General features: G+C 46.1%; 5 protein-coding genes across 7 annotated transcripts in view; 1 reads left to right on the forward strand and 4 right to left on the reverse strand.

Moving 5' to 3' along the window:
- Nucleotides 1-3,115: 3,115 nt before the first annotated feature.
- On the reverse strand, nt 3,116-34,662 carry LOC311378199 (E3 ubiquitin-protein ligase rnf213-alpha-like). Of its 2 annotated transcripts, XM_084488220.1 has the most exons (68): nt 34,421-34,662; nt 33,499-33,617; nt 33,013-33,140; nt 32,633-32,677; nt 31,270-32,397; nt 30,969-31,132; nt 30,678-30,845; nt 30,295-30,497; nt 29,900-30,186; nt 29,342-29,604; nt 28,924-29,127; nt 28,649-28,841; nt 28,467-28,522; nt 28,204-28,372; nt 27,982-28,128; nt 27,781-27,879; nt 27,584-27,706; nt 27,190-27,367; nt 26,839-27,012; nt 26,325-26,477; nt 25,627-26,225; nt 25,233-25,392; nt 24,845-25,062; nt 24,621-24,758; nt 24,078-24,242; nt 22,664-23,900; nt 22,395-22,576; nt 22,144-22,299; nt 18,477-22,058; nt 18,267-18,391; nt 18,013-18,126; nt 17,804-17,928; nt 17,587-17,709; nt 17,435-17,499; nt 17,130-17,283; nt 16,895-17,036; nt 16,484-16,675; nt 16,235-16,365; nt 15,978-16,135; nt 15,672-15,878; nt 15,355-15,542; nt 15,058-15,178; nt 14,840-14,940; nt 14,564-14,746; nt 14,255-14,421; nt 13,627-13,729; nt 13,390-13,504; nt 12,995-13,190; nt 12,398-12,594; nt 11,989-12,111; nt 11,794-11,904; nt 11,458-11,700; nt 11,184-11,259; nt 11,056-11,090; nt 10,793-10,893; nt 10,323-10,479; nt 9,763-9,937; nt 9,320-9,414; nt 8,442-8,693; nt 7,944-8,076; nt 7,704-7,787; nt 7,383-7,563; nt 6,600-6,801; nt 6,411-6,488; nt 5,864-6,061; nt 5,144-5,233; nt 4,699-4,877; nt 3,116-4,526 (listed from the first exon to the last, which is right to left on the reverse strand). In XM_084488220.1, the coding sequence occupies exons 2-68, from the start codon at nt 33,596-33,598 to the stop codon at nt 4,367-4,369; spliced, it is 15,999 nt and encodes a 5,332-aa protein (XP_084344346.1). In that variant the 5' UTR covers nt 33,599-33,617; nt 34,421-34,662; the 3' UTR covers nt 3,116-4,366. The 2 variants fall into 2 exon arrangements, with proteins under 2 accessions (XP_084344346.1, XP_084344347.1); XM_084488221.1 differs by lacking the exon at nt 32,633-32,677 and having other exon boundaries at nt 3,117-4,526.
- Nucleotides 34,663-35,836: 1,174 nt separating this feature from the next.
- On the forward strand, nt 35,837-36,422 carry npb (neuropeptide B; the record flags this gene model as incomplete). Its single annotated transcript, XM_084464428.1, has 2 exons — nt 35,837-36,091; nt 36,294-36,422. The coding sequence occupies 2 exons, from the start codon at nt 35,837-35,839 to the stop codon at nt 36,420-36,422; spliced, it is 384 nt and encodes a 127-aa protein (XP_084320554.1).
- Nucleotides 36,423-37,674: 1,252 nt separating this feature from the next.
- Nucleotides 37,675-44,010, reverse strand: gnav1 (guanine nucleotide binding protein (G protein) alpha v1). The gene is made up of 9 exons (XM_084488790.1): nt 43,828-44,010; nt 43,657-43,748; nt 42,987-43,079; nt 42,264-42,424; nt 41,297-41,425; nt 39,620-39,749; nt 39,374-39,445; nt 38,786-38,873; nt 37,675-37,954 (listed from the first exon to the last, which is right to left on the reverse strand). The coding sequence occupies exons 1-9, from the start codon at nt 43,958-43,960 to the stop codon at nt 37,734-37,736; spliced, it is 1,119 nt and encodes a 372-aa protein (XP_084344916.1). The 5' UTR covers nt 43,961-44,010; the 3' UTR covers nt 37,675-37,733.
- A 1,194-nt stretch (nt 44,011-45,204) lies between these two features.
- On the reverse strand, nt 45,205-57,920 carry pcyt2 (phosphate cytidylyltransferase 2, ethanolamine). The gene is made up of 13 exons (XM_084488430.1): nt 57,505-57,920; nt 52,672-52,760; nt 52,008-52,169; nt 51,293-51,359; nt 51,099-51,183; nt 50,812-50,853; nt 49,973-50,105; nt 49,326-49,408; nt 49,124-49,201; nt 48,948-49,013; nt 48,788-48,853; nt 48,302-48,390; nt 45,205-47,580 (listed from the first exon to the last, which is right to left on the reverse strand). Exons 1-13 carry the CDS (start codon nt 57,690-57,692, stop codon nt 47,466-47,468), a joined length of 1,263 nt encoding a protein of 420 aa, XP_084344556.1. The 5' UTR covers nt 57,693-57,920; the 3' UTR covers nt 45,205-47,465.
- A 6,610-nt stretch (nt 57,921-64,530) lies between these two features.
- Nucleotides 64,531-70,800, reverse strand: part of LOC311353402 (transcription factor MafK-like) — a gene marked incomplete at its 3' end in the record, with an annotated part of 12,890 nt that continues 6,620 nt past the window's right edge. For both annotated transcript variants that reach the window (XM_084473307.1, XM_084473308.1), the window contains exons 2-3: nt 65,335-65,409; nt 64,531-64,995 (exon numbers count right to left, since the gene is read on the reverse strand). In XM_084473307.1, coding sequence (XP_084329433.1) covers nt 64,531-64,995; nt 65,335-65,370 — 501 coding nt within the window. In that variant the 5' untranslated portion in view covers nt 65,371-65,409. The remainder of the gene's footprint in view (nt 64,996-65,334; nt 65,410-70,800) is intronic.

Below are 70,800 nucleotides of genomic sequence, written 5' to 3' on the forward strand. Positions count from 1 at the left end.
AACCACGAACCCACACCGGAGACCCAGGAGGGGAAACCAAAGGACGTCTCAGTCGGTCCGCGGTGGCGGTCCTCTCCTTCCTCACCGTTCTCAGATGTTCTTCCGCTGGCGGCGAGGTGGAGCACGGAGAGGAGGAGGAGGTGGAGTCCTCAGAGGGGGAGGAGGAGGAGTGGTCGTAGGCGGAGGAGGAGGAGCCCGAATAGGAGGAGGAGTCCGGATAGGGGAGGATGGCGTCTGAATAGGTGGAGGCCTCTCCCTCCTGTCGGAGGAGATCATCACCGTTAGGCTCGCTCTCTTTGCTGACGTGGCTGACCGGCCGGCTGTGCCCTCTGACCCCCAGGCGACGCTCCCCGCTCCCCTCTCTGACCCCCACTGAGCGAGGGGCTGAGGAGCGGTGACTTTATAGAGAGGAGCGCGGCCCCCGTGATGTCAGAGGGCCGCCGGGTTCCGCTGGCCAGCGGCGTCACGGCGACGCAGCCGCGGCGACCGGAATGTTTGGGTATACATTCTTTTGAAAAAGGCTAAAATATGCTGAAGCATAAATCAATCATTTTGATGTTTTTTCCAATTGAAAAAGTTAAAGGAAAACATGCATAAACATATTTATCTATCTTTTTTTTTGTTATAAAGTACTGATATAAAATGTGTTCAATTGTGTGTGTGTGTGTGTGTGTGTGTGTGTGTGTGTGTGTGTGTGCCTGCACTTGTAAGTTTGACCTTAACTTAATATAATTACGAACAACCACAGGTCTTTAAAGAATACAAATGTGCACACTTATAGTGTGCGCGTGTGCGGTTGGTGTCCGTGTCCTCTCCTTCCTCACCTGTTCTTCCACCTGTCCCTGACCTGTGGTGTGCAGCATCACTTTCACCAAAGTGTAGCCCCTTTGGACGCCATCCTGCTCTCTCTCCTGTCCCAGACGGTGTCCCCCGGGCAGCGAGGCGGAGTCTTCACCCAGGGTCTCCTGTTCTTCCTCCGGTTCCTCATCTATAGTTTGCAGCATAGCTTTCACTGTAGTGTATCCCCTTTGGATGTTATCCCGCTCCACGTTAGTCGCTCCCTGATCACCACTGAGCCCTGGACTGAGGAGTGGTGACTTATATAGAGGCGTCGCTGTGACATCACTGAGGCGGTGACGTCATAAAGGCCCGCCGGGTTCCGCTGGCCAGAGGTGTCGTGATTTGATTGGCGTTTGATTGCACTCTTAAGAATATGCCTAGAAATAAGTTCAAATGGAAACCACTGAAATAAAAATATTACTTTAATGCAAAAAGTTGACAAAAACAAACTTATATTTACAAAGTCACCATTTGAAATTGGTTCTCCCGTGTCCATAAGCTGTTTCCAAGTCTATATACTTTTTATACCCAAACATTTTAAACACACACTGTTAGTAGTCAGGCTATCAGCTGTCTTTGATGAAATCTATTGATATTCAAACACAAGTTTCAGAGTGTCATTCTTGTAGAGCTACTGGAGCAGACACACACACACACACACACACACCCCCTGTGTGGTCCCCAACCCATATGACAACCGTGTTTATTATCAGGTTGTGCAAAGGTGTGAGGGTCTGACTGTAGTATGCTATTAGCAGGGGCCCATGGTGCACCACAAGGGGTCCGTCATTGGCTCGCAGTGAGGAACCTGCCTTTTGTTGCCTGCTAACCCTAGTGGTCAAACGAATCATGTCAGTATTTTGCCCTGACTCACTGAGGTAGACGTCTTATTGGTGTTAAAATATGGATATGGCATGCATATTTTTATAAACACAGACTTTTTCATCTGTGTGCCTCCCCTCTCTCTCTCTCTCTCTCTCTCTCTCTCTCTCTCCCCCTCTCTGTCTCTCTCTGTCTATCTGTCTCTCTCTGTCTCTCGCTCTCACTCTGTTCCGTCTCTGTCTCTCTCTTGTCTCTGTCCTCTCTCTCGTCTTTGTCTATTTCTCTGTCGGTCTGTCTCTCCCTCTCTCTTTCTCTCTTTGCCTCTGTGTGTGTGTGTGTGTCACTGTGCGTGAGCTAGAGCCAGTGTCTCTGTATGACAGTGTGTGTCAATCAGTGTGTGTGTGTGCGTGTGTGTGTGTTTGTGCGTGCATGTCAAACAAGACAGTATCCCTTTTGCGTAATGCGTATGCCCTCGCACATTGTTTAAATCATATGCTGGATGCTTTATTCTTTCTATTTAGTTTTTAGTTAATGATCGGGCTATAATATGACCACGTTGGCTATGTAATCGCTGACCACAGGGATCATTTCATAGTGGTTGGTGGAAACCGGGACATTTTAGCGTCCCGACAGGACACGCAACTCAAAAAAACAACAAAAAAACGTCTGTGCCGGGTGGCTCTTGATGCACTGCCTCCTGCCTCAGTCCACTCCTTATGAAGCTCCCACACATTTCTGAATGGCCTTTACTTGACAATCCTCTCAGGGCAGCGGTTATCCCTGTTGCTTGTGCACCTTTTTCTACCACACTTTCTCCATCCACTCAACTTTCTATGAATATGCTTGGATACAGCACTCTGTGAACAGCCTTTTGAGGCTTAACCTCCTTGTGGAGGGCGTCAATCACTGTCTTCTGCACAACTGTCAAGTCAGCAGTCGTCCCCATGGTTGTGAAGCGGACTGAAACAGACTGAGAGACCATTAAAAGTCTCAGGAAACCTGTGACATCTTGAGTCTACAATATGGACGTTTTTCACAATATTCACATTTTCTGAGATACAGAATTTGGGGTTTGCATGAGCTGTAAACCAAAATCATCATGATAATTACAAATAAAGGCTTGAAATATTTGACTTTGGGTGTAATAAATCGATATAATGTACATTTTCCACAATTTTATAACTTATTGAGATGCACCTGTGTATATCTATAGGCCTACACACAACTATACATTTGAATACAGTACTAACAAACAATAAAAGGACATTGATTAATTGTTTGATTAAATATAATACATTTCAGGCTGGAGAAACGTTTAAACGGGTTGTTTTACATTTATACAGAGAACAAACAACTACATAGTATCAGTTAGGCCAGTGAATAATTGACAAGCACAATGTTGTTCATAAATATGATTACCCTTGGTGTTGCAATTATTGGGAAATCTAAGTGGAATGTTGATTATAATGACATCTTTCATTCAAAGTTTGATGTCAATGTACTTTGAAAGAGAAAGAATCTTTAAAATAGCATTGAATGCATTTTAAGGATATGCATTTTCCTTATCTGGTAGACTAGTGAAAACCTTTTGGTAACGTTTGACAACACGGTGACCAGCAAGGATCAGAGAAGTCATTGCCCACGATAGAATTCATGGGCTTCCTCTAGAGGGCGCCAGGTCAACCCAGTTTGCTGTCCTTATGTCAACCACCCTGATCAGAAACCCTGACCGAGCGGGCCAGAGTCACTCTAACCTGACTGGCATTTCCTGAGCACTCCATAGATTCCTCCTTCTGTCCCCTGGCAATGATGCAGCAAGTCAACTGTGTGTGTAATGTTGATCACTGTCGATGCATTTTTGCATCCTCAAATTTAAGGATAAACGCAAATGCTGGTAATAGATTCAAAACAGGTGTTTTTATTCTGATCTGTTCAACAAATTCAATGAATCAAAGTATTGTATGATTGACAGGTTGGAATGGGTTAAAATAACGCATCCATTTGGTATGAATAGTAATCAACCAAACAAGTCACCCTAAGATTGTTGACAAGGAACATACAGAATAAGTATTATGATGATTACAATGATTACAAATGTTCAACCAATATTTCTCTAATATATGAATGAATAGAACCTATTCCCTGATTGACTGGTTGGAATGGGTTAAAATAAGGCATACATTTGTCATAAATAATAGTAAAACATAAGTCACCCTAAGGTAAGCAATGAACAAAAACAGCAATTGATTGTCTCAAGATAATACGTCAAAATAAGAACCATTTCACTGATGAGGCATATCTAATGTTAAGGAAAAATTAATTGCTCAACAATGAGGTTCTCTTCATTTTCGGAGTGTCCAAATGTAAGATTGACTTACATGAGGACGTGACGTTTTTCCTGAGCCAAGACAAAATTGCCAACAATTCAACATTATTAAAACATTATTTAAACAGAGGTCCTCACATTGTAATACTGTGTAAAAGAAGAAAATATTTTGCCCACAAAACTCAATGCAATTTTCCAGCAAAAAAAATAAATGAAAGAACAAGAACAAATCGTAATTTCTAACAAAAATATATATTTTGGAAGCTCTACCTGTGATACCCTCCTGTGATTGCTCTCCCTCTCACCGTTTATCAAAATAGAATGTAAACATTATCTGAGCTGTTCTAGGACAGATATCCCTGATCGATCACTTCAACGTCAAGTTCTGTGAGTGCTGTTCTCCTGTTTGAAGACCACACTGAACTTCCAAGCTTCTATGTACTGGGAGAGGCAGATATCTTCTGGGAACAAGACTTCCACCTCAGGAGAAACATCCAGGTCTTTGCGCTCGATGTAGGACACCACGGTGTCTCTCAGCCTGAAATGACAAGAGGCCGTTATTATGAAAGCACACCACAGTATCGACTGGTGACATGGAAAGCAATGTCTTTTAACACACACACACACACACACACACACACACACACACACACACACACACACACACACACACACACACACACACACACACACACACAGGGTCCGCTCACCCCCAGTCCGGCCTGTACTTGTCGGGGGCGTGGGGGTTCTTCAGCTCCAGCAGGAGGAACTCGTGCATCTCCAGCAGGAAGCCGTCAGCGACCGTCTTCACGAAGAAGCCTGACAGCAGCCTGCGGTCCTCGTCGCTCAGAGGCAGCTTGTAGTCCCCGGGGAACGCCGCGAACGGATCCTGCACACGCGCCGTAGTATATCATATAAATATAGTTAGTATTAATATAGTTTAGTATTAAACGATCATTGTTTGTGTTCCAGCTTATACTCATATTGTGTGCTTATATTTGTTCCAATATCCTGTTTCATTCTGTGTTGTATTGTTCAGCAACGGCTGTGCAATGTAACTATGAATCTAAAAAAAGAATGAATCTGAATGAATCTATCCGCAGGACTCTCTCCAGCCCCCTGCTGTGGTTTGGTGTGTGTCAGCGGCCGCCTTACCCTCTTGAGCCGCATCATGTTCTGGGACTTGAGCGAGGTGAGGAGCTGCCACAGGGCCACGCAGTGCGTCAGCCTGCACACAGACAGGGCCTGCAGGGGGCGGAGAGAGGCACACCACTGAGTCTCCGTCATACATCCCAGAGCGAGACACCCAAACCTCACTGTATCTGTACTCACTGGAGGTCGGGCCAGGAATCACTCAGCAGACAAACAACCACCATTACATCCACCTCCAGTGTATTGACCTGCTTTTAACCGGTCAGTGGACCCTTGTACTTGGACATGTTGGACTGCTTTCGTCACGCACTTGATTGCTGTCCTGTACTTGTATGAGTCTCACCTGCACTGTCACCTTGTGCCATGTGAACCAAGTTCCTCACGTTAACACAAAATAATGATCAGTTCCTCACGTTAAAATAATGTCCTTTGACACTTCGATTGAATCTGGAGGAAAAGCGACTGACTCGGAGTAACAGAGCAAGTGGGACCTGTTGGCCAGAGGACGGATTCATGAGCCTTAAGGCCTGTCAGCATTTAGTTTGAGTGTGTCTCAGCTGGACTCATAACCACTGGAGGATCAGAGCGCTGAAACGCCACCAGAAGTACAGACAGTGTCCACCATCTGGCCTGGTGCCAAACCAGATAGCTGTGGCAATAGGCTGGACCCAGACACCAAGGGGGTAGAGACAGACAGACAGACAGACAGACAGACAGACAGACCTTGAGGACGTGTGGGGCCGTCTGGTCCTTCATCTGCAGCACCTCCTCCAGGTAGCAGGACAGCTGAACGTGGGGCTCCCCGCCCGTCATGGCCAGGAAGCCCAGGGCCACCTCCACCGTGGTCAGGGCCTCACACACCTCGCTGTACGACTGCAGCTCCGCCGCCAGGCAGGACGCCGTCAGGCTCTGGAGGGCTTCCTGTTGGGTCGCACGCCATTAGTGTGTTTCTGAACGCCGTGCGCTTCATATGGTGCACGGTAAATGGACGCCTAACATTCACCGGTTCACGCGCACGTTCACACGCCGACGGCGGTGTCGGCCATGCAAGGCGACAGCCGGCTCGTCGGGAGCAGTCAGGGGTTAGAGGTGTCTCGCTCAGGGAACACCTCGACACTCCGCTAGGAGAAGCCGGGGATCGAACTGGCAACCTTGCGGTTACCAGCCAACCCCGCTGTACCTCCTGAGCCACCTGCCGCCCCAGTTCAGAAATATCCCGCGTGCTCCGGCCCTCCGGCCCTTCGTCTCATGACGTCGTCAGTCCACTCACCTGCTCCACCTTCTCTTTGACGTCCTTCAGAATGATCACGTAGTCCCGCTCGTGTCTGTTCACCAGGGTCGGAATACCCTGGAAAATGACGAGCAGGGAGTCAACATGGGGGGGGGGGCTGTCGTGTTACAGAGGGGGGACGGCGTTGTTAGCCCGCGTGGAGTGGAAGCCCCGCCTCCCTCTACTCACCTGGAGGGTGATGATTGGCCGGCCCTGCAGGAAGTGGGTGAGGACCTGCTGCTGGATCTTGGCCAGGTCGTACTCGTGCAGCGTCTCCCGGCCGCGCTCCAGGCTGTACTGGCTGTTGGCCAGCACCAGCGGCATCAGCTCCTGGTCCAGCTCGTAGCGGATCACCTGCTGGTCCGTCAGGTCTGCAGGGCTCACCTCGTAGCTGGGCGGGATGGGAGTTCAGAGTTCAAAGTCAGCTTTATTGTCAATTCCAAAACATGTGTAATATATATAAAGAGAGGAATGGAAATTGCTTTTGTCTCTGACCCACGGTGCAACAAGTAGAAAAGGATAACATTTGGTCAAATGAAATAACATAAAATTGACAATAAATAAATTCTAGAGGGGACGGTGAAGAGATGCATGCTGCCTCACTCTTGTGACATCTATCTATCTAAGTATTTATAGATATTGATATAAGAGTGTGTTGCTGTAAGCAAACCACATTCACTCATTCATGCACACATTCACACACCGACAGTGGTGTCAACCACGCATGTCGATAGCCAGCTCATCGGGAGCAATTAGGGTTAGGTGCCTTGCTCAGGGACACCTCGACACGCGGGGATCGAACTAGCAACCTTGCGGTTACCAGCCAACCCGCTCTACCTCCTGAGCTACTGCCGCTAACTAATGCTAGCTAATGTACACGAGCTCTGCTGGCATGCTTCACGGCCAGAAGGCATGCTTAGCCTTCCAGCAGCAAAACATGCTCTCCCTGGCGTGTGTCAACAGCGCCCCCACCTGGTCTGTTCTCCAGTGTGCTGGTCCACACATTTGATGATCTCGTTGTGCAGGGCGATCAGGTAGCTGACCAGGGCTGTGGAGCACAGGCCTGGGCCCTGTCTCCGTGGCAACAGCACCGTGAGATCACTGTTCAAGTCCAGGTCCTCCTCGCAAAGCTCGGCCGGGATCTTGATCTCTCCTGGAAGACAACGTAACCGCGTCGTTGAGGTCCTTTGAGCCGGCTAGTCAGTTCAGATTAGTCAGTTGATGGTTACGATCATTAGGTAACTTGCAGTGAAAGGTAATTCACCAGTTACTAACGTGTTGATTTATGTTTACCATTTGTTGCCAAGGAAACCCTGAGTTTATTCCAGGTCATCAGGAAGATGGTGATGCATTTCTCATACCAACCTCTGAGTGACACTAGTTAAAAAACAAAACAAGAGGAATTAAAGTCAACGTACGCAAACTAGGCATTTGGCAAAAGGCAATGCAATCATAGTCAGCGTAAACAGTATTGGTGTTAGTAATTTGCATATTATTTTGTGGAGAGTTTTTGTGACAGAACACTTTCAGCACCTTGTTTCTGATTGTTGAGGAAGTCGGCGATAGTTCTGAAAGGCAGGTCGCTGACGTTCTGGAACTTCTTCACCAGGTCCTTCTGGAGTGTCAGGATGTCAGGAAGGAACTTCACGAAGCGCAGCTCTGCCTCCTAACACAGCAAGAAACCACATGGCTGTAAACACAAGCCCTTGGTGGTGTGTCAAGCATGCTTGTCGGTATTGTAGTGATAATGTGGACCCCTCCACATTATAGGTAGTAAGTTAGTTGGTTAGATAGTGATAATGTGGACCTCTCCACATTAAAGGTAGTAAGTTAGTTGGTTAGATAGTGATAATGTGGACCCCTCCACATGACAGGTAGTGAGTGAGTTGGTTAGATAGTGATAATGTGGACCCCTCCACATGACAGGTAGTAAGTTAGTCGGTTAGATAGTGATAACATGGACCTCTCCACATTACAGGTAGTTAATGAGTTTATTAGCTGATGAGTCGGTTAGTGTGACTCGGGCCTCACCCTCTGGAGGAACCTCCACAGCAGGGGCAGCGTGTCTTTGCCGTCGTGCTGCTCCACGATGTGCGCCAGGCCCAGCAGGGAGAGCTTCTCCCTGCAGCTCCACACCGCCTGGCCGTGGATCAGGGAGCCGCGGGGCAGGGAGGCCAGGAGGAGACGCGGGTCCCCGAACATCAGCCTGAAGACGGGGTCAGAGGACACCCGCGCGTCGGCCCGGACCAGGTCGTTGGCCTCCTTCAGCTGTCTGTCCAGGTGCTGGGGGAACGGGGTGTGGATGGACACACACACACACACACACACACACACACACACACACACACACACACACACACACACACACACACACACACACACACACACACACACACACACACACACACACACACACACACACACACACACGGCTTAGTTATGGTCCCACATCGACGGAACACAAGGGGGTTAACGGACCCCTTACGTCCTTGCCGACCCTCCTTGCGTCCACCGCAAGGGCCTGACGTGCGCCTCCCAAAAATTGTAACCTTGTGTCGAGGCGACGCAGCAGCAAGGGGCTGTGATTGGTCCGCTCACTTAAACCCGACGCAGAACCAGAAGAGGTTCACGACGGCGTTGAAGCGTCTGCGTGGTCATTGCTTTGATGACGTGTTATCCACGTCATCGACGTGGATAACCAAGCCTTTAGGCCTCTTGGGCTCTTAGGCCCTGACAAGCACAGAACTCCCTGTCTACAGGGTTCTGGGTTCAAGCCCCAAAGTCAGAAGTCTAACTGCAAGCATCCTTGAGCAAGCTCAAGGCTCACGCTAGTCCTTCAGGACGTGTAGAGAGAAATGTACCGGATGACAGCTTTTGCCACGTGACTAGATAGCGAGTTAGTAACATACCTTCAGTTGAGGTATGATGACGGTGTTGATGACTGACATCTCCCAGCCGTTCCTGTGGTCTTTGGTGGAGAGATGGTTGTCATAGGGATCAGGCCCTGGGAGGAGAAGGCAGAAGTGTCAACACATGCTCATCTAAGGTCGCACAGACTTAGTGTTTTGTGTTATTTGCTCGGGAAACATGTGTCACAGACCGACAGAGACCGGTCTCTCCAGGTCAAACATGTTAAACGAACCTGGTACAATAAGCGGTTAACCAATCGGATCTTAGAGACATCCCCATACAAAGGTAATGTGATCCCCTGCACTGAATTTCACGCCAAGTTAACCAATCACAAAGATGAAAAGGAACTGCATTAACTGGCGGTTCCCTAGAGAAGGCACTGTTTCCCAGGGGACACTGTGCTAATGTAACAAAAGGTCTTCCTCATAGTGGCCATCCTCACATTGTTGAGCCTGGTGGGGCTCCAGCAGGCTGCAGAGCAGCAGGTGAACCGTGTGGATGGTGTCGTCCGTGCCCTTCCCCAGAGCCTTGGTCAGATGCTCCACGTCCTTCAGCAGGTGGCCCAGCAGGAAGGCTCGTGGATCCGCCACCGGAGGCCTGATGATCTGAGCGATGGGCTGCAAAAAAAACAAAAACGACAAAGGTGTTGTTAGATGATACGATTTTTGTTGAGCGATTTTTGACAAACCGGCAACACAATAGGAGCCACCTTCGTTAGTGAGTTACAGCAAGGAACACAATCCTGTAAGTCCTAACTGCAGTGTTGTTTTTATACCTTAAAGGTGATGAGACCACCAGGTGTGAGTGTGATTCGCCGTTACAACCCGCTTTCAAAACGGCTTGTAACGGCGAATCACACTCACACCTGGCGGTATAATATGTCACCTTTAAAACAACGTCAACTTCCACGTCCATTGGGATTGTGCGCATGAAGTACTGTCTACCTGATCCCACAGGCCTGTGTTTGAACCCCTGCATGTGGTTGGAGGCGGGGCACAGTACCTGTTGGTTGATGCTGGCTCCCAACAGCATGGCCATGTGGGTGAGCATGCGCACCAGGGTGAAGGGCCCCGGGGACATGTTCTTGGTGTCCAGGGTGTCCGGGTTGTCCCTGCGCGCCGGGTCCCCGAGGACGTGGCCCGTCTGGGTGCGGTCGCCCCTGGGGGAAGACGCAGGAAGCCCCGAATAAACTGTTAAGTAGTCTATTACAGTACTACAGTACTAGTACATATGGGAGACTTCCCCACGCGCCACCCATGCTCAGAATCACGAATGCATGCATGCAGGTCTCGTTAGGCCACCGAAGGAGACGGATTGTTTATGTTTTGGTGCTGATAGGATCCTAAGGCGTTCGTTTATCTCACACACACACACACACACACACACACACACACACACACACACACACACACACACACACACACACACACACACACACACACACACACTTTGCATTAGTATGTTGCACTTACTGCAGTTGAGCGTGAGTGAAACCAGCCACAGGTCTGTGCTGGGCTCCTCCGATTTCAGCACCACAGTCCGGACAACGGCTTCTTTCCATGGGTTGACCACACTACAAGAGGTAGCGAAAGCAATGATGAGCGGCCGAAAAAACCCAGTAAGACGTTTTGCTTTGCATTTCCCTGCTGCTTGGAGGGATCTGAGAACACAGTCTGAACAGAGGTGCATTTTTAGGGTGTGTGGTTAGAAACAAACAAGCCTGAGCTGTACACACCTCTCCGATGGTGCAGGGGTGGTTATTTGGACAATCTGTTGGGAAAGTGGAAAAAAACACACTGAATTAAGGTCTTTAACTGACACCCATGTACACATGAGAGTGTGGAGCTCATGTCTTTGACTTACAATACCAATGCACCGGTCCCATGGCCTGTTGAGCTACAAACAACATGTCGTCTGGCATGGTGGGCAAGAAGGCTCGCTGCACCAAGAAAAGGTTGAGACAAAGACAGTAATACAAAGATGAATATAGTTCACAATGAATACGTTAATATTTGCATACATCAACCAATACTTAATACAAAAATAAAATGTATTCATTATATTATTATTTAAATAATGTCTTTACTGCACACAGATTAGCAAGATGCACTAGAGGGTGGATGGCTAATGCACTCACTTGCATGTTCCCTGCTGACAGTCCCAGGTTCTGAAGGGGAACGAGAATCCGCTGGTTGGCGCAGAGCAAGACCGAAGCCATGTGGACCGTCAGCTCCACCACCGCAGTGTGGCCCCCGGGGGCCCCAGGTATAGCGCCCAAGGCCCCCAGACGGTTAGCCACCAAGGCCTTGGCAAAGTTCTTCGACTCTGCGCGAACCAGGAGTCCGCAAGCATCGATGTGAGTCACCAAGACTCGGCATTGCTGGACGGGAAATGTGTACAATGAGACACAGGAACACAGAAGCAAAGAAGAAGCAAGGAGGGCATGGCTTATGGTCGTGATGAAAGGGTGTACCTCGGGTGTGGGGTGGCGACTACCGTTGGCATTTCCGTAGAGAGAGGTGACTTCTCTGAAGAGGGCCAACAGAAGATACACCGCCTTCTTTTGTGGCAAGCACTTGCACGTCTAAAAAGAGAGAGACAAGAAATGTTTCCAGAGAGCAAAGTAGTTGACATGAGGGGTGACACCGCTTCAGCGATGCTAGGTTACCTCGTACGCTTTATCCAGCACGTCCACTCTGCCCTCCATCAGCACCGTAGCCACAGCATCGCGAATAGTCTTGTAGTCCTCTCCACACACGAGGAAATGATCAATGGTGCTGCCTTCTTCACCCTTCAAGAGACAACGTGAGATAGCATTGAGTGTGTCATATCATTATGATGCGTTTCCAAGTAAAACAGCATTTACAGTCGGACAAAATGGGATGGATCACTCTGAATAAGAACGGCTTGCAAACGGCTCCTCATGCTTTATATGAGGAAATGTAAAATGACAAACAGATTGGATAAAAAAATGCCTGGCTAGGAATGAACAACGAATAATGAGAATATGTGGAAATACTTTTCTCCCAGTGGGAGGACAAAAAAACTGAGCATGGTCGAAGGTCAGAGAGCAGTACCTGTTGAAGAACCTCTTCAGGGAAGACCCAGCGCAGACCCTCCACTTTGAGGAGACTCTGGACAAACTCCAGACCATGTTGAGTGCAGATCTTGCGGATCAGGTAGACGCGGAACCAGTCGTTGTTACTCTGACTACACAGCTGCACCACGGCGGCCAGGAAGGCTGTGATCGCAGCCTGGCCTTCACGTGGGGCTCCTTATGTGCAAAACATTGAAGAGGGAACGTCAGCATAATACATGAGACTGATTAGGGGGGTGAATCTTTTGGTATCTTAAGACTTTTTCATTCTTGGGGTCACGATTCGACTCAAAAGTAAGTTCTTGATTTAGGACAAAGGGATGCCAATTGCAGGTGTCAAGCCAGGCAGCTGTGCGCTGACAAATGTGGTGTGGCAAATTAAGGCATGACGGCAGAGTAAAGAGTGTACAAGATTATGCAGTTTTGCAATCAACTGATTGCGATAATGTTAACACAAAAAGGCAAACTTAAGCCAAAATAAATAAAAAAACAAAAACAACAAAAAACATTCAGATTGACGGAAGAAAACAATTTGATGTTACGCAAGACTTATTTTGGTATGCATGCGATCACACACCTTCAATTTGTTGTACCAGCAGATTGGCGGCCATGTCCAGGCCCATGCGCACCCGGGCCACCTGCTGCAGGTGCTCTACAGTGGCGCTGTCTGGGCACGCTGCACGGGTGTAGCTGGACAGAAAGGCCCTCTCGTCCTGCAGGTAGGCCTGTTGCTCGGCACCGGAACGGAACTGCGTCCGCTCAAACATGGAGTCCTACAGGGACAAAATTGGGGGAATACTGTATACTGCTTTGTGAAATAGGCTCCTATCACAATGTATGTGGGAATCCTATTGGGGTTGTACAGCAAATAATTTTAAAATCAAAACAAATATTGATCGAAAAGCTTACAAACAAGCAAAAATAAAAACCAAGGTGAAACAATTCAAAGCATACGTATGCCTTCATCCATACCTCCAGGCAGTTAATGTACATGGAGTACAGTTCGGTTTTATCAGTCTGTTCCAAGATGATGCTTTGCTCCACTTCTGTCAGATGCTTCTGCAGATAGCCTTTCACCTGCTCAAAGCTATAGAAAAACAGTTAAAAGATGTTATGGATTATATCAAACAACAACGTTGAAATTCATCTGATTGGCTGCTTTGCTCAACGATGTAGACAGACGAGGACTCCTCCTCCTCCTCGACTCACCTGAACTTCAGCAGCAGTTTGAGCACAAAGGAGCGCACCACTGGGTTTTTGTCCACAGACTCGTCAAACGGTGAGAGGACCTTGGTCAAAATGTGTCGATCCCCTGGGCGAAAGGACATCATCAAAATGAATAAATGGAAAATTAAAAAAAAGAGGATGCAGGATCTTCTCAGACACCCACAGCGATTGTATTATCCAGAGTGACTCTCAGGGGCAGGTCGGGGTTAGGCATCTTGCTCAAGGATGTTTACAAGTAGACCATGGACATGGGGGATTGAACCCAACACCTTTACAGCTGGGTGTATAACACCCATTGGAAAGTAATTAACATTTGAAATTAATTAAAAGTTTAAAAAGTATTTTCCTCACATGAACAGGAGCTAGGCTACTGTACCTCTGCAACAATGTAGCGGCTAACAGAAAGTAAAGTCTAACCCAGCAAACTCCCCTTCTGGATGCACAATGATGAATTTGGAATTAAACAACTCGTCTGAATCTGGATAAGACAGGCAAAGGCAATTTACAGATATCCTGGTGCATCCCTTTAAGGGATAATGCAGGAACAACCTAGCCACTAGAGTATCCTACACCCAAGATATTAGATGAGAAACAGCTGGCCCTGAGTTACCTCTAAATATCTTGAGGGGTTTGGCATCCACCATGAGGAATGACAGCAGATGGAGGATGATGGCAGAACATGGCGGGGCGTTGTCCTTGAAACACATGGTGGAAACCAGGTCTATGAAGAAAGCATTGCACTGCTTCCTGAACTTGGCATGTTGATTGATTTGAATCCTAAACAGGAGAATAATGACAGCAGTTTAGTTGTAGTATAAGGCATGATTAAGGGTTCACAGATAGGGCTAGGGTTAGGGAAATCCATGACCAACATTTGCAGTAGGTGAAGCCCTTATGCGTCTTCTAAACATGATCATACCTTAATTCCTCGGAAGGCGTTGTGGAGAAGTCGTCAGGAACAGGCTGCATGCAGAATGGACAGTACATCTGGCCAGGGCCCAGCCAATGTTTGATGCAGGCCACACAGTAGATGTGGTCGCACGGCAGGCTGAGGGGATCTTGAGGGTCCATCATGCACACAGGGCATAGTTGGAGGCCAAACCTGAGAAAGCAGAGGAAGTGTCTCAGACCCAAGGTCCTAGAACAATACAGGGCTAGTCCATGCAGTACAAGAAAGTGCAAGATGAGTCCATACCTGAAGATGCTCTTTACCACTTTATCTTTGCAGGCTTTGAGTACACCAATCACCTCCTCAAATGCCCGCTGCTCTTTGAGGTCTGAATTCCTCTCCAGGATCTTGGAAGAAGAACAATGACAATGTATGTTACCAAATGGGATTTCATGGGATTATCGCATGAAGTGATCCTATTAAAAAAGGAGTCAAAGGAATGTCTATGTTCAGTCGACACTCACCTGCCCAAGAACTCTCATTTGGTCCAGAACCAAAGGCTTCAGATTCATCTCCGTCTCCTCATCTCCCAGCAACATGTGCTCCACAAACAGCGACATGGTAAAAATGCGGTTCCACCCATTCCTAAACCAAAGAACATAATGAAGTAACAACTCTGTCAAGACCACCATCCAACATTAATAACCATAGTCAGTATTACTGTTCAAAACAAATCAACATGTGAACTCGCATTACAGCCCATATTCGTTCTCTAAGAAACAACATATGCCTCCTAAATGACATCATCAAGCCACACTTACCGGACGATGCAGACCATTGTCTTGCTCATGTCTCCATAGTGCCTCACGCTGTCTTGAGAGCATATCAACTCAATGGGAACCTGGAGCTTTTTCACCTGCCTCAGCCAGGCTTGCCTCTGGCCGTCAGTTTCCAGTTGCGTGGGTTCCAGAGACTCAACACAGGCGATTGCAGCATAGATATCAAGAACCTTGGAGCGGGGAAGAAACGGATCAAACCAACATCCGGAAGTCCAATTGCAAGGGCCCATATATCACAAGCATGGAACCAAATCGTGCTTTGAGGGCATAGAAAAACAAGGTAAGTCATTTGGACGTACCAACTCTACCCCTTCCTGAGCTTGCTGGTTCAGGAGGACCTCTGTAATCCTAGGCTCAAGGCTGACCATTCTGGCAAAGTTCTGCAGTCGGTTCTTAAACTCGTAGTAGGCAGCATGGACCCAGGGAAGAGAGGTCCCCTCCTTATGAGTCTCCATTGTTCGCGACTGCATCTCATTCACACAGCAGTTTAATGCTCTGCGAAGGATCTAAATCAGAGGACAATAGAAGAGCAGAGTCTTAATACTTCAAAAGCTTCAAGCAACCTTAAAGGAAATTAAAATGTGGCCATGGTAAGGGAGGACAACCTGAAGGTTTTCCTGGGATCTGACATTCATCGTCATGGAGATGAAGTCCTGTAGGTATCGCTGGAAAAACTCGGACTGCATCTCCGGGCTTGCTTTGGCGATGGATCGGCCGAGGGGAGTCTTCCAGAAGAACTCGTCAAACTGACTCTGTGTTTGACCTGTCCACAAACACCAAGGTGAGTCAGGATTGGCTTGTGGAGACCGACCTGTCCGCCTGAACAATTAACATGGACATTTTGTGGGCTGTATGATGGTACCTTCATGCTGGAGAGCATAAACCCAGAGCTCTTCCAGGTAGTCCTTTATCCTCCAGCTGAAGGGCATGATGCAGCTGATGTTCTTGTCTAGAGCAAAGCAGTTTTGCACCAGGATGGTCCTGGTCGCAGAGCTGTGACAGAGAGAGCATCATATACACATGTACACAATATGTTCCCCTGAAATGCAAAGATATGATATAAAAACACTATGCAAACCATGATTACTTTTGCATGACTGGAATCACTTACTTGAGATCAATAGTCAGCGATGGCACCTCCAACAGCTTCTCCGTGCCAAAGATGTCAAGCCACAACGTCTTGAGAGGCTCATTGCAGTTAGTGTCAAGCAGAATGTCCAGATTTTGATCTCGGTCAATGACAGAGACCAGCTGGGCTAGGTAAGGAATGACAACCGCCTGGATACGCTTCCATAGTGTGTGCCTGTAAAGCCCAACAGGTTAGAATGGCTGTTTTAAAAGCAGGCTTTAGCTCCTTGGTTCCATTTCAACTGTATGGTGCATACCATTATACATTGTTCATTCGCTGTACAAAACCAGAATGGGTGCATTGTACTAACCTTAATTACAAATGTATCCGGGCCTTCAAAGCCCATTGAGTGATTTTTAAATGATAAATGACAGACAAATACCCTTGACTGACCTGAATGTTCCCCCTTCCTGTAAGGCATCAATATTTGAGGCCTCCTTTATCACCCAGTTGCTTTTGATAAACGAATGAGGGTTGCCATCCTGGGTCAACAACAAGGAGTGAAGGCGCCTCTTCAAAATCCTAAGAAATTCGCCTAAAACATCCACCAAAATGATTATAGGTTAGTGTTTGCACAGAAGTCTGCATGTATAAACTGAATCTAAAGAGGCTGCATAGTAAGTTCAACCTCTGAAGTCTTTGTTGTCGTTGAGAAGGGTCAGTAAGATTTCCACTCTTTTAGTACTGCGGTAGCCGTTTTCCACTTGGTCCCTCAGCAGGCCCACTGCACTCTGCACACAGCTACGTACCAGAGCTGTGGTGTCCAGGACGTAGTCCCATCCCTACAGCAGGTAGGTAGGAAGGAAGGCCGGTGAACAAAAACCAGAAGTTTAAAGACGACGGGAATAAACCCAGGGAATAGGGAGGGTGTGGTCAATATTGAGTGTTTGTGCCCTGCCCCTGAATACCACTGTACATCGAATATTAACTTACAACTTGGTTTCCAACTTCTGTGATGTGTTGGAATCCATCAGAATACATATCATCTTGCTCCATAGCTGTGAACAATCAAAACATGTCATGCGTTATTGAAGAAAAAAAAAAAAAAGAATGGCGAATGGTATATAAGTATCGCACATTTTTACCTTCGGGCTTAGTTCGGTTTTCGTCAAACAGTTCACTGATTGTCAGGTTTCGCAGAGCCTTGATATCTGATACGATATCCTCAGATTTCCGCAGGTCATCGATATGAACCGATTTCCATGGCCCTTTGAAGAATGAAACAGCTCAAACTAGCACTCCTAGGGTGTATTTAAAATTGTATGATAATGAAACAAGTGTTTTGTTTTGTAACCCCCTCACCTCCATGAAAGCCAACGTAAGAAGTCCCCCCTTCAATCCTTGGCAGTTTGGTGATAAAGTAGACAAATATATTGTTCTCCACAATATCTTGTTTGATCTTGTTCATTTCATTCAGAGATGAGTACCTGGCAATGACCAGCAAAATTCCTTAGTTCAAAATGATGTTAAAATATTAACAATAATAATTAAGAAATATAGACTTGACCTACTTTGCAGATGCAATAAGATGTGCACTGTGAGATGCTTCATCAAAATCACTCTGAATGATGAGGATCTTGTTGCCAAAACCACGGTTTCCTCCATTTTGAGTTGTGAAGAAAAGCCTATATTCACCACACAATACAGATCATACAATTCACAAACAAACAGAATCCTCAGAAGATCAGATCGTCACCAGATCACCCCCTCCCCCTCTTAAAGAAATCTAAAGGATTGAAGACTAAAGGTGAAAATCAATACAAACCTGATTTTCTTGAGGAAAGACTGCTCCGTTTCAAACTGCTGCAGGGATAGCAGCTCCACAGCATGAGGTAGCTGCTCCAGTTGTTCCAAGTCTGAGGCTGTGAGGAGCCTGGAGAAAGTAGTCACCTGCAAATATCATTTGGAATTAGCAAAAATGTATCGATGAGTTTGCATTATAATAAATAATGCACTTGAAAAAAAATTATATTACCTCAGTGAAGGAGGCATGCCAATGGGTATCCTGGTTCATGTGAGCAAGAATGAAGTCAGCCAAACAACTGGTGTTTTGCTCTTCAAAGTAGACTTGAGACAGTCTTTCGCTTTCGGCCTTGGGGAGCATTGTGCAATCCAGACGCACTATGGAGTCAGGTGTGGCGCAGTTCAGCAGCACCAGTTCAGATGCTTGCAATATGTCTGCTTCGGAGGTTTCCAATTCCTGCCTGCTTTTTTCAATTACCTGAAGAATCACTGAAGCACATGTGTCTGAGTGGTAGCCGATGAAGACATCCGGTGCTTGGTATTTGTACGTCTGAGGCCCCACTGTGTGCTGTTTGCTGAGAGAAAAAAACTGCTCCACCCATCTTTCCAACTTCTTCACAGTACTCTTCTGCTCCTTCTTGAGGACAGTGTGAATGTCCAGGTAGTGCTTCTCCAGCCGGTTGATGAGTGGTATTGGGAACTGCTTGTAGACAACCTCCTTTTCCTCGATGACGATGAGTCTGAAGTCCTGATGCACCCTGCATTTGACGCGGTGGGTTCCGAGTCCAAGATCTACGTATTTTTGTCCTCCAAGGTAGACGTAGTACTGGTTGAGAGCGTCATAGAGACTTTCGTAAAGGTTCTGCAAGTTCAGGAGGATCACGGTGCGCCCCGTTTCCATGCAGATCTTCACTCGGTTGATGTTGCGACATATTTGGGTGTACTCTTGATCTTTAGGGAAGCTGGAGCCAAAGATTATTTCAGGCTGTTCGTTTTCGGCGAAGAAAGTTTGCTGCAAGATCTGCAGGGCAGCATAATTCTTAGTTAGAATCAGCAAGTACCTGCAATCTTCCTGTCCGTTCGCCAAAATGTTCTGTCTCACAAGGTCAGTCACATCAATGCTCTCAAGATTGGGTGTGATTTTAAGCCTTTCAGTGAAAACAGAGAGTACGTTGTCTTTGCCACTGAAGTTCCTCAACACTGCCTCAACAATTTTCACCTCACTTGGCTTCTTTTGAGTACCTTTGGCCATTGCAAAAATCATCTTGACCAAGCTGTAGTAGTCACGAAGACCAAAGAAGCCCTTTCCTTGTTTTCGGCAGACATTCAAGTAGGCCCTGGCAAAGGGCTGGAAGAGATCTCTTACTGCCTCCAGGAGCATTGCATCAGATGAGCATATGCCTTTAGCACTCTCAAGGAGCTCTTTCTCATCAGGGTCACCACGGGAGACAAAGATACCTCTGTTCATCTTTGCAGGGTCTAGAGCCCAGTTGGAGATGCCGATAAAGCCAACTTTCTTGTGAGGCAGTGGTTCATCATCAATGCACCCTTCCTCTAGTAAAGGATGAAGTGTTTTAAGCGGCATTTTAGGAGAGTCTTCGGCCAATCCAATTTCATCCAATACCACAACAGAAATGTACTCATCTAGGTTCTTGCCTTCTTGGAAACGACCACATTGCTTGAATGTGTTAATGATGCCCTCTGGGGTTGAATGGGGGCTGCACTGGAAGGACACCAAATGGATTTGTTTCAACTTTTTGAAGAGCTCACTGTGAGCAGCTTGGCCTTGCATTGCATCTGCCACAAGAGTTTTAGAGAGAGATTTTGAACTTCCAGGCTTTCCAACCAAAAATAAGGGAATCCTAAGTTCAATGCATAGGACCATCATGAAGACATTCTCTTTGAGTGCACTGTTTTTTGCAATTGTGTCACCCATAGGCACCCCACTTAAAAGTAGATCCTGCATAAGTGAGATTTCCTGCATTACTCTGAAGGGGTTGCAGTTCATCTTTTTACAGATTTTCTGTCTGTATTTGTCTTTGTTTTCCAAGCAGGCATGGTAGCAGACCCCTGCGGCCATGATCAGAGACCAGAGCACAGGGTCTCGAACCTTTTTGTCTCTCTGGTTTACGTCATTCTTCAGCTGTTTTTGCTCAAATTGTTCAAGTTCAGTGAAGAACATGACGTGGTTCTCATAGAACCACATGAAGGCTTGCATGCAGCGCTCCACATCCCGCAGACTGACAAAGCTGCACTCATCTTTTCTTTTTCGCATATATCTCTGAGAAGCTGCAAGGACATCTGTGATGATCTTGATGTATGCACCTCTGATTGCTTTGAGTCCAACTACTCTCTGCACAATCTGTTGAATGTACATTTCCTCTGTGTTGTCATTGAGTTGTCCAAAATCCCATACCAGAGGAATCATACTTGGTGGCAAGGCCTGAACTCTGTAAACTAATTGGCGGAGTGGGATGGAACCAAGCTTTTCATCCGTCTCTTCAGCTCGGACTCGATAACCAAGGCCAGCAGACTCTAGTTTTGTGATAATTTCCTCTGTGTGTTTTCGATAAGGGTTGCATGCTGCTATTATTTGTAATCCACAGTTGAGTGTCAAACTTTCACCTTTCACTGTATGGTCACAAATGATCTCCTTGATGCTGCTGATAGCCTCTGTTGTGTTTGCCTCATCAAAGAACAGGACAGAATCAAAGCCATAGTTTTCTTTGTTTGTCAAAGATATCGCTTCAGCTTCTCTGACTTTGGTGTAGATTATATCTGAACTTGTTCCTCCATGGACTTTGACCAGTTTCATGTTCTCGGTAGCCACTCCACATCTTTGCAATTCACACAGATATTTGATGAGCCTAGTCTTGCCGCAACCTGTCTCACCCATAATAATGACAGGGATGCCACATCTGAATCGCATGTGGATTGCCAAAATCTTGAGGATGTTGTCAGTTGTGAGCTCATATGTTTCGTCAGGATCAAGGGGCCACTGGATTCCAAGGACATGGCAGATTCTCTCAATCTTTTCCCCTCTCGGTAGTTGATCAAAGTTGATGTTGAACGGAACTCTCTGTAACGTTAGGCCGTCAAACAGCTCCTTAGTCATGATGTCTTTTTTTATTATCCTCTTGGAAGAGGGGTCGATGGCATCCACAGAGTTATTGACATTAGGCTGAAGATGGAAGCCAATGAAGGTCATGGAGACATGGTCACCGTTGAAGAAGATGTACGGGTGTGATTCTGACTCCCATCGCTTCCTGATCAGAAAAGGGGCCAAATCCTCATCACGCAGGCCACTCCGGTCAAACGAAAGTCTCCCAGGACTCTGGTCAGAAATGCTGAGTGATGGTGTGGCAAAGTCCTTAGCCATTAGAATCATGAAGTCAACAACAAAGGTCTTGAATCCTCTTAGAGTGTCACCAACTAAATTGACGTCGCAAAAAACTGATGTCTCACAGTCTTTTAGCTGGAGGTTTAGAAACCAGGCAAAGTTTCTGATCTCTGCCCATGAGGGGTCCATGATGCCACAGAACATGAGGAGCATTTGAAGACACTCCACATGTGACCCTTCAACGGCATTGTATTTGAAGGTGTCGAGATCTCTGTGGTTATGGAATTGCATGAGGTACTGGTATGGCCTTTGGAAGCCTTCACTCCTGAATTCTTCATCATCCATCAGTGGCTCGTCAAGGTTGAAGAGGGCAGGAACCTCGTTCTTCTTCATCTCTAGCATCAACACTTCTTTAGGTGGTCGGCAGAAGATGTTTGGAAACCAATCTATGAACGAGCTGTTCGTAGTTTGGCTCTATACATGAAAAACAAAAGTACAAAATGTGAGACTAACATAACAATAACAGGAAGATATATGTAGCACTTTTTATAAACCTTACCTGACGTGAAAAATTGCTGGGAAGTTTCATTGTTGATTTCAAGATTTCAATGAGATACAACTGCTTGTTGCAACACTTCCACATCATTCCCTCAGAGTCCATCAGATAACGAAGGATCAGCAGTTTAAATAGAAAGTCGTGAAGGCCTTTCCGGACCTTTGTGAAGACAGTACAATTAAAATATTAGAAAATTTATTTTATTTAATACATTCAATTAAAGTTGATCTATTTTTAAACAAAAGGCTACTTACCGATGACGTGACATCTAAATGGAAAATTGTCAAATCTCTTTTATTGGTGCTTTCCAGCAGAGACTGGAGGATGGCATTCTCGTCCACCTTTGGTTCAATCAAGCGAATGCATTTTAACACTGATGGCTTTTTGCTCGATCGCTTCAGTTTCCCATGTAGTCTCTTCACATAGAGGGATTTACCTGAAGTGACAGAAAGGAGTTCTTCAATATAGAGTCAGCTAAAGTATTGGCAGATATGGGGACTGCCACAAAGACACGGGTACTCACCCACACCAGCTCTTTCCGATGACACAACTCCAACAGAGAGTCGGTCTCTGAACACAGATGCGGCGCTGCACTCATCTGCGGGGACACTATAGTGTCTGCTCAGGTAACTCTGAATCCTGTCTGTTGGCTCCTTAGGGACCATGTGCAAGCGGTATTGACTGAAGGCTGAGGGAATATATGCATGTTCCCGCTCGGAACTGCAGACCATGACTAGTCTGTAATCTTCCCTCCTTTGCATTTTCATTCGCTGGAAGAAACTCTCGACTTTGGAGCTCACGTCGTAGGTCAGAAGGTCACCGTAGAGCAGAGTGTAGATCTTTTGTCCGCTGTAGCCAGGGGTGAGACAGCGTCTCAGGAACAGCTCCACTTGTTCATAAGATGTCGAAGTGTTGCAGAGTAGGACTTCGTCATAAGTGGGCAACGCCTCTTTTTCATTGCTCATGTAAATGGAGAGGCAAGTGTTGAAGACCTCTTCCTGTGAGCAAACAATGAGGTTGGGATTCCCAGGAGTCAGGCCATTAGGCATCTCTCTTGTTATGAATGAATTCCCTATACTTTGCTTGTTGGCCAGTTTCTCCAATAATTTACCGAGGCCTTTTATATCGAGAATATGTGGAAGAAAATTCTTCATGTCCTTCATGTAACTGTTCCAGAGTAAATCAAATTTTTGGGAACAATTGGTCTTTTCCACAAGAAGCACCGAGTCCCCTGTGATTGAATAATCCCTGATCAAATGTTCTGGCACTTCAACAAAAGTGTTAAATTCAATGTCTTGGTTTGGCTCTTCTTGGTCGGTGAGGATTTCGTACTGGAGTGCATGCCAGACCTCTCTCAAATCTGCTGCTGTACAATTTGGCTTGACAAAAGAGAGCATCATTAAAACCTCAACCTCCAAATCAGCCACATTTTGTGGAGATAGCTTACTGCACAGGTATACAATCTGTTCTGCTGTGTAATAGTTTAGGTAGTAATGTTGGGATCTTTGTTTGTCCACAAAGTCCTTCCAATAATCGAGGCACTTCTCAATTTTCTTGCACAACTCTGGAAGCTGAATGTCAATTTTTCCATCCACGACAATGACATCAGCCACATTGCCAAGGTTGAAATCAATAATGATACTGGACCCTTCATTGCTGAAGCTGCAATTGATGTACGCTTCCCAGCTTCTGAATAAAGGGTTCCCAGCTGTGTACAAAGCAATGAAAGCCTCAGCTAGTCTTTGAACATTGGCAAAGATCTGAGGAGAGAAATACAAATGAATACATTTAGTAGTAGTAATAATTATTAGTACTTAACTGATAAACCTGCACTTTTTTACTGCATTATTAATAAAAAAAATGATATGAACATTTATTGCATCTTTCTGTGCGAGCACATGTGCACAGGGGAGAAAGCCAAACACATGTAGACCTGCCTCTGCAAAGTGGTCCACCTCATGCTGGCCCTGGTCTCCTTTCCCAGACATGAGCATGAGTTTGTTCTGGAGCTCCCGTAGGTCTTCCAGCGTGTACCAGCGCAGCTCCTCTCCCTCATCGTGCTCCTCTGGAATCCGCAGCTTCAAGGCCGTGTCAAGGCTCAACTGCAATAGAAGAAGACACCATGTTACTGCCTTCCAAAAGGAAATGTGACATGCATGTAGAGACGACATATACTGCTAACATGCACCTCTAATTCCTTCTTAAAAGAGGTCCTAAGGTGGGAAAAGTGTCGTCAACAAGGACATTTTTAGGATAAGTAATTGAGATTCCGGAGCATGTTGACATTTTTTCAAATATAAAAGTCTGCTGTTAGTTACGCTACCAGTGTTCCTAAAAAAACAACAAAACATTACTTTCTGGTTGTAGTACATACTGTTAAAAATAATATGTTGTACCAATAATAGCCTCATAAACATTAGAGACAAATTATACGGCTGCATTAAGATCAGCGTTAACTTCAGTAGCAATCAGTTACTTACCCTCTTTACGTTACGTGCGCTGATCACATAGGTGCCCTTGGTGTTGATGGAGGATGCTAAAGAAAGCGAGGAGAGTTCCACTGAGCCATGACTCTCCTTCACCGTCTTAAGCCATTCCAGGTGGCGTGCAGTGTCGACCTAAAACACATAACAGCATGCTTAAAGGTTTTGCACACACATCAAATATTGAAATCCAACCTATAGTGGGGATTATCTTATTCTACCAGTTTCTTTGGCAAGTCACTGTCATTCTCCAAAGCTCTCCAGAGTTTCTTGAGCACATCCTTGAAGGTCTGAAACCCTGAGTCCTTCTTGAGGTCGTACAGCATTGGCGAGTAGCCAAGGACTGCATCGTGAAAGCAAGCTACCCGATCCACATCCAAGTCATTCTCTCCAGCGGAAATGGAGGCCAGGTCAACAAACACCTTCAGTTCATTGATGTCTAAAAATAATGACAGTTTGTTTCATCACAAATGCAAGGGTTTTCTTGATCAATACTCATGAATATTAGAACATTGGAACACAACACAACATTGGACATTGGAACACATACACAACATTGGAACACATACACAACATTGGAATACATGATTGGTCAGCAACAAATATTACCTTCGAGGGCTTCCTTTACCCAATGGACAAATAGTCCTCTGTGTCCCAACTGTTGTAGACAGTGTCTGCGTGAAGAATTGATGTCCACAAGAACCATCTTGGCCTGATTTAAGTTATCGTCAATTCGATTGAGGGGTTCTTCTTTAAAGGCTTCATTCGTCTAAAGAGAACAAAATAGTGTAAAAGTTGAAATAGAGTTGAATGCAATATGTTGATCAAGCTGATGGCCATTATGTATTCATTATTATTAATATTACAATCTATATTATTGTTATAGTTATTAGTGTTCTTGTTATATGTTTGATACATTACTAAATGGTAAATGCATGCTCAATATTAATACAAGCAATTATCTTTAAAAGAACAGGTTTGAGGTCGGATAACGGTGACTTACAACGTCCAGTAATGTCTGCAGGACACTGAAGTCACCTTGAAGACACAGTGTCTCCTTGACAAGCATGATCGCTTGAGCTGATTCCACGGCAAGATGAAGTTCGTGGTACTGCTGAATCTGCAGAGCCCTCTGCTTGATCCACTGTTTGTCATTTGAAGGGTCCACTCTGCACATCATGTCAAAGTCCTGCTCAAGTTCGTTGTACTTCCCGGTGTAATCTTTGAAGAGTGTGTCAACCTCCCTGAGCTTTATGCTGCCATCCATCAGGCAACAATACATGTCTTGGTACTTCTCATAACAGGGCTGGAATATGTCATCATGTATCATGATCGGTGTGGCCATAATATTAGCGACACCAGTTTCCTCAGGGTCTACATATTGTCTCGCCTGCCTTTTCCAGCAACCTTTGAACAAGTAGCTGTCTCTGTAGGTGTTCAGGACCACAGCCATTTCCCTGATTTTGTCGTCAAGATTGAAGTACGTTACCACACCAGCCATTACGGGGGACTGCTGGTCGAATGTGTGAACCTCCATGAAATTGTCAAGGCTCATGGTCTCAATGCTGATCTGTTGGCTTGCTTCCAAGGTACCGACATTAACTGTTATTGGGATTTAATATTTTTAACTGTTAGTTAGAAGGGTGTTATTGAATGGGCGGTGGGTAAAATAATAACAATAAACTCACGCAACACGCATACCTGTCATATGTTCTTCCAGTTTGTGGCTCATTTTCACAACAACATCGACCAGATCCTTTTCGTTGTACACAGCTGTCATCTCAGCATCTCTACGCCTTAACAACGTATACATTCTATCCTCGTCCTGATACTGAGGATCCTCGGCGAGACAATCTGTGAATGTCAAATCACACATTTACATTTAGGGCTTTTATCCAAAGCGACTTATAACGGTTAATACACACCGACGGCGGAGTCAACCATGCAAGGCGACAGCCAGCTCTTTAGGAGCAGTTAGGGTTAAGTGTCTTGCTCAGGGACACATCGACACTAGGAGGAGCCGGGGATCAAACTAGCAACCTTCTGGTTACAAGTCAACCTGCTCTACCTTCTGGTTACAAGTCAACCCACACCCTTTTACCATGTCCGTAAAACAATTCTTGAAATAATATCGCCGGCTATACGTTTTCATCATGCTCAATGTGATATGATTAAATTACAGATTTCAGTTTGTAAAATATGATATACCAATTACCAATTTTCAACAATTCTAAGAAGGCATGGCGTCTTTCCAAGAGGAACTTGAGCAGGTTGATCTTAATGTTTCCCTTGACCAGCTGATCGGTGATGGCAGTGAAGGTGGATATTGCTATTGCCATTCTTTCTCTAGCCTCTTCTGTGAGCTTCTCAATCAGCTTCTCATTTGCCCCTGTAAAGACAAAATATGATGCGTTTTTTTCCCCCCAGAGTTAAAATCAACCTGTATATTAAACTTCATATTAACACACAAAGCACCAGTAAGAATATATACATGTCATGTATTTTTAAATGGTACATTTGGATACAAACAAATTTGAGTAAAGTGTGCATTTGAAGTCTTGTTTACCATGTAGTTTGAAAACATCTTTGGCAGCCGTCCAAGACAGGATGTGTCGAAAAACCTCTTCATCCTGATCCCTTACTTGGCTGTTCTTTGGCCATGACTTCTGAATGATGGCTGAAATGAGTTTTCCAAAATTCCAGCTGATTTTTAATTTTGCAAACAGTGTCCCCTCCTGCTTTTCCTGTTTGTGAAAAAAACAAAATGGCATGCATTACCTATTTTATATATTGGATACTGTATTACCACACACTTCCACTACCCATTGACAATTGCCTAATATGATACAACATGTACACATATCCACATACAAAAAAGCTAATGATATCCATTCACCATAACCAACGATACATCAGGATTGAATATTCAGCTTTAAGATGTATTAGATTAAAAAAAATACCTTGCACAGTGAGGTGACCGCCTCTAGAGCACACTTCTCGATAACAGCAGCCACATTTGGATGAGAATGACTGAGTTCTTCGGTCTTTGAGCAGTAGAACTCAATTTGATCAAGTGCTGATTCCTAAAGCCATACAAACATGTTAACATTTTGGATTTCACCATGAAAATCAAATTTGGAATAATTGTGGTGGATACCTTCTGGAATGTGCCCTCCAAATCCATTGTGAACGTCTTCCTCCAATCCATTTTAAAATCTTCATTTTTTAAATTGAGCGAGATTACGTTTTCCCACATCTGTAAATGATAATCATTAAAATGCCATATCTAACAAACAAAAAAAAAATAAATAAATAAATAGTACAGACCTCAGCTTAGAAATATTTTGGGGGTACTCACTTGTATTTCATTCTCAGAACTATTGCGTGAAAGGAAAGAAGTATTCTTGAAGGTCTGACTGATCCAGCCTCTCATGATAGACATTGCTTGAATTAACAGTTCCAAGTCTTTCGCATACTGCTCGTCATTTGTCCCATCTTGAGCCACCTTTGAAAAGGATCAACACTCATGACATCTGCAAGCTTAGATGTTGGGAGATCCAGCTGAGAGAATCACACAAACCTGGTTCTGGTCCCGGAAGTCTGCAACCAGTGCGACGAGATTCAAGCACGTCACTGGAATATCCGTGTAGGTCCGACCAAACTGTGCATATTTGACTCCTTTGCAGAACTTCTCCAGCAATTTCACAGATGCTGCGGCGCACTCTCTGCCGTAAGCTACGCCAAAATAACTGTTATAGACAAGGAACACAGGTGGATGGCAATTAGCATCTCAGAAGTGACAAATTGTACATGTATGCAATGGTTTATTTTAAAGTAAATCACCTGTACTTGTGCTCAATAAGATACTGTTGAACATGTGAGAGAATGTCGGATACATCCTGTGAAAATACAATTCTATTAAACAATCTATTAAACTTTACAATTACAAATACAATCTATTAAATCTATTTATTTTCACAGTAGTATGTTAAAGAATGTCTGGGAATGTGTTGCGTTTGCTTCACCTGGTGATTGCTGTAGGTGATGTCCAGAGAAGTCTTTTGGTAAAAGAAATGAAGGAAGTCCAACAGTTGCATGTTTGTGATGATGCTGCACTTAACCAGTTGATCAAGGGGCATCAGACACATCCAGGATCGGGTGGTCAGTGGGTCAATCTCCAGTAAATGTTTATTAAGGCTCATCAGGTTTTGTAAAGCCCTAAAAATTGGAAGGTCATAAGAATATATAAGTAAATAATTTAACCTTTGTCATCATTGACATTTTTTGTAAAACAACTTACTGTTTTTCCTGACTGTTGCAGTCTGCTTGGTTGAATACTATACCCTCCAAACCTGTCCAAGATAGGACAGTCTTGGAGAGAGGTAGTGGCTGGAAAGGCTTGGAGGTACTCTGCAGGAGGTGGAGAAGAGGAAGCACCAAAATCCACCGATGTAGTCTCTCTGGTTTCATAGAATTGATCAGCAATACCAGCAGCTTTGGCAGACTGAACAAATTAAAACAAAGAACAGTCATGGTCATGAGATTGCCCAAAAGGATAAAATGATCTAATGACAAACTGTGAAAGAGTTCAAGAAAGATCCTTCCTCCTATGCAATTGAAAATTAATCCATTACCTACATTTAAGCTAAAATATATTTTTGAAAAGGTCAATACAATTTAATTTAAGGTGTTAACGATCTAAATGAAAGACCACCTACTCTGTGAGACAAGAGACATCAAGTGAGAATTTGTCCCAATACTTGAGAAACTCTTCTTTGTTAAGCTTTGGAAAGCACAGGGCTTGGCAGAGGCGATGACGCTCCCCTGCCTCCAACTTGATATTATAATGGCAGCACACAGACAGCATGATAACTGCTGCTCTCACAGGATCTTCAACGAAGATACCCCACTTCCCATCTCCGTCTTTATCCAACTGAGGAATCACTTTTTTGAGCATGAATTTCTTCATCATCACCCGGACCTGAAAATGTCAAGCACAGACATAAACATTTGGGTTGATTCTAAATACATCAGCTGAGCACACAAAAGATTTGTGCTGTACATTCTAGACTTGCTAGCTATTTTAGGACCATCGAAACACAAAAGTGTGTATATATATATATACATTTTACCATTACAGAAAGATACTTCTATATCTCAATTGAAAACATTTTGATAGGGCTCTTAACATTCAATCATTATATCAGGAATATTCATTGATGCACACTATGTTAGCATTTTTCTTTTGAACGATAAATGTGAAGTTATTTACATACTTCTTTTTCTCCATAGTCTAGAGAGTTCCACTTTTTCTGTGTGTCCTCATACACAACTGGGTTTCCATAAACGTCAAAGAACTGTTTCAATTGGATGAGGAAATTTTTCAAGTTGATGTCATTCCAATCCCGAAGGAGGTCAAATATGGAGTCTAGCATGATGTTTCCTGCAATCTCTTTGCCTTGGATGACACTTGTCCTTTGTTCCGACCATAAGTTTTTCAAGCGTTTCAATATATTCTTGGTTGGTTCTGTACAGACGATGTCATCATACTGATGCCAGTCCCCTTTCACATAAAAATAAATCACATTTTTAATTGGACAAAGATTAGTTGGCACCTCATGTACAAATAAAAAATGTTTGCGAATGAACTGAGAATTGTTGCCTCTCTTACCTTCCTCAGTGAGTAGTCCGGACTTCACAAACAAACATCGATTTGTATGTCGCTCAGAATCTAATTTGTAAATGTATTCATACTCATATTTCTCCTTTTTGGCCTTGTAGACAACATATTTGTATGGTATGCTATTAGCCACGGCGCGTTCTTTTGTTGTGACAAATTTTCCCTCAACTAAAAATCCATGCTCTCCAAGATCCCTGTGAAAAGAAAAAAATATATTGACAAAACGTGGCACACAAAAGAATCCACAAGAATATGGTACTGTATTTGTACATTGTATTTTCAAAACATTTGCCCAGAGTTCCCTTACTTTAAGGCTTCTCATGAACTTTGAGCCAAAGGGGAATATCATAGAGGTAGGAGCAATTAAGTCTTACTTAGTCATAAAGACCTCTGCAATGTTCTCATTCCACGTCCCAATATGTTTGCCAGCTTGGATAAATATTAGGTCGCCATCTTCGAGTTTGAAATCCTTTGACAAAACCGCATGAAAGTAGATTGTGAGCCTGTCCCTCGCAGCAACTGTCGTGTTTAAATTGTTTATCCTAAAAGTGTAAAAAGACAAAATGTTAATAAAATTTTGACAAGAGGAATTCTTATTTATTTATTTTTTCTAATAATTATAAATGTTTCTACTACTACGATTCTACTCTGTTTTGTTTTTTCACCTTTTTGGCGGAGGTTCAACGCGGTTCCCAGATTCTTGATTGTCCCCGGTCTTTTCCATATCATCAGGGCTTTCTTGTGCATCACCTCCCCCAGCGGCTGACTGCTGATTCCCCGCAACGTCAACCTTAGCATCTGAGTCAACGCTCGAACCAGTGCGTTGAGCCTGTAGAAGATACACAATTGTGTCGAGTTAGTAGCATAAACTCAACATTCAACTGACAATTTTGGAACACTTATCTTCTTAAACCTGTTGGTTTTTAACGCTAATAATACAAGTCTTTTAACTGTCAATCTGATTACCTTCTTTTCCGCAGCAGGGCCTTGTTTACCAGTCGGTTTTTGCCTTCCTTTTTGATCTGGTGGACCACTTTCCACCTGCTTCTTGGATTGGTGAGTATCATTCGCATTTTCATCCATGGATGGGTTCTGATCCCCTTTATTGTTATTCTTTTTGGTGTTAACTTTATTGGTCTTCTCACCTAGGTTCTTCTGATTGGTGGATTTTGTCCCTTTACCTTCTTGGGGTTTCGTATCCTCTACCGAATTGGTGGAGGAAATTGAGTCTACCTGAGCTGACTTAGATGACCCAACTTGACCCGACTTGGATGCCTCATCCTGAACAGACATGGGTGACTCAGCCTGAGCTAGCTTGGATGACTGATCCTCAACAGACTTGGAGGACTCAGCCTGAGCTAGCTTGGATGACTGATCCTCAACAGACTTGGATGACTGATCCTCAACAGACTTGGAGGACTCAGCCTGAGCTAGCTTGGATGACTGATCCTCAACAGACTTGGATGACTGATCCTCAACAGACTTGGAGGACTCATCCTGAACAGACATGGGTGACTCAGCCTGAGCTAGCTTGGATGACTGATCCTCAACAGACTTCGAGGACTCATCCTGAACAGACATGGGTGACTCAGCCTGAGCTAGCTTGGATGACTGATCCTCAACAGACTTGGAGGACTCATCCTCAACAGGCTTGGATGACTCAGCCTGAGCATGCTTGGATGACTGATCCTCAACAGACTTGGGTGACTGATCCTGAACCGACTTGGATGACTCATCCTGTACCGACTTGGACGCCTCATCCTGAGTTGACTTGGATGCCTCATCCGGAATAGAGTTCGATGACTCATCCTGAACTGACTTGTTTGCCTCAGCCTGACTCGTTTTTGGTACAGTTCTGCCCTCGGATGGTTTTGTGCCGTAAGCCTTCAACGAAGTTGGCCGGCTCTCTGGTGTGGAATTGGCATCCGTGAGTAGGCCTGGAATATCATCCACTTCGTTGGCATTACAATCTCTTTTAGAAGATTCTTCCTGTGTATTTGGCAGGTTGTTGTCCAACAGGTCTGAGGTCAAAGATTTTTGGTTTAATGACACAGGTTCATCATTCTTCTTTCTGGACCTTCTCTTCTTCTTTTTCTATCAAGAATAACATGTAACATGACTTTAGCATTCATACACAGTTTATACACACAAACACACACACACATGGGACTATATATATACACACACACTAGGTAATGATTCGAGAAACTTGATAACTGTAAATCATTGATATAAATTCTTTGCATCTGAGCCTCATTTAATCCATATCTATACAGCGCACTGTGTTTCACACAGATGATTATTAATTATTGCTGCACAAAACTCTTACGCTGTGTACATGTGACGTGGAGTAGCCTGGATTTGATGGCTCCGACTGCACAAAGGAGTAAAAGAGAGAAAATAGCGAGGGGTAAGGAGAAGAGACAGGCCAGAGAAAACCCACAGAAAGGAAATTTCTAGCTGACACAAGCTACATTTTGCTCAAAAAATATTGCAAATATTAATATAGCAAAAATATTTCCTATATGATCACACAATGGAGTATCATATTCGAAAAACTAATATAATCGATAGCTGCAGCCCTAATATATACACAGGACTATTTCAGACCATAACTAGATACATGGGGACTATAATAACTAAAAAAAACAAAAACAAAATGCAAACTGATAATGCAAATACATATTAAATGACACCACATGTACATACTTGCTTCGTGGTGTCCTCAGGGTCGCCTTCCCCAAAACAGACGAGCTGTTGGGGGGAGTCATTCGACTCATGGCTTTCCACGGGCAGAGAAGGCACTGGTTCTGAGGTATTTGAATGAGGATCCCTCTCTGTATTTTGAGTCAAAAATGCAAAAGAGACAGTTTGCTTTGTCTTACTGTATGTTTAAGTCTGTGTGATGGATGGATGGATGGATGGATTGATGGATGGATGGATGGATAGACAAGTGAATAGTTAAAAGGTCCCAGGACATGCCACCAGGTGTGAGTGTGATAAGCTGTTACAAGTCTGACTTGAAAATCTGGCTCTTATGACAAGTGGGCATGTCCACCTAGATGTGTGCTGGATAGATGCCAGATGATATGCCCACTTGTGATGTCATAAGATCCAGATTTTCAAAACGCCTTGCAACGGCTAATCACACTCACACCTGGTGGCATGTCCTGGGACCTTTAATAGTTTACTAACCATTTGTGTTGTTCACAGGTTGGGTAGTGAGGCAATTTCCACACTCACTGCAGAACTTTGCTGTCCTTTTAACAAACTTTTTACAACTGGAACACTTCATCTTCGCATGTTAATTGCCTCTGTTGTGAGGGGGGAAATGTAGGACAGAGTTATGCTTACGGAGCAGAATGATTCACTTTACATTCTTCAAAAATGAACCTGTGTGTACCCAGTCGTGTAAAGCACAACAGAGACAAAAATATTTAAAACAATGTATTAAGTCTAAATAATTTCGATATAGTTAAGGTATTTCACTACAGTCAAATCAGTATGTCTTCAAGGCAACCAAAACAATGCTTATCCAGGCCATATTAATCAGAGTGGACAAGGTCACTCCACTCAACGAACAACTCTGTTAAATGTAGACGGTCTTAGCCCACCGACATATCCTTGGCTCCAAAACCAAATCTATACTTAATATCTATAGTTAATCATTTATAATATCCACACCTGTAAACCAGTGACGTCGCATGGCGTGCCTCGATTCACTTCCTCTTTCGGTTTCCCTCACTAGGCGTCAGCAAAAGTTGACATTAACGCCTCTTAGTAGCCTGTATATTAACCCAGTAAGGGAGCTATATTCTCCTTATGAGCCCACTCGAGTTGAACGAATATTGAGCTTCTTCCTCATTACAAACTAAAGCAGGCTGTCTGCTCGGCTGTCTGCTTAGCCTTGCTAGCCCGATATGACATAACAGCTCGTAGCTTCTCCCCGACTGCGCGTAGTTATGAAGATATGCACATTACATACACAACTAGAGGACTGTACACTTCGCAATTGTTATTTAGGGGCCGAATGAAATGAAAAAATAACCGTTTAGGCCTACATACATGCCATAACATGCACTCCTATTGCTAAACGAATGACACCACAGTCGCCTACCGATGTCTCGATGGGACGCCGCGGGGGCGCGCGGACGGCACTTTGGGTTCGGATGAGTTGGATGTCAGCTGCTCGTCGTCTGGATCATCTCAGGCTGTGAGGAGCTACAAAGTCTCCCCCGCCCCTCCGACAGTTTACGCAGTGGTCCTTCTTTGACGGAGTTCAGGAGAACGTCTTGTCCACAGTCGCCCTGAGTCGACTCTGTTTAACCTACATGTAGTGGAGGAGAATTGGTCGAGGAGTCTTTGGTATCGGTTTATTATGAATGGGCGTTGCCAAAAGCGCGCAAACAACCGCTGTGGGACCTCACTGGAAACGAAAGCAGTTGAGAACCATAAAGTGATGCAATATATTCGCGGAAAAACATTCTGTTCACTTTCGTATTATTTCAAGCAGTGGACCCGATGTTGAGTCAATTAGACATTACTTTTGGTTCGAATAAAGCAAATCGTATTTACAGGTTGTATTAAAGTTGTGTAGCTTATGAGCATTGATTTCTTCTCGGGAAATAATACGATATAGGCCTAGGCCCATTAGACTTTAATAGTTGAGATCTAGGAAATGGAAAACGTGTCCTCTTGTAGGCCTACACTTACTGAGTCTCTTCCATATACCAAATAAAATAAAGTTCACCTTATTGTGCAAATCTACAGGGAAAAAACACAAAATAAGTCCAATCATTGCATATCATTGGATATGAACGTGTGTCATCATTTGATATAGGCCTACCTGTAATACACCTATAATTTCACTAGAGGCCACTAGTACACTGTTCCAACATGTTAACCGCTTCCATACAAGAACAGGCCACCTTCTCCTCTTCAGAAAATCTGCTAGGCCTACTTCTCCATTTGAATCAGAAAGAGGGACCGATTTGTTTTCAAGTCTACATTTAATCTTAGTCTGTGATAGTCCTACTATAGGCCTACAATCATTTCACCCGAGGTCAATGATATAAAAAAGCAAACATAGTCCTACAAAAAACGAATCAAACTTATTGAAAATTCAGCATGGAAAATTGACCACATAATATCATGTAGATCGTTGATGTAAGTGTTTGTAAAGTCAATGACACACCATTTACCGATTTATTCAGAAGAGAAACACACACACACACACACACACACACACACACACACACGCGCGCGCGCGCGCGCGCGCACCCCTTCCAATGTCAAAAAAAATAAAACCAAAATCAAAAACAGGCCTAAGGCATCATGATCACCCTCATCTTGTTGGCAGAAAAAAAGGAGATACATCCACAAAGGAAGTCCCACAGGAGGTGAGATGAATCATCCCCCCTCCTTTTTTGTGAGGACAAAATATGAAGGGGCTCCCTAGGATATAAGCAGTCATCCCGAACAAGTGGATCACAACGAGGAGCCCTGCACTCATACGAACATCGATCCACTCGATATGAACATCAAGGTGGTTTATGGTATCATCATGGTCATCTCCATGCTGGTGTCTCGCAGTCCGTCGTACGCGTGGTACAAACAGGTGTCCGGTCCGAGCTACTACTCGGTGGGACGGGCGTCGGGCTTGCTGTCCGGGATCCTGAGGTCTCCGTACATGAGGAGAGCCGAGCCCAATCTGTCCGACCGCGCCGAGACGACGGAAAACGCGGAACTCTCGGAATCCAGTCGTCAGAACTTTATCCTCAAGTCCATGGTGAGCTTTCCTTTTTGAAAAACCGGCATGATAGGTGGCTGTACAGATGGAGGGTTGGGGGTGTCCCCAATGTATGAATGTTTCATGCCTGGACGGTTTTAAAAGTTGTGGTAAAAGTTGTGCGCAGTAGTTCGGGTGAGCGGATGGGGTTCGAGAAAACGCCGTTGTGATGCATTAACGTGTGCGCTTTCTCTCCCATCAGCCTGTCTGCATCAAAGAGGTCACGCCAAACCTGAAAAACTGCGAACTCTACGAGAAGGTCAAAGGGATGTTTAAGTGCAAGGCGGAGGTGTACCTTTCTCTGGATTCCTTGGACTGTGTGGAGGATTAGTGGTTTCGTTCGGAGAACATCCATGGGGGCCTGGTGTGGGTGCATGGTGATGTGGGTGCATGGTGCCTCACAATCTTTATCTCATCACCCCCACGATGTACAAGTTACGGCTTATGGCTCGACATGTCATTTCACACGAACCATTTGGCTTCATTTTTGTATGAATACGTATACCATTGAATATGTATACCATTGTAAATATGTTATCCAAGTTTACCAAATAAATCATATTGCATTAAAACCTGCCTATTTTGACGTGTTGATCCTATAGGCTAAATTGTGACTCGACGGTAAGTGAACACCCCATCCCAATATACTGGCATCAATTTGACAAATTCAACAGCACGAAAACCCCTATATTTATATTCTTAAATAAACTTATAAGTGCAAAGTTGAGAAAATATGTTATGGTCCTTGAGTGCATGTTAAAAAAACAACACTAAAACAAACCTACAATAAAGCAAACGACGGATTTGGTGACCCTTGGTCAAACAAATCCGTCATTTGCTTTAGTGTTTTTTGCATCCAGTGTGCAAGTCAAAGTGATCACAAATGTTTTCCTGATTGACATAACAAATATTTATACAAAAAAGCCTATCCCTAACTTGAGCTTATAAAACAGGATATTTACAACTAGGAGCGACCCCACACCTAATTGGCCAAATGGGGCTATTGATTAGCCGGACCAATCACAAACATGGTCCTACTTGTCCCGGTCCAACACCCTTTGCACCCTGGCTCAATCCACACAGAGGCAGCATCGTAGGACAAACGCGGGTCACTCGTAACATGAAGTGTAGGCTATTAGGGCACAGGTAGATAAATAAACTAGTGGAGATAAATCTGTGCCATGGTAGGCCTTCAACAAAGAAGCGGACCCATAATGAGAGACACTTGTGACAAACTGTTGTATTAAAATGAACCAAAGTGCAATGTCTCCTCCCTGGCTGATCCGACACATTCTGAACGGCTTTGTCGATGCCGATGAGGTGGTCTGCTTTGCGAGTGAGCTTGATGGTATGCAGAATGAAACCATGAGGACACTCGTTCATTGTTCCTCCTTCTAATGCTTTTCCTTTCATCCTTATCAATCATAACAGCCAGACTTAAATACATATTTTATTAAAAATGTATTAAAATGTTAACATTAAAACATCGGCCATGGACTGAACAATCATCAAAACAGACAGCGACCTAAAAAAAACATCCACATTGAAATGAAAGCATCAAATCTTGATCAACAGGCGCTGGACTGAACCAATTAAAAAAGCGAACCGCCCATTCCCAACCCCAGGTTCCGAGGCTGGGCCCCTACAGCAGAGGGACGGCTGCCAAGTTGTCCTTGATGATCTGCTCCATGGCCACCTGGAAGACCACCTGTATGTTGGCCGTGTCTGTGGCCGTGGTGAAGTGGTGAAAGACTGGCGTGCCCCGCCTGCCGCTAGACGCTACGAACATGGCAGCGATGTGGTGGGCTGCGGTGTCCACGTCACAGTCTGCTCCTGCGGGGGCAAGAAGGACGGAACACACAAGGAATACGTGATGGAAGGAACGTCAGGTATTTAGTTCATGGAAAAGTGTGTCTTCTTCTGACCTCAAAACTAAAGCTACTCAATGAATAAATCATGTTTGAAAGTGTGAGCTTGCTTGGGTAACGCTGTGTGGAAGGCTGAAACCATGCACAACCACAACGTCACATGAGGAAGAGCGAGACACACCCAGTGAGAGATTCTCAGGAGGAAGACAGCGTATGGAATAATAAAAACAGGAAAAAATGGTTATTGTTCGTCTCCGGACTTATGGATACAAGCAGAATCCCTCGTGGGATTCAGGGATGTCAATAAGATGCCTTTCACATGTTTTGCTTGCGGAAGAGAACATTCAGAACATCTCTATTGTATCTCATTGCATATCATTAATATTACATGAAAGTGTTCAAATGTAAGGAGCATTTCACTGTCAAATCCTCAGAATTCTTTATCATAGTATGACATAGTATACAGTATTCTTTCACAGTATTGCAGAAAGTCTGCGCATTCAGTTCCCATCGTGGTTTCCCCCTCCCGGCTACCATTTTGAACCCAGGTGGCTGCTACATGACCATCCTGAGAAGGAATAACTAATGTTTACTTCATAAAGTCAATGACGGCTCTGGTCCTTCAATTAAACACAAACAGACCAAATGCCGGAATACACCTGTGTTTGGCCTACAATGCAATGCTGTTTGCTCTAAACCTAAAAAACCTTTTGTTCATGAGTCAAAATAGATTTAGAGTAGTGTAGATTCAAATTCCTTGCCTTAAGAAAATAACGCAGCAATGTAGATATAAGCTTACTTTATATACAATACATTGATGACATACCTTGATAACTGGGGAGGTGAAATCTCAAGTGTCTTCCAGAGTATAAGATCTTCTCCCGAAACAGATCCGTTTTGTTCATGAACAGAATCTGTATAATAATAAATAAAAACGCAAGTGACCAGATTGACCCTCTGTGTGGATGCTCACCAAAAGGGCACCCAGAGCCTCTTCATAGTGAGTGAGCGGAGGCAGGGATTTTAAAAGGGCGTGAATGATTGGTGTCTGACACAGCGAGCCCTGTGTCAGATACCCCACATGGACAAGAGCCGGCACCATAAACCTCTCATCTGACCGGCTGGGTCCCCTTCACAAACGACCCCAGATTCGTCTGCACCCTGCACTTCACCCGTTGCATCCAGAGTTGACACCAATTCTTAACGTCGTTCCCGAGGCCCGAGACTCCCATTACACACAGTCAGCTCAGTCACCACACCCTCACCGTTTTGAAGACGAACAACCTGAACCCCTGATCTGGGGAACAGCACCACACTGGGCTTGTTCCTGCTGGTGAGGTTGACCACCGGTGCCTCCAAAATACCACAGGACACGGCCCAATGGGTGTCTGAAGGTGAGTGGGCAGAGACTTACCATTGTTGTGTTTCGGAACATGCCATTGTCGCAGACGGAGGTGAAAAGTTCAAGGCTCTCCGTGAGTCGACTCTTAATGGAGACGGACATGGTGAAAATGAGAGGAACAACAAGGTACAAGAAAGTTAAAAGCATCACACACACACACACACACACACACACACACACACACACACACACACACACACACACACACACACACACACACACACACACACACACACACACACACACACACACACCTACCATCGAGGGGTCTTCCATCAGGGTCATGTCGTACCCGCTCAGTGTAACCACAAACAGTATGACCTGGACCGAGTCAAAGCAGCTGAGCCACTTGGTCCTGCGGCTCCGCTGGGCCCCGACATCGTACATCCTGGGGGGGGCCGGGAGCAGAGGCGTCAGTCAGTCAGGTGGAGTTCACCGAGCGGGTGGATACGTCCATGTGAAGGAGCAGAAAAAAGGGTACAGAGCTAGGGATGAAATGCCTTCTGAATTTCGACCTCCTCTCTGCAGTTCTCTTATCACACCAAAGCTTTTCACCCCTTCCCCTCCAGCGCTGCAATTACTCAAAGACCACATGGTATGAATATAAAATAGGTTAACATACAATTAAGGTGGCCAAGAAAATAATGTGTCTATTGCATGGCTATGGAGGGGTATATTCGTTTAGTTTTTCCCAGTACAATTCTTTGGAGCCGCAGTTAGGAGCCAACGTTAGACCGACTTAAATGCAATGAAATGGGTCATTGTTTAAAATTGCAAAATGAATACATTGAAAAATGTGTACAATTTTGACACAAAGAAAAATCTTGGACATGCATTCGGTCATGTATAAATAAATAAAACCGGGTGCTCCAACACGCTGAGTGTAGCAGTAGGTCTGGGTGACACAGGAAATGGGAGCCACTTGGAACAGACAGCCTCCAGGTGCTAGATTGCGACGGCCGTGTCAAACGTTTACGCCAATTTGGGCAAACTAGGGAATCATCCTTAACCGTGGCATTTGATGACTGTAGTGTGAGTAGTGCATTGGCAATATACTTCACTCAACAACCTAAAAAATGCTCACAAAAAAATAAATAATAATCACAATATATAAAAAGGATAGTGGCGGTATCATTTAAATCTGCTTGCAACGATTTTGTTTAAGATAAAAAAAAATGCTAAACATATTATCATCTCTTTATTCTTCCGATTCACAATCCGCCCACATTTCTGCATCAATCTGAGAAGCAAAAACCTACAGAAAATATTCCACATGCAGGACCACGTATGTTTGCCCATGCTGTCCCGTATGCTGTCATGTTACGGCAACACGTGTGAAGCTCAACAGAATGAAACGCAAGTACGCTCTCCTCAGAATTTCAAGCTTCGAATGTTTCTCCATGCAAGGGTTCAGGGGTCAGACGGTGCGTCTGTTGCTCTCTGCGTATACGTTCCCTGCCGGAGGAACCCATCAATATTTCATAGGTTTGTTTCCCTCAGGGTTCAGACTGAGCATAAAGTCCCATGGAGATTGGGACTGAGCAGCCCACGCCACCAGGACCCATGGGAGAGGGAACATTGCAGAGCTTGTGCCATTCAAAACTCCACCAGGAAATTTAGCTTATAAAGTAAACAGGAGCAAATGAATAAACCAAAATCTGTTCCTGAGCAACTATTTTTCAATCTCTCCATTGCACTTCATGAATTGGTTGGTGGAATTGTTGGAAGAACTATTTTGCATTTGATTTAATTCATTTATTCACTCATTTTAAATGTAAATACATTGACATTTAATTTTCTTGGCTTGATTGAGCATCGTAAATAAAATTTGAATCCAAATATGGATTAAATGTGTTAGTTATTGAGAATGACTTGAATTGGGTCAGAATTCCCACTGACAATGTGTAACACTAGACCACAATAAGACTATCTTACCGAAAGATAATATTGTTGGCTGTAAATTGCGTCTCGATGATTCCACACGACCGTACCCTCACCCTCAAGACGTCCCGCTCAGTCGGAATGTAGTTGGGAGCGACGATCCGACTCATGTCCTCAAAGAAACTGGAATACAGCAAGAACACAGATGACCATCACTCACACACCCACACAAACACTTACCAATTCTGCAAAAAAATACCTCCAAGGCCAGAATAATATAATTGAACACGGAATACAAAAATTACAATTTCTTCATGCGTTTATTACATACACTTTGGCTAAAAACATCCAATTCAGCCAATAACTCAACCACCTGCAGGTCCAGATTAAACCTCCAAATTGCCAAAATGCCCAAAATTGCGTCACTTATAAAAAAAGGACCCCTCTTATAGAAAGTGTTCTGAAATGGCAGCCCATCCCATGATGATGACGACGACGTGTCTAACAACAGACCTTCAGAGACATCGTGAGTGCACGGGCAGGAGCCCAGCACTGTGCTCCAGGCACTGTGTTACTGTGTAACGAACGACCAAGTCAGGCTACTTACCAGAAACAAAGGAGAGATATTAGTGTCTGAATAATGGGAGAGCAGGACACAATACATCATGCAAGTTAAATTAGAAGGCAATCAATTGATTGTTTAAAATGTGATTCTACACGTATATTCTACACACATATTTACAACTTGACTCACCCTGCTCTTACCTAGTCCAGCAGGACAGGCACACAGATACATGTACGGAGGTTCAAACGCAAAAACGCCTCTAGCGCTGTCCACAATCACGTGCATTTCTTCCCTCGATGTCGTCTGCCAAACTTTGAATCGCAACCTATTTTTCTTGTGGACAGGCCCTGGAGCGACAAGCTCGCAGCGCACTTAACAAGTCCAGTCCTGCATCCGTACCCTGAGGCGGGTGCGGTGCTGTACTCCAGGGGTCGAGGGGGGGGCCTCCATACTCACTAGACGGCCGAGTCGTTGAGGTGGAACTCGTGGCCCCGGGCCGCGGCGGCACGCACCCCCTGGTCCGCCCACAGGGAGCACAGGGCGTGGCCCAGGAAGGGGATCAGCGCCTGGTCCTCCCCCACACACTGAGCGCAGGACAGCAGGGCGCGCGCGTGCATCTGACGACACAAGCAACCGCAGCGTCTCCTTAACGAGGCTTCCACTGCGCAGTTTCACTGTCAGGTCGGTTCGTTAGAATGCTGTGCGTGTCGGATTGTCCGTTACATTTCTGTTCAACTGTGGATTTTATGTTTGAGATATTACATTTTATTTGTATAGCCCTTAATCACAGGCACGGTCTAAAAGGGCTTAACAGGCCATACATTTATGACACCCCCTCTGACCCTAGCCGCCCAGAAATAACTCCCTTCATTAGCAAGAAAGAAAATCCTGACAAGGAACGCAGAGTGGGGGATCTGTCCTTGCAGGGATGATCAGGAGTGCAATGGGTGCCATCATTGACAGATACAGGAGATAGCAGTGAACATGTGGCAATGGCATTTTGAACAAATAAATTAGTATTCTCCTGTCAAAAGCCACAATTGGCATTTCACCTTCTTCTGCCTGCAAGAGGCTTCACACAGCCCACGCATGGAGATTACTCCCATGGGGTGGAAGGGTGTCGCGGGGCTAAGGGAGAGCTGAATGAACCGAAGGGGCCGTCGCTCTGTGGTCGCTCACCTTGTTGTTCTTGTTGAAGAGGTTGATCCTCAGCATGCCCATACCTTGAAGAACAAACTTCATGGAGGTCAGAAGGTTGTCCAGAATGGCTGGCTGGAGAGAGCGAGAAACACCGGCCCGTTATCCATCACCAACGCACTGACGGCGCCGGTTCCTACGTTTCGAAGTCCTGAGGGAATCCGTTTTCTTACGGCACACTCCAATAATGAAACAACGTCCACAGAAGCTTCCAACCAGACAACCAGTTATGGCAGTAACTCTTTATGGAGCCCGGGACATTTACCAATCGGTGATAGGACTAACACAAAACTAAATGAGGCTATATTGGGTATAAATAACAGCAACTTTTCTCTTTTATCACAATAATACTATTATTGTGAAAAAGAACAGTTGCTGTCAAGAGGGCATCATTACAACACATTTGTCAATAACCATCACCGCCCTAGACTAAAATGAATGTAAGGTTTCATTAAACGCATTATGATGAACTGTATAAACGTCACCTGCATTTTAAAATAGCTCATGAGTGCTTAATTATCATGGTTTGATTTCAGACATCCAAGTAAAACGCATATAAAACAAAGCATCACACCAGTCAGATAAAGTGTAAACTAGCGACACAATTCACCACCAATGACTCACTTTAGGAAGGGATACTGAAAAGGGGTACCTTGAAACTAATCAGCTCCTGTTTGGTGAAGCCACAGCTGTGGATGAGTTTCATCTGTTTGACGAGCGTACTCTTTCCGCTTTCAGCAGGCCCTGCAAGGGGATCATTTGACTCACTCAATGCACGCGGGAGAAATATTAATAACAACCTTTTCTGCCTGCCAACACTCACCCAGCAGGAGAATTTTGACCACGTTCGTCTCCCGCTTGGCCTGTTCATCACAAAGATCTTGCTCTATTTTAGAGCTGTGGCCTCGAGCCTTCTTGTCTTCCTCAGAGACGGCCTGATGAAGACACAGTCCCATGCATATCTGCAGAACGCGGGGCTATTACTTTGACTAGAGTGGTTCTGACGGTAAACTGATCGTCAATTCATAACAAAGTAGCAATTTTAATAAAGTAAGCAATCGAAACACTTTGAGGCCTAACTTAAGGAGCATGCATCATGCGTTGCACGTTACAAGGGGGTGGGGGGGGGGGGATATAACTTGCAACGCATAACATGAACCCAGGACTGCTACCTGCAGCGGACCGGGTAGCATTTGGAGGCAGCAAAACATATCACTTTTTTTTTAGCACGGTTCGTAGTGCCCTCAAAACTCCCGAGTAATCCGCGAAGAAATGTCTTGACCACGATGGAAAGGAAGAGACGCCAAGGAGCGGAATCGACGAGACGGAAATGGCTGATTGAGAGCACGCGCGTACAAACAGGCCTAATTGAAGATTCACGAAAGCAATTAGCGGCGCAACGCATTAGGTTTCACTGTAATTCAACCATATCCCCGCTGCTTCATGGAATGCAAAAAAGACGCGATATTAGGCTTTAAGCCTGTATCAGATAATTGAATAACTGCACTGACGTTTGTTGATGCAAAAATATGAGCAAGTCTATCATCGATAGACAGATGCTGCTGTTCTGGTGTTGGCCAATCACATTGGTCCAAACTACGGTCCGGATCAACGCGTATTTAACGTGTGATGTTTGCATGCTGCGTGTTAAAAACGGTAGCTCTTTCTTGCACTATTACGGCAAGTAGGCGAAGCCTACACAAACCAACGTCTGCGGTTTATTTTAAATTAGGCTACATATTAAATTTAAATGTTTGGGGGGCAACTGGTGCTATGTTAAAAAAAAAATATTCCCACGCTTGCGGTTATTGTCTAAGTAACGAGGTTAGTAACGAGTATATAGTAACGAGGCAACTCAGTTGCACTAGTCTCCATTTGACCCTTTTGTGTTTATTTCACTTACTTCATTAAACCCAAGTACACGCGGTCACGATGAAATTGGCATGGGTGCCGACCACCCTGTCCGCCGTGGTGCACAGTAGCGTGCATGTTGCTCTTTGGCCAGCAAATTATGTAAAATTAAACCCCCCATCTATGGACTGTAACAGCCGCACCCTCCATGGGATCCTGACTGGACCATGCTGCTACCTCCGATTGCAATATCACTGTCACTTTATTCTTTTATCATTATACTTTTTATACACTTCATTTGAACCTTTTTAAGTCATACCAGCACTTGATATTCTGCCATATTCTGCCTTATGCTCCGGCCCCTGCCATGGGTGTAGCCTACTATGAGAACTAACCCATGAGGGCGGACCAGTCGGTATATGGAAGCCTGTGCACCCCATCCATGGTGGATTCGACCTCTGCCGCCCCCTAGTGGTGAGGCAGCAGAGGAACAAGAATGACAGCATATTTGCGTAATGTGTCAAATTATCCTATCTCGGACCATTTTGTGTTCTACGAAGCCTGTTTTCAATCTTGTTTGCGCCTTCCCTATTAAAAATTCATTAACCCAATCATTCATATGCTTCATGTTGGCACAAAGGAGAATTATTTCTTCGAAATCTTTATGAAATCATTAATTGAAAAGCGACCTGACATTGTCTTCCACAATGCGCACCTTCATTATAACTTGAATATATACGTAGAGCAAACACATTTTCAACGTTCATAGACATGAGGACAAACTGTTTGATTTAGTTTAGATTAAGTGTGTGTTATTATTGTTGTCGTAATATAATGTAGGTCGTCTTCAACATTGTGTACAGTATTTGTCATTGAGCATTTCTCCATAACATACATAGTATAGCCTACAATGAGTACATTCCAACTTGAAATACAGTACATAGTTACACTTTAAAACAATCAAAACAATTCAACCAAAGTTAAAGAAAAGGTGGTCAGCAAAATATACACCTTTTAAAAAATATAATATTTCATCCTTTTTGACTGATAAGATTAACTTCTTCCGAACTTGAAAATGACAAGTCTAGATGATCTGTTAAGTCAACACAATTATTTGTAACATACTATACTAAGATATTATGTTAAAAGCATTCTGTTAAAACGTAAGTGTTATATACTAGTGTGATCACAGTACAAGGAGTGTTTTTCTTTTCAAATAAAAATAAAAAAGAATGAATTGCACTCAAAAGGCCGGTCGTGCACGTCTCGGTGTGCGTTTGCGTAGTTAAAAACAAAACTGCTCTATGTAGAAAATAGAAAAGTCCAGTCTGAGCAGTTTACAGTCAGTGCATTCTGGAGCTATTTATGTACATGAGGTCCCATGAAGTGGCCCATCAAATAGGTTCTACTCTTGTCCGACGAGGCTGTCACTCAAAACTATTCTGCACATAACGAAGACCAACAGCAAACAAGGATTTGATATAATTGTAGGATTAAATTTAAAATAATATTTTTTGCTCCTCAGCAGGACAGGATACTTTTGGAACCCTCTCAATGTTGTGGTTTTATAAACCCTTTAAGATGCAAAGTGAATAATTGAAAATCTTACTCGCGTCAAACCGCATTCTTTTCTCGCATGAGTTATTCAGCATCAAGCGAAATTCACAACAAAGGCCAAATATTTAAACTGGATGAACTCGTGAATGAGGCGAATTTGCGTCCTTCGCAATGCACTATTTGAGCCATAGGGCGGAAAATTTGCATCTATTTGCTTCTTTGCATTGACTTTGTGTGTGATTGCGCCATGCCAAAAATTCGCTTTGGTTTTGGTGCGAACGCACAGGTGGAGCCTTTACGTCAGAGTAGTTTGACAGTGCTCATCTACAGGCCAGTCAACTGACCCTTAAAACACACAGAGTTGTATTTTCATCGGTCCAAAATAAACGATTCAGACCGTTGACCCCTTTCTCCACATACAAAATGCCCGTTGACTGAATCATAATGTTTGGAAGGCAAAACTTGATGAAAAAACACAACTAAAAACTATATCTAAAATATAGACTCTTTTAGACAGATTAATTCTACTATTAGGCCTGAATTGGATGTTAAATCAAAGGTACATCGTTACGTATACATGAATGGGTTGATATGGTAAATGACAGACATGAATGACATGTAATTGCATATGTAGTAGCATGTATTAAGACATACAGCAGTACCCCACCCTAACAGGAATGCGTTTGTTGAAGGGGGGGGGGAGGATGAATGTTTGTTTACTTTTGTTTTTGTTTTTTTCTTGGGGTTGGTTGATTAGGACATACCTTAAGATGTAAAGTTAAGATGCTATGGATTTGTCAGGTTCTCTCTACACATACAATATATATTTATACCTATATATATAAATATGTGTGTGTATATATACATATATATATATAAATATATATATATACATATAATGTATAATGTATTTGTATGTATAATGTATGTATGTGTGTGTGTGTGTGTGTGTGTGTGTGTGTGTGTGTGTGTGTGTGTGTGTGTGTGTGTGTGTGTGTGTGTGTGTGTGTGTGTGTGTGTGCGTGCGTGCGTGCGTGTGTGTTCTAACGGGTCCTACAACACTGCCTGAGGTCTCTCATTAGTCTTCTCCTCCTCGTGTCTCTTCAGTGCCTGGATCATGGCGATCTCTTTGGCCTCCTTCTTCTGGTTCCTAGCTTCAAATTGCAACCTGGGGGGGGGGGGGGGGGGGACAGAGGTGAGTAAGACCACACATCTAAGCAGGGGTCTTGTCAACTTTATCTTTCATTGTTTATTTTGTGCGTTTGATCTTCAATTACTATACAATTGTGATTCGTATTTTTGGATCTTGTATTTCTGGTAGGCCTGGGCAATAAATCAATAAGTTATTGTATCGTGATAGACTTTTGATCAATATCAATATAAAACATGTTCAATATATATCGATAAGAGACTGGACCACCGAATTTAGCAGCTGGGTTTGTTACACAAACACGGTTCCATACTTATTTACAATATTTGAGTGTTTTTCATTGTTGTATCGACATTGGAGTATTTATCAATGAAGAACAGTGGAAGGTCATATTAAGTGTTAAACAGAAGTGTTTAAATCCAGCATGGTAATTCCTAGTCTTTTTAGGTCATTAGAATTATCAATAGTAATCGATATCGATCAATATGATCGCCCAGGCCTAATTTCTGGAAAGACTAATTCCTTGCATGTGTAAACACACTGCATGCAGTAGATCTCTCCTATGGTTCGGATTTCCTGACGAGAAACTACTTGCTACTTCAATAGCCACTTTCAATCAATAAGTGTCTGAAGTTAAACATTGTGCTGACGCTGGCTGCACTTGACCTAGCATCAACGCGCTCCCTGCTCCGTGCTGTCCTACCACTGTCCTGTCCTGTCCGGTCCTGTCCAGTCCCACCTGTTTTTGATTATCCTCTGCACTATTGCGTCCGTGGTGAGGCTGTTCCCGCTGTCGACCGTCCGCCAGATGCCTTTCCTCCTGGGCTCCTGCACACCGCAGAAGACAACAACACGGAGGGGTTAGCCTTCTGCTCGGTCGTCCTTACGGTCACCTCTGCTCAAAATGAACCAAGAACACGTGAAGGAATAAAGGAATATCGTTCTATATCGCTGGGGGGCCTGAGTAAAGGCTTAGTTATGGTTCCATGTCGACGCAACGCAAGGGGGTTCATGGACCTCTTACGTCCTTGCGGACCCTCCTTGCGTCCACCTCAAGGGTCTGACGTGCGCCTCCCAAAAATTGTAACCTTGCGTCGAGGCGACGCAGCAGCAAGGGCTGTGATCGGTCCGCTCACTAAAGCCAGACGCAGAACTGGGTCGAAGCGTCTGCGTGGTCACTGCGTCGACGTGGAACCATAACTGAGCCTTTAAGCCGGGGTCTTACCGCGTAGGGATCCATCCCGTCGGTGCAGGGGTAGATGTTTGTTTTGCCGTGACAGACGAGGTCCACCTGGGAAGACAAAGGAGCCAGCGTTGTCGTGTGTGTTCTGCATGTGTTTCCTCTCGGTTGAGTTTAGTTTGCATGCATTTGTGATTTGATCTACCTTGAAATGATCGAGCAGATCTTTGGTGACCTCAAACGGGGCTCCGATCACCACTTCTGAGACATACTGCGTGAGGGGCGGCGGAAACAAACACAGGCCGACGGTTTAGGGACTTGAACCATTTTTCCACACCATCCACACACTTCTCGTAGACGGGAGAAGAATGCAGAACTCACCCGACAGGCCAGCACGCTTAGCGTTCTCTCGTGGATATTCATGATGGGGTAGTTCTTCCCTTTGTAGCGGTTTACCTCCTGAAAGAAAACACGTCGTGTTTTTTTTGAAGTGCATCTCGCCTAACCTCACCGTAACTAACGTCATTAGACTTGTTGTGGGACTGGTTCAGTAAAAGCTCTGAAAGGAAACGCGGGAGCTCACCTGGTCAAAGTGCAGCCCCACGATGACGTACGGCCGCTCCGCCAGCCCGTGCACGGCCTCCAGGAAGTCCACGTGCCCGATGTCTGGGAGCAGCCAGGGGTCAAGGGTCACTGCTCGCACCCCAGATCTGTTCTGGTCGATGACGATGTCGTCACCCTCACCACACACACACACACACACACTAAACCCAACCATGAGTTCCTACTTAACTGTTTAGCTTGGAGGGCAAACACACATTTGACCTTATATAAGGGAAGAACAACAGCCCAAATTCATTATAGACTCAAAAATCAATGAAGTCACGAGGCAGAGAGCCAGTGAGAGAAAGAGAAAGAGAGGGAGACAGAGAGAAAGAGAAAGAGAGCGAGAGAGAGAGAAAGAGAGAGAGAGAGAGAAAGAGAGAGAGATGGAGACAGAGAGAGAGGAAGAGAGACGGAGAGAGAGGAACACAGAGAGAGAGAAAGAGAGGGAGAGGGAGACAGACAGAGAGAGAAGAGAGACTAAAAATCAATGTAGTCAGAGATCAATAACTGAAATAAAACTCTTGTTTTCATTTCATTTAGTTTGGTTCATCGCCATAGTAACTAATCCTTCAGATGCCAATTATCAAACAGGTGGAGCCTATCCTCAACTGGTTGCCAGGATACGGAAAAGGTCAAAGGCCCCCGCCACGTAGATGACGGTGTCCCCGCTCTGAGGCTCCTGGCCGGAGGCGAACTGGATGATCTTCTGGGACGTCTGCAGGAACTGGGACACGCCCGTCCACGGACTGTGGCCCTTCTGAACACACACACACACACACCCGCCGTAGAGACAGAGAGAGGGGAGACGCATGAGCACTGAGGGACAACTCGGCTTCTCATCACCCATCTGGTTTATCTCACGAACTGCGGGGTGGGAGAACGGCACAGGAGCACCACCCGGTGGCCAGAGTGCAGTACTACTGCGCGGTGGTCACAAAATGTCCACACAGGGAGATTTGTTTGATCTGTGTTTACATCAGGTGTAATTCAAGGTCCCAGTGTGTTTCAGTGGTGTAATAAACAACACTGATAACAGGGAAAAGTAATGCTCAATATTATCAATTATAAAAAACGGACAGTGTGATACAAATGCAAGGTGCTTGTCGCTGTATACGCTGTGAATAAATAAAAGAGTTGTTTGTACAGTTGTCTGACTAACCAGATCTTCGGCTTTGCTACAAAGTAGGCCCACAGTATCAGCCTTTGTTTCCTAATACTTGCCATCGAGTCCTGTTAACAGCTTTGGCAACGTAGTAACCAAACTGATGATCAAGACCCAGTACTCCCTCTAGAGTTGGTATGGAGTTTGTTTTTGAAAGTAAAATATAAGGGTCATGTCAATACATTTCAATTGTTATAGTTACAAAAACACTAATAGCAACAATAACAACAACAATAATAATACTTAGTTCCTTTTGGAATATTATTATTATATAATAATAATAAGGAAAAATGACACAAACCTTTCCGAAGTTGTCTGTGTGCTGCTGGTAGTTGGAGCTGTCCTGTGGAAGAGAGGGAGAGTGTGAGACAGCAGAGAGTGAGACAGCAGAGTGTGAGACAGCAGAGTGTGAGATGGGGCCTCTGTCTCATCCTGCATCAGGAGGACAGTGGGAGGCCCGCAGACACACACACACACACACACACACACACACACACACACACACACACACACACACACACAGAGACAGAGAGATAAAGAGAGACTCACTATGTTCCTGTGGAGACAGAGAGATAAAGAGAGACTCACTATGTTCCTGTGATGGGCTTTGGTCATGAGCAGCATCCTGCCGACCAGATCTGTGGTCGAGACTCCCTGAGTCCTCTTACACTCCCTGTCAACAACACAGTGACATCACAACACAGTGATATCACCGGCCTCAAACACACTCTTGCCTCCCAACTCCCTCCCATCAGGCAGAATGTGATATCGGAGGCGCTCACCTGTATCTCCCCGACTTCTTCACCTCCTCATATGTGTCCTTCCCGTCCACTGTCAGCGTTATATCATCTGCAAACAACCACAACAACAACAACAACAACAACAACACAGCAACAGAGGTACAGGTTAGTGGGACTGTTTCAACCGTAGGGACAGATAGAGAGGCTGGATCATTCACGCCATTCTCAAATATCTGGCAGCTTAGTGGCCACCAGACAGTCATCACAAATAGTGTGATGCTTAGAAATGTGAAGTTAATGTAATGGCTGTTAGTATGTCTGTGTATATGTGTCAAAGTGTGTGTGTGTGTGTGTGTGAGCGTGTGTGTGTGCACGTGTGTGTTAGTGTGTGCTTGTGTGTCTGTGTGTGTGTGTGTGTGTATGTATGTGCATGTGTGTGTGTGTGTGTGCATGTGTGCGCGAGTGTGTCAGTGTCTAAGTGTGTGTGTGTGTGTGTGTGTGTACTGCGTGTGTGTGTGTGTACTGCGTGTGTGTGTGTGTGTGTGTGTGTGTGTGTGTACTGCGTGTGTGTGTGTGTGTACTGCGTGTGTGTGTGTGTGTGTGTGTGTGTGTGTGTGTGTGTGTACTGCGTGTGTGTGTGTGTGTGTGTGTGTGTGTGTGTGTCTGTGTGTGTGTGTGTGTGTGTACTGCGCGGCACCCCTGTGTGTGCGTGCTCGTGCGTGTGCGTGTGCGCATGCGCGCGTGCACCGCGCCGTACCTCCGTGCACACAGAAGTCGCAGGCGTACTGGTCCAGGGTGTCCAGCGTGGTGACGTAGGGCGCCCCCTCCACCACCTCGTCCACCCACTTGATGGCCCGCACCATCTTGTAGCGCTCGTCCTGCGTGAACACGGGCGGGCCCTTGTGCTTCGCTATCTCCCCTGGCGACGGCACAAACAAGACGGAGGGAGAACGCCGGCGATGAGACGCGTTCCCGGGCGGCGTTAGCTCAGTTCGGTTAGAGCAGGGGGTTTGGCCGGTAACCGCAAGGTCGCTGGTTCGATCCCCCCCGGCTCCTCCTAGCCTAGAGTGTCGAGGTGTCCCCCTGAGCGAGACGCCGACTGCTCCCGACGAAGCCGGCGGTCGCCTTTGCGCGGCTGACTCCGCCGTCGGTGTGTGCACGTGTGCATGAATGGGTGAATGTCAGGCCGTAGTGTAAAGCGCTTTGGGTAAAAGCGTTATATAAATGCAGTCCATTTGCCGTGTACCGTCAAGCACATTGTATGATGCTACACGAAACACCCGACAACGAAGCTTGGATACCGTGTGGGAGGTGTGAAATGGTTTAGAGGGGACTGTGTTCACATGTGTCGGGACATGTGGCGATGGGATGGTTCTCTGCTCTGAGCTGGGGTGAGGGGGAAGGGGGATGGGGGTCCTTACCGTCTGTGTGGACTCCAACGATGAGGTAATCTCCCATGGCCTTGGCCTGGCGGAGTTGGTTGGAGTGGCCGTAATGCACCATGTCATAGCTTGAGGAGAAGACAAAAAGGAGGACAAAAGAATATATGAAAATCCATGAAGAATACATTTTCAAGGTTAATGCTGGAGAAAAAAAAGAATATATGAAAATCTATAACGAATACATTTTCAAGGTTAATGCTGGTTATTGTACATGTCTTTATCAGTCCCAGAACTGTGTTATCGATTAGGCCCCAGAGACAGCTGGCTGCCCTACATTAACCTTAACATTGGATGGAGCCATTGATAAAAAAAAATGATCTAAACTATATGTCATGTTACGTCCACGAGATAGTGTGGCATATCTTCCACAGATAATCGGATAATCATCAATAGGAACAAAAACAACAAAGTAATCGAGTGCAGTACATGCTAAAGGCAATATGGCCACTGGCCACTGCCTCAATACCGTTTGACACCAGCATCCACAACAAGCAGGGCTGGAACGTGGAATCAGATACTAGAACCAACACCACAAAAAGCATCCACTGAAGGGCAGTTGTGACAAGAGAGGACCTCAGTTGAAACCCGATTCCCCCTGTAGCCGACCACTGTGTGTGTTTTGTAAATAGAAGACTAAAGTGTCCTAGCGCCCGGCTTTGAGGCATCCCTACCAAAACCGTAGACTCCTCGTCTCACTCCATTACAGCGCGGAGGAGTGAACTAACGTCTCAGACCGAAGCAACTGAGCTCTGGGTGTCACGCGCGGGCTCGTGTATTTGATTTATATTCAGCCGCTAGCGTTAGCGGGGGTTGAGTGGAGTGTTCAACGACAACTTAACATTTATTTTTTTGTCATATCTTATGGCACTAGGTCGTAGTTTAGCTTCTTTTTTTTTAACAAACCTCAGACAAGATTACAACAACTGACACCCCCTTTGGTGCGCTGACAGAACACAACCTTAAAAAATAAAAATTAACTCACACAAGCATTGTGTGCACACAGAGTGATTGACTAACCGTCCTATTTATTTTTCGAAGCAAGGATCACTATGCTGATTGCTGATGTTAAAATATTTATTATTATGGTCTGTTAGAAGACACCCAGGCAACACCTGAGCTCCTGAGAAGAATCTCCTGAGAGGCCAGCAGTAGGGAATTACAGAAGTGCACCCGACTGGACTAGGGTATAAGAAGCATAGAAGAAGAGCAGCATACTACATTGACGTTTACATTGACTTACATTGACGTTTGCTCATTAAGCTGACGCATTTATCCTAAAGGCACAGAAGCGCGCAAAAAACAATGAGTAACCAAGTATCTAAAATAAGAACTGGACTTGCGTACTTCTAATCGTTCTGAACAATAAATAAAGTACAAGTGTGCAAGCACAACACAAAATGTGATGATGGCACACATTGACAAGTACACATTTATAATGGCTTCACCGTTGCCCTGTGAGCCCCACATCAGCAGATACAGGGGTCGGACTTTACTCCTCCCTGCCTGGATGACGTTAACTGAAACACTGACCTTTGACCTGGTGACGGCAGTATTCAGTCAGGGATATCTCCACCAGGAGATTAACGCCTCACAACACAAAGCTTTAATTTGGGCAGCGTAAATCATTTCGGCTCTCAACCACCTCACCTAATTTTTGGTGTGAGTACACGATAGTCCCGCAAACAATGAAACCCCTGTCCCACTTTCAACCGTCGCCATCGCATCACCTGTTCCACGGGCTGAGGGACAGGGAACACACACACACACACACACACACACACACACACACACACGTTACACAACACTATGGCTCTCTCATTCTGGATGACTGGAAACCCGCTTTATAGAAGCGAGTCACCGGAGCGAGGGACTAGGGCAGAGGACACGCTCTACTTCCTGGGACAAATAGCCACGCCGTGTACCGCGGCGCTGACATGACTCTGATGATGTCACCGGGAGAGCGGTGTGTTGTTGTAAACAACGTGTTCCGTGATGGACTGTGGCCCTGAGTGAACAGCAGGTGTGTGCGTGTGTGTGTGTGTGTGTGTGTGTGTGTGTGTCAGTCAATAACGGATAAATGACATTCGTTCACAGCGGCCTCTCTTTGGGAGCTCACCCCACCGGTTAATATTCCGGCATCCCAAATATTCCTGGACATTCCATCAAACCACAGCGGGGCAGCTTCACCTACACCGCAGGGATGGAATCTGACCAGGGAAAGCCGCTGTAATCCCCGCTCCCCGCACGAAACACATTCAGCATGGAGACGCATGCGTTGTTATTTCTAGAGCGCCTTCAAAAAACAAACCAGGTTTGTACCAAAGTGCTGTGCCGATTATTAGACACGTATACACACACACGACACAATAAGGTGTGTGTGCACAAAGAAAGCTAAAATCAATCAAACGGGAGATTAAAGTGCGACACAAATACTCAAAACGTTGCATCAAGTGCCGTAGGCAAGCGAGTAAAAATATGTTTTTTGTTCTATTAAAAAAAAAAAACACACCAACTGACTCAGCAGATTTTCAGGGCAGGACGTTTGGACAGCCAGCAGGCCGTGTTCTGGGTCCTGCGGGCTGTGCTGTTGTTGTAAGGGGAGACGAGGCCCCAGAGATCGCGGGATCAGTCCCACGCAGGGCTTCAGAGGCAAGGAGCAGAATTTTAATACAGGGCTCTGTAGAAAGGGAGCGAATGCATTGCTGCAGGGATGGAGCGGTGGGTCTCTCTGTTAAGTTCTGGTGAACAGGCGAGGCTGTAATGGGTCCGAGACGTACAAATGTGGATTGCAGTGGTCGATTCTGGATGAAATAAATTGATTTTCGCAATGGTCCTGAGGAGTTGGATTTGACTAAACTTGAGTTGGCGTTGGATTCTTATGAGAGATCTGATGTAGCTGGATGGGACACATGTGTTTGGTTTTTGTTTGGCTAAAGGAACTGTTGTGCCATCCGGGATATTTTTGTTATGCAGTAAAGCATATTCCTTACTCCTTTTAACGAGTGGGAATTCTTTCCAAAAGTGAAACGCTGCTTTTTTCCAAAAGGCTGCCGAAATGACAATGAAAATGATGATCTTGCAAACTAGACTGTTTATTTCTGTCCTATATATATATCTGCACTGAGCAGCATCTGGAGGAAGTTCCATCCTGAATGTGGAATTGTGGGTAATTATGTTTGACTCAATAGGGCATAATGGCAGATAGCAATATCTTTGGAACATGCAGATACATTACTATGCAATGACTAGGCTCGAAACTGACTTCCGCCCTGCATCAACCAACCAACCAACCCTGCAATAGGCTCTGAAGTAGGGGTGGGTGATTTCAAAATGTACCATGTCAATGGTGCTCCAGTGCCATGCAGGAGATCTCCCTGAGTGTGTGTGGAGATGGCTGCTTTAACCTGTTGCACACTGATTACTTATTGTGCAACAGGTGTGCAGCCTCACCCAGCGTCCAATCAGACTCGGCCTGGTGAGGCTGCATGAAACCAGCCATCATCCACACACTCATTTACCTGATACACAAGGACACGCAACATAGGATGGTGCCTGATAGAGGACCGGCACATCAACTTTGGACAACAGAAAGTGAACACTCCTGTTTTTTAACTTAGATGCAACAGCTTCGTGAATCAGACCCTGTGCGTAAAAACTATCAACCTTTGTCTCTTCTCAAAATGTAAACCACAGTCAATATAACATGTCTGTCAACATGTTGAGGCTTCAGTGAGGGATGGAGACATCTTACAATATTCCACCCTGACCTGAAACCCCTTTCTGAAATCCATATTTTAGGACTGATCCGCCCACCCCTACTCCTATGCCCTATAACATAACACTGTTTCAATGTGACCTGATGACTAACATGCTTCCCTGTGCCGTTTAGCGGTTTATCAACTGCCTGCTATACTCGTACATTTATTTAGTTTCTGCTGCTGAGGTTGCTCCACTCAAAAGGCAGACTTTTCCCCGTTGTTTACTGGAAAATTATTTGAAGAGCAGTCATCGATTGTATGTGTGTCGATGAAGTTATTCCAATCCCAGTGAATATCAAGAGATGGACATGTAGCCTATCTAACTCGCTTGAAAAGCAAATACAAATGTGCTTCGATGTGAGTATAACTGCTATCGAAATGAATTCTTCCAGATGAGGAACGAAAACATGTATTAGTTATTTACTATTTATCATTTGATCGACGATAGGTGCCACAGTTATATTGCTCCACATCGCCCGAGAATCCTCGGATCAGGAAATGAGCGCGTCACGGTGACTAAAGTGATCGGGTGCTCACTTGTTGACTTGCCTCTTATACCCCCTCCCCCCCTCCCCCCCTCCCCAGATGACAGACAGGCGTGCGTTCATCTGGAGGTAAGCGTTCCCAGTCCCAGACGCGTGACTCCGCATTCCACAGCCGCTGTGTGGGATGCCAGCAGATAGTAACGGATCTACTATGGCTTGTCTTGATAGGCTCCCATACGATACACAATGTGTGTTGTTGTTTTTAGCACATATAGCAATGATCCCAACGCATCGCATCGAGCACATATATGTAGTATACAGCAGCCTGTGTTGCAGACCCGTTATGTGCACGACTATGATTGTGCAGGCACCCAAGCAGCATTATCTCCTTAAGATCTAGAGGAGGCCTGGTGGTCGCCCTGCTGTCGCTGTCAGCGCGACACGACGAGACCGACAAGCAGACAAGCTCAATGCATCAATGCAATGCAAACAAAACCACAATACCGATACGGCGTCCTCACAGCGTGCAAGAGGAACAGGCCTCGTATCGCGTCGTTTCGTGCACTCACCAGCCATCGCACCACACCCGGATGCTACGCCTTCTCTTCTCCGGACTGCAAAGGGTAGCGCTGGGGGTAGTGGCGGTCCCTGCCCCGTCTTTCCCTGCGTCTTTCCCGGCGGCTGCTGCTGCTGCTGCGGCTGCTGCTGCTTCTGCTGCTGCTGGTGAGTTCACTAGGTGGTGTCCGTTCTTGATCATTGTATGGACACACTCAAAAAAAAGGCAAGTAAGCTGGTAAGATGTTCTGTCAAGGCAACGGGAGAGTATGTACAACGAGGACAACGCTTTACAAAAAAAAAGGAAATGTTCATGTGTCCGATATATATGTGTGTATATATAAATAAATAAATATATATATATATATATATATATACATACATATATATATATTTATTTATATTGTCAGGTGCCGGACCCTCTGAGCTGGGCGCTGACAGTATAGTGACACACACACCGCAGCGGTACCACGGGCGACCGTCACGCCCCCGAGAGACGACGTCAGCGCGTCGAGTCGTACGATGAGTGCGAGGGCTGTGCGGACATGCTGTTACATAATAGCAGTATTTTCCACTGTCAGGTGACCCAGTCTGGTATATCATACATAGCGACAGTGGTGCTGTACTGTATTGAAGTTGTGTGGTCCAAATCTTCACTGACGTGCTTTTACAGAGCATATGATGTGATGATAAAATGACATATGACAATATAAGCAGGACGCTCGTCGAAGTATAGGCCTGCGTCTAATAACCCTGAGTGAGTGAAAATTAATAATATGTGTAGTGTAGGAATTTGTATACACCACATTTACATTACATTTGTAATGTAATATATCCGAGGCACTAAGCGATGGGTTGGAGATTTGGTTAGAGATGTGGTGACATCTAGTGGATGAGTTTGGTACAACAGTCTTTAAAAAAATAAATAAACGTTAAGACCTTACACCATCAAGCCAGCAGAGAGAGCTATAGACTCATAGAAAATAGCAAATCTCATTTGATTGTAAACCATGAAATCATGCGTAAACATCACATTCCCATCCCATCGTTTCCAATATCCGGACAGTAACGTAGGCTACATAAAGGGATGAATACGACTTCCTGCTTCTAATGAGGGTGTTGCGTGGACTACTGCAAATAGTTGCACATTTATCTATCCTCCATGCAGGTCCATCCCTGATTATGTAAGGCTTTCGGCTTCTTCACTTCCACTGCAGCGGTGGCAATTGTGGAGCAGTGAGTGTGTTGTCCTATATTGGTACAGGATGTGGCATGAGCATAGTGGATCATCACCGCGACCACCATTTGGCAAGGGAAGCCTACATGGCGAAGTGGGCCAGGCACCTGCTGCAGAAGTGGGTAGCGATGAAGAATGCTGTCCTAGATTGCCTACTTACTCCACCAAATTAATCAACTCTTCAGAGAGCCCACCAGTTGTCTGGGGCAGGTAACGGAGGGGGGGCGGGGGGGCGTTTCAGTCACAGGTCACATGGGTCGGCTGGTTGGATCTTAAACGTGAGGGAGAAGAACCCACTGGTCCAAGTGTGTGTGTGTGTGTGTGTGTGTGTGTGTGTGTGTGTGTGTGTGTGTGTGTGTGTGTGTGTGTGTGTGTGTGTGTGTGTGTGTGTGTGTGTGTGCGCGCGCGAGTGCGTGCGTGTGTGTGCGTGCGTGCGTGTGTGTGCGCGCCTACGCCATGGACTATAGAGTAGCGAGATGGAGTTCGTCTCGCACCATCTGTCTCGTTGTCTCTGCGCGGTCCCTGGTGAGGTGTGTATTTGGAGTGTGTGTCCGTGTGTGCGTGTGTGTGTGTTGGACCTGAAGCACTCCTGAGGTGGTTGATGTTTGATGAGGTGCGCTGAGACACTAGGGGTCTCCGAGGGCCCATCAGGGAGGAGAGGCGGGGGGGAGAGAGAGGACTAACTCACTACTCTTCTTAATCTAGGACAGGCACACCTAGACATCCTTCATGACTCCAATGTTTTACTCGTGTCGGGCCAAAAAAAAAAAAAAAGATGTCCACCGAGGTTAGCGAAAGTGGGTCGCGCAACGGCTTTTTTTGGATCACAGAAAAAGAAATTGTGCCATCGAAATGATTGCGGTCTCCTAAAAAAAAAAAAAAGGAAAAGAAAAAAGCACCATGGATGGTGTAAAAAAAAAAAAAAGGGTTCTCGTCGGGATATTTTTACGGGTATCGAACTGGGTCAATGACGTCACAGGACACGACAAACATCAGGCCTTGAAAGACAGCGGGTTCCTTTTCAAAGTATTTTTATTGGTCTTATAGAAAATAAAGTAAACTGTATCAACAAACATACAATATATACATCAATAACTTAGACACCTCAGAGAATCACGGCCAAACCCACAGTTGTCACTGTATATATGAAGACATAGTACTTATCTACAGATTGCAAAAAGTACAATAATTTAATTTATAAATACTTACAATTAACTATCGTCTGTTTTCATACAAAGTACTGCAATATTTTATTACAACGGATACAGAAAAATAACCAACATTGTATAACTCTCTCTTTATAGTCAGATTTTCACTTTTTAAACACAGACAGAGTGAGAGAAACCTGCACAATCAACTGGTTACAAAGCAAAACTCAATGATGGGTATACCAGTCGGCTCAACGGCCACAGAAGTGCTGCTATAAGGAAGCAATCCTGTCCAATTCCATCACTTGTGAACAGAAACACAAGCAAGGGAAGCAAAAAAAAAAAAGAGAATCCGCAATCTGGCAAAAAACCAACATGACCAATAACACCATTTTAAAATCTGTATTCAACACACGATGAAACAAGAATCTCATTGATGGCGTTTGAATGAAGAAAAGAGCATAAATGACTGGTGTTGTGCCCGAAAGTCGAGCACACAAAAAAACACACACTTGTAAGAAAAATAGCACAGAAAGTGGCCCTTGTGTTTTTAAATAGAAAATTAAACAAACTGATTTTTCTGTCTGCTGAGTGACATTAACACGAGATTTCAAAATCAAAACGCACAGGCAAAAAAAACTGCTTTAATGATTGAAGAAATGATCTATAGGAGCTACACACATAAAATATAAACCATATATATAGTGTGAGTACTGGGGTACGATTTGGACATCAAATAACTGCACCTTGAATCCTGTCGGACGAGAGAAAAGCGTTTCCCTCCCTTTTTCCGTAGTTCCTTCTTTTTAAAAAGTTTCTAAAACTTCCGCCACTACGAACGAGAACATTGCGTGGGACGTGGGATAAAAGAACGCACGCTTTCACTAGAAAATTACAAAACACACCGCAGCGATAATAAAGAACAGACTATGGTCACTTTGACGATATAGATTACCCTTACACCTACTCACACCTTCCCACCAAGTTGCATATTAAGGGTCACTTTTTTTTTTTTCGCCCCACCAAACCCGCACGATGGTCATCATAACGTACTGTAGCTACATACTATACACCTGTGTGTGTGTGTGTGTGTGTGTGTGCGCGTGTGTGTGTGTGTGTGTGTGTGTGTGTGTGTGTGTGTGTGTGTGTGTGTGTGTGTGTGTGTGTGTGTGTGTGTGTGTGTGTGTGTGTGTGTGTGTGTGTGTGTGTGTGTGTGCGTGCGTGCGTGCGTGCGTGCGTGCGTGCGTGCGTGCGTGCGTGCGTGCGTGCGTGCGTGCGTGCGTGCGTGCGTGCGTGCGTGTGTGTGTGTGTGTGTGTGTGTGTGTGTGTGTGTGTGTGTGTGAAAGAAAGCGAGCGATACGTCTTCCCAGGAATATTGGTCGCAGTGCCTGTCCAAAGACACCTGAAAAGACACCACAGAAAACACTCACTCCACAAGACTGCCACAGCAATAACTACGCCAACATCAACACTGGGCCCCCGTCTATTGGTCGTACACACTAAGTTTCCACAGTTAACCAGTCAGAAAGGAAAGAGCTAAGCTTGATTTTTACTGGACAAAGTGAGGATGCTCACACAGGCACTGACTCACTCACTCACTCACACACACACACACACACACACGCACGCTCTCACACACACACACACACACACACACACACACACACACACACACAGTCACACACACGCATGCTCACACACACACACACACACACACACACGCGCGCACTCACTCAAACACACACACAGCCGCACACACACACACACACACACACACACTTGACTGGCCCTGGCATGGACGGGGTTCTGATTTGGTGCCATTTTCGTGAGGAAAACCAAAGAAGCGCGCGACTGCTGACTGCTGACCGTGAGAACAAGCAGAAGAGCTCTCTCTCACCTCGCCTGGCGTCATCTGGCCGACACGGAGCCAGCCACGGGGATGGGCCGTCGTCACACAGCGGCAACCCCCCCCCCCCCCCCACCCCCTCCGTGATGGCAAACCGGCCCGATTGTGATCGCAGTGTGTCCGAGCGTGGATCGAAGCCCTTTCACGACACGTTAAAAATGAAATAAATCAATCAATAAAACGGTGCATACCAGGAAGCGAGCTGCCGTCCCTATACCTCGTTGGGCCTCGTTTAGAATCCGTAAGATTGAGTTTTAGTGTTTTTTTTTTCGTTTTTTTTTTTCCCTTTTTAGCGTTACCTGTTGCCTTTTTGTCCTGAGCAAAAAAAAAAAACAAGCTGGAGCATATAGTGCATATGTAGCCCGCCCAGCAGGACGGGGTCAGGGGTCACGAACGATGGCCGATGAGAGAGAGAGAGAGAGAGAGAGAGAGAGAGAGAGAGAGAGAGAGTTGATCGAGACACGATCACCGCCCTCTCTCTCTCTCGCTCTCTCTCTTTCGGCGGCCATCTGTTGAGGGAAATAAACTCTTCTGACTCTCCTGAGCGTTAACTCTGTTACCGTCAACAACGCCCCCCTTCTCACGAGCACGCGCTCCCAATGAAGTCTCATGGCAGCGTGCGTGCGTGCGCACGTTCACTCCCACGCGCGGCCCCGTCGAGAGACAGCGGGCGTCCAGACATCTTGGCCAATTAAAGAAAAAAATCCATAAATAAAACATTAACACACCTGAATGAAAATCTCAAGAGCGTCGATACGCCACAGCAGCCTCGCGAGACCACAGAGTGGGTTTTTAGTCGGACACGGGACGCCCCCTGCGGGATGCACGCGCACTACGAATTCTGCTGAGGAGTCTGCGTCCAGTGCATTCGTCTGATTCGGCAAAAATAACGATAATAAATAAATTGCACTTCTGGGCTGCACGTAACCAGAGAGCCTCTCAGCGGTCGTTTAACTTGTTTTGATGGCTGAATTCAGTCCATTTCACCCCCTCCGCCCCCCACCCACCCCGACCCCACCCACCTCTTGCATGGTTTAAATGTGCTAATCTCTCACAGACAAAATGGTTGGTAACCAACGACGAGGAAGCAGAGGATATCACAGATGCCAATACCGACGCAATAAGACAAATCGACCCTTGTGTACACCACCTAGATTGAGCTGTACAGGTTTAAACAGCGAAGCGTTGACATCTATACAGTGCACGACACCGCCGACTCGCACGCACACAACACGTCACGGGGGGCCCCTAGCAGGACGGGGGGCCCCGCAGGACGCGCCTAGTCACTAGAAGAAAAGCTATCCGACTTCAATAGTAAGCCACTTTTGGTACAATTGCAAAAAAGATATCACAGGTTTTTATGTGGGTTTTTTCCGCGTTTTTTCTTTTTTGTGTTTCTATAAACAATGTTCGTTAATCTACACTAAAGGAAAAAAGCAAAAAACTGAAGAACAACATAACTAGAAAAAGGGAATTTCTACGATGCACACCATAACTATTGTAACAGTAAAGCTAGTGTAAGTGTTATTTTGGAAATATTCCGCTGCCCTGTCAACAATCACACAAAAAAAACTAAAACGAAAAACATTTTATAAACCAAAACATTAGAACATCTATTTCTCTATGAGCATAACTTATGTTGGAAAATGTTTTGTGTATTTTGCTTCCAAACAAAACATGAGGATATTTTTGTCGTAACATTCAGGTTTCTCCGATAGTGGACAAGCATCTTGTCATGTTTAATTGGTGTTCTGCTTCCGGAATAACACCGTTTAAAAACGCTGATCATTTGAAACATTTCCAACCTACCATTAATATGCAAGTCCTCTTTGTATTTTTCAGTGCATACGTATATTATTGCATCTACCTGCCATATTGTCTCCAACAGGTTCATGAAAGTCTGTCGTAAAACAGAAACTAATGCCAAAGTTGCAAGCATCTCTTCAGATTCACAGATAACAAACAAAATCACAAATTCGACAGATACTTTGCTAGTTTTGGGTTAGTCAGGCTGTTCGAGAGACATCTGTAGCATCGCTAATATTTTTGAGACGACGATTTCTGAGACTCGAGTGGCCGACGTGAGTCAGTGCATCATAACAAGTACAACGTTTCTTCCGATGTGTTAAAGCACATCCTGCCGTTCCATGATGTTTAACAATGGCCCAGATGGGCTGCCGAACGCCTCCAGCTGGACCCAAACCCATTAATAATGGAGTTCATAGATCAATCTCAGTCCTGCAATCCAGAATTAAATTCTGATGTACTAATTCAAAAAAAAGGTATTAAAAACGTTCTACATCATACATTTATGGAAATGTAAATCCAATTAAACCCCTATTGGAGGACTTATAGCTCATCATATTTCATATAACATCCAATGTAAGAAGAAGAGATCTTCTCCCCAGGTAATTTAAACAGTATTTTTTTTTGTCAGTACAATAATACGGTGAAACCCATCATCATGACACTACTACCAACGACAACCAGTTAAAAAGCCATCATAATGACACCATAACTAACTATAACTAGTTAAACATCTGTTGAGGCTATACCCGACACAAACAGCAGCCTCAGCACGTGTTAATGTCGAAGACAACGCTAACCGCTAGCCCCCCGGGGGAGGCTACGTCCACGCTACGATGCACTGACTCCTGCCAACACCCGCCGCCGCCGCCGGCCCACCCCTCTCCCTCCCTCTCTCTCTCTCTCTCTCTCTCCCTCCCCCCACACCCCCTGCGCCCCGATACTACGACCTGGCCTCCGCCTTGGACTTGATGATGGTGATGACGCTGGTGGCCCCCACCTTTCCGCTGATGACGGTCGACATGGGGCCCCGGGCCCCGCCCGCCGCCTGCTGCTGCTGCTGCGTGGCGGGGCTGCGCGCCACAGTCCTGGCGAAGCTCTGCAGCGCCTCGTACTTGGAGCGCAGCGCCTCCAGCTCGGCGCGCATGCTGGCGTTCTCCGAGGCCAGCTTGTCCACCTCCTGCTGCAGCAGCGCCTTCTGCCGCTCCAGCTCCTCCTTCTGCGTGACGCGCTTCACGCGGCAGGACGCCGCGTAGCCGCGGTTCTTGAGCGTGCGCCGCCGCTGCTTCAGCTGCAGGATCTCCTCCTTGGTGAGGCCGCGCAGGTGCTGGTTCAGCTCCCGCACCGACATGCTCACCAGCTCGTCGTCCGTCAGCGTGGTGCCATTCTCGCCGGGCTCCCGCTTCACCTGTGGGGGCGTGGCGTGGCGGGTGGGTGGGTGGTGGCACACACACACACGCACACACACACACACACACACGTGAATGCAAACACACACACACGTGCACGCACATGCAAACACACACACGCACGTGAATGCAAACACACACACACGGGCACGCACATGCAAACACACACACACACACACACACACACACACGTGTGCACACACACACACACACACACACACACACATACACACAGTTTAGGGTTGAGCATCCTAATGTCGGCCCCTCATGTCTCCGCATGACCGTGGAGGTGTGGAGCGTTCTCTGCAGGGTGGGAGGTGGGTGGGTGGGTGCTTTACCTTCAGGGCTTTATTTCCCTTGTTTGCAGTAGTCATGCCCCGAGAGCAGGTTTTAAAAACACGCTGCCGTCTGGTCTGTGGACGACAAAAGGACAAATGTAAAAAAGCAAAAAAAAATACATAGAGCGCATTCAAAACTAGGAGCCACGCAGCAGTAATCTTCTCTTGTTCTACTCCAAATTCAAAGAATAACCGATTTCGGAGAGAGAGAGAGAGCGAGAGAGAGCGAGAGAGAGCGAGGGAGAATGCGACGCCGTCTGGTAAACTGGGTCAAGGACTCAAGACATCCTCCCAGGTTCGTGCAACTGTTGTACGCGCGCCATGGCTGTCGCATGAGGTCAGCGGCCATTACCCACCCCCCCTCCCCACCCCACCCCATTTATCAGAGACCCCAAAATAGCTCTGGTGGCAGTCTGCCCCCCAGTGCAGCTCCGGTTAGGAGTGGGGGTGGGTGGGGCGGGGGGGTGGGGGGCGGGGGGGGGGGAGGATCACGTTACACAGACCAGTAAGCTTTGAATCAGGGAGAGGCAGGAACCTAAAACGCTGGCTGGCGTGATGCAGAGAAGGGCGCACACGGGCGTGACCGGCGAGGCCGGCAGCCTTCTGCGACTGAAGCAGTTCACCAACATCTCTCCTGGAAAACAACCGAAGACGACCCTGTTGCGCTTCCTTCTAGCAGCCCTTTTTTCCCCTCTCTCTCTCTCTCTCTCTCTCTCTCTCTCTCTCTCTCTCTCTCTCTCTCTCTCTCTCTCTCTCTCTCTCTCTCTCTCTCTCTCTCTCTCTCTCTCTCTCTCTCTCTCTCTCTCTCTCTCTCTCTCTCTCTCTCCCCCGCCCCCCCTATCAAAGAAGAGGAACCTCAGAAGGACGCTGGGTACTTCTAACGCCTCGTTTCCACCGAGCGGAGCGACTCGGTTCAGTGTGGCTCGGTCCGCTTACGCCGGCGTTTCCACAGCCAAGAGTCAGGCAGGGTCCCCAAAATAAGCGCGCTGTGCCTCTCTCAGCCGCTTCTATTTCCGGTACTCCTCCGTTCGGGTACCGAGCCGAGGAGTACCGAAAGGGATCCCGAAAAGGTAGAGCTACACACACACACACACACACACCGTCCGTTGCTTGGTCGACAGAATCGTCGCCTTCCCTGCTGCGACAGGGGGATGAAAACAAACAAACACAGTACCCGCGGAGGTATTTCTGGACTACTACTCCGCCGTGCTTGGTGATGTAGCCTCCCGAGTACACATAGAGGCATTCGGAGAGCATTGATTCGCGCCGGGGATCAATGAGGCGACGGTCGCGTCTTTATGTACAGACGACCTCGTTTAGGACCGAGGGACCGAGTATCAACTATAACTCACGTTTTCCTTAACCTCCGCGCGGTTTGACCCACTGCGGCACCGAATAAGAGGCCGATATCACTGCTTTAATCATGACCGAAACAAACGCTGACAACATGCGTTCTGGCTGAGAGATGGGCCGACAGCTTAGTGGAAAGTGAAGACATACAAAAGACGAATAAATGGGGTGCACTGCCTCTTCAAAGTGTATTAACCCCCCCCCTCCCCCTCCCACACACACACACACATACACAGAGGAAGTGCTGTGTCAGCAACGCCGCCACGCACCACAGCAGTCCCAACACATTGCCTCTGTAAGCTGAATTACACCGTGTGTGTGTGTGTGTGTGTGTGTGTGTGTGTGTGTGTGTGTAATAAACGAACGCCTTAGGATCCTCTCAGCACCAAAACATAAACAATCCGTTCTCTATTCACTGAGCAGGTACTTCTCCTCCGGAGCGACCTGCAGTGACCTGAGATGCAGGTCATCAGGCTTTTAGGGCATCTTGCTCAAGGACGCCTACAGGCCGGTCGGGAATCGAACCCGGGGACCCCACGATGCGAGCTGAACCCCCCTCGCTGCTCGGTAGGGGGGTCCGAGCCGACCTATACCGCGACTAACGAGTCTTGGTTCTTTATCAGCCAGCGCACGCCGTGATGCGTGACGGCCAGACCACAGGTGACTCTCCCCCATCCCCCCCTCCCGAAGTGTACGGTGACGGCCGAGGACATCGCCATGGCAACGTGGAAGGGGGCTGCAGGTGCGGGCGCGGGCCGACCCTGGGCCACGCGGGGCAGAGACTTGTTAAGAGTGACCCGATTACCACTCCATCGCATAGCGTGGAGTGGGGGCGGGGGGGGGGGCGGCACACGGTGGCTCAGGTTGTGACTAGGGGTGTAAATTGGAGCCTTCGTGAGCCTTCATTGAGCCAACGATTCGATTACTTTTTCAATACGTCAGAATTCCATACGATTCGATTCGATACTCAATATTCAATATATTTAATATATTATATATATATTATTAATCTATTAATATGATATCTATCAAATAAATCAACAAAAAATTGTATAATTTACCTTTTATTGAGAATACAGAAACAGTATTCTGTACACACTTTAGTGCTTACTGTGGAGGTCTAGTATGGCAATTAGCCTATTCACTGTAAAAATAAAAAATAAAAATTATAATAATCTTTTTTTATAATCGATACTCTGGCGGACGAATCGATGCATCGAATCGTCGGCTGTATAATCGGTTAATCGATACAAATCGATTCATATTTCCACCCCTTGCTGTGACTTGCATCAGTGATGCTGCGGTCCATCCCAAACAGCCCTCTGGACCCTCTCTCTCTCGCACGCCCCTCCGCATCGAGGGGCGTGCGAGAGAGAGAGGGTCCAGAGGGCTGTTCGGGATGGCCCAGCCCCACACAACCCAAAAACACCAGCGCCCTTCCTTCACAGGACCCATCCTTCGTGCTGGCTTTTCTTCTTTGTCGTATTATTTATATTGTCATCTCCTCCGTTTCCCCCCCCGCCCCCCGGGGCTATGAATAGCAGGGCTGACCGTAACACCGTGCGTTAAACCCGGGCTGTTGTGTCTGCTCGGTGGTGGCTGTGACTCATTTCCACTGTTTTCCAGTTTCCAGTAAAGCATTTGGACCACAGATTGCAGAGCATAATGGGATAATGGTGCGGGAGATGATGCACTGACACAGGACAAATAGACAGGAAACAACTCCGCTAATAGCCACCGGGGCGGGGGGGGGGGGGGGGGGGGGGTGGGGGGGAGAAAATAGCCCAGCCAGCACCACCACCGCCGCCGCCGCCGCCGCCGCCCACGACCACAACACGCTCTGTTGAGCCACTGCCGTGCCGGTGCCCACCAGCGGCAGCGGCAGCAGCAGCCCCCACACCGTCCACCGTACGGCTGCCTGGTGGGAGACATGAGGAGGGAGGACGGCTGTGATCCAGGCTGGAGGGTACTGGTCCATGTCGGGGGGGGGGCTAGGAGGGACACAGAGGCAGGCACGGCCTGTGGTGTGGAGCGTGGAGGGAGGAAGAGGAGGAGGAGGAGGAGGAGGAGGAGGAGGAGGAGGAGGAGGAGGAGGAGGGCGGTAACCTTATTCAGCTCTCTGCATCCCGGCGTGCCGACAGATGACTGCCGTTCATTGACAGGGGATGACAAGCACAACAGGGGCACGGGCACGGGCGCGGGCGCGCACACACACACACACACACACGCACACACACAACACACACACACACAGCTGCTCCCACTGGCAAGCAGGCAGCCGACCTCATCATCTCACACACACACACAGACACATACACAGTTGTAGACACACACACACACACACACACACACACATAAATAAACACACACACACACATAAATAAACACACACACACACACACACACACACAAATACATAAACGCACCCCGTCGCAGACAGACTCAGTGAAAGAAAACACGCAGAAACACACACGGACACATGCACCCACGCACAACCCACTTTGTCCCCAATAGCCAGCCAGACCGTGCTCCGGCACCAGTAGCGGTGGCCGCTAGTAGTAGTAGTAGTAAGAGCAGAGGCAGCTATAGGAGCAGCGAGTGCCCTTGCACACTCGACAGCTTCACCCTTGAAATAGGAAATAAATAACTAAACAAACTGCCACACCAGAGGTCAGAGTGTGCCGCTTACTCCTCCCTGGGCGGACAAACACCTTTCCCCCCCCTGCTAACAAGCCCTGGTTCTGTGAGTGTGTGGGGGCCCCCAGGCAGAGTGGGTGGGTGGGCAGGGGCCGGAGCTGGGGCCGGGGAGAGGGAGGGACGGAGCCCGCTGACGGGTCTCTGGTTAGGCGCGCGGTGGAACTCCCGGTTTGCTCTATGAATTTTCGCCTCCGCGAACGAAACGCTGACCGCTGATCAGAGTGGGACGGCGGTGAGAGAGCAGAGACGTCCCGCCCCCCCAGGAAACAGAAGAAGGAAACGCTCGGGGAACAGGTGAAGGATAGGAGGAGAAATTGAGAAAGAGAGAGAGAGAGAGAGAGTGAGAGAAGGGGGGGGGGGGGTGGGGTGTGAGTAACACTGAGAGAACAGCCTTGTGAAAAATGCCTGCTCGACACATTCGGAAGGGCTTGAGAACAGGTTGAAAGAGAAGAAAAACACCTGATCTCAGCACGGGCCCTGAACCAAGGTGCCAATTAGAGCGCCGTGAAGTCGAACTAACGCGACGAGAGCAACGCGGACAACTTTCAAAATGCTCTCCGTGTTCATCTGGATCTCGGCTCCAAAACACCACCACCACCACCACCACCACCACCCCCCCCCCCCCACAGGGCACACAGGGTCCACAGGGGAGGGGGACACCATTAGGCGGGGGTCTCTGGGTATGAGGTTGCCGGAGAGCACCGCGCCATGCGCTCCCCTCGTGATTATTTACTGTTGTACCGACACCACCACCACCACCACCACCAACACATCCACCACCACCACCTTCCTGGGTAGGAGATGGAGACGGTGGAGGTGTGTGGTTGATGAGAGACACAGAGAGAACAGAGAGGAACAGAGATGCTTAGTACAGGGGTGTGTTCGTACAAAGATAAACCCAGCACCCCCCCCACCCCTTCTTCCTTCCTCCATGACTACCAGGACATGGAGGTACGGGGAGGGGGAGGAAGGGGAGGAAGGATCTGGAACGGACTGCATGCGAGACGCTCTGTGTTGTTTCGCAGGCCGGCACCACTTGACAGCAGGGTAACAAGATTAGCAGGAGCATGAGAGCACCAACACCCAAACCCAAAAACAAGCACACCCAAACACACACCCACGCACACACACGCCCAAACACACGCACTCTACAATTCACATTATAGCCCTGCCCAATATCTGGTCTCCGAATGCAGAAAACATGTACGGGAGGAGGGGGGGGGGAGACAGACAGGTGGCACAGGGCTTTACAGCACCACAAAAGTAACACAGACAAACAGACACACAGACACACACACACACACAAACAGTACCATAACTCCACTCCAGCTCTTTGCAGGGAAAACACACTTAACTTGTCACTGCCAATTGCAGAGGAGAGGGCGGTAATGAAGGAATACCGAACCGGGCAGGGGAGGT

This window comes from Micromesistius poutassou, assembly GCF_964030765.1.
Source record: "Micromesistius poutassou genome assembly, chromosome: 1".
NCBI lineage: Eukaryota > Metazoa > Chordata > Actinopteri > Gadiformes > Gadidae > Micromesistius > Micromesistius poutassou.

Coding starts and splice junctions, on each gene's coding strand:
- LOC311378199 (XM_084488220.1), bottom strand. CDS start 33,598: ATGAAGTGTTCCAGTTGTAAAAAGTTTGTTAAAAGGACAGCAAAGTTC. Junction 27,013..27,189: donor AGATGTTTTCAAACTACATG/GTAAACAAGACT, acceptor TTGTCTTTACAG/GGGCAAATGAGAAGCTGATT. Junction 26,226..26,324: donor ACTGGAAGAACATATGACAG/GTATGCGTGTTG, acceptor TCCCAATAACAG/TTAATGTCGGTACCTTGGAA.
- gnav1 (XM_084488790.1), bottom strand. CDS start 43,960: ATGGGACTGTGTCTTCATCAGGCCGTCTCTGAGGAAGACAAGAAGGCT. Junction 42,425..42,986: donor TCTTCAACAAGAACAACAAG/GTGAGCGACCAC, acceptor TTGTGTCGTCAG/ATGCACGCGCGCGCCCTGCT. Junction 39,446..39,619: donor TGATGGAAGACCCCTCGATG/GTAGGTGTGTGT, acceptor GTCTCCATTAAG/AGTCGACTCACGGAGAGCCT.
- pcyt2 (XM_084488430.1), bottom strand. CDS start 57,692: ATGATCAAGAACGGACACCACCTAGTGAACTCACCAGCAGCAGCAGAA. Junction 51,360..52,007: donor CGACTTCTGTGTGCACGGAG/GTACGGCGCGGT, acceptor GGTTGTTTGCAG/ATGATATAACGCTGACAGTG. Junction 51,184..51,292: donor AAGAAGTCGGGGAGATACAG/GTGAGCGCCTCC, acceptor TGTTGTTGACAG/GGAGTGTAAGAGGACTCAGG.